Genomic DNA, 72,089 nt, shown 5'->3' on the forward strand with positions numbered 1-72,089 from the left:
ATAATGTATACTTTTCCTATGATGTTTTCTAAGAAAATCTTGTGGCCTAACTTATGAAATGATTTACTAAACCTATAGTTTCACTCAACGTTTTCGTTGACGTTTTGCATGTTTCATCTCAGGTACTTAGAGGTAGTGCTTCCGCTTATCTGAAGTTATTATGCTGTTTGCTGCTAGAACTGGACGGCGTCTAGCATATTTATCGTTTTCATTTCAAGAACAAACATTCGCATTTAAACTACTTTATTTCAAGATGTTTTGGGTTCATAGACCATAGTCATTTATGTCAAACGTTTTCCAGTTACATTTTCTTTAATAAATGACTTTGATTTAATAATTAATGCGAATACTTTTTGAAAACGTCACATATAGAGGGCGTGACCGCTAAACTGTGGGACCAGGAGTTAATATTCCGTTAGTGGATTCTGACGGGGTATTACAAAAACTACTGAGAAAGCTGAAACATTGATTAATAAGTTGGCTGCTCATTCCCATGAATGGAATCAAGACTTAGATATTTCTCGTTCGGTAAAATCTATTAGTTATGATTCTGAAAATATGGTTAAGGCTATGAATGTGCAATTGGGTAATCTAGGAAGGCAAATTGAAAAGCTTACCAAAGAAATGCATATGATTAAGATAGGTTGTGAAATATGCCAAGGTCCTCATGCTACTAAAGATTGTGTTGCTAGTCGTACTATGGAGCAAATCGAGAATGTTTCGTATGTGAATCAATTTCAAGGAAACCCAAACTACCGAAATAATTATAATACACCTTATCCTGCTAATAATAAAAATCCACCTGGTTTCTTTCCTGTTAGAGCACCCTTCATTCCAAATTCTTATAATGCTCAAACAGATAAGAAGTAGAAGCTTGAAGAAAGGCTCATTCTTTTTCATTAAAAATTCTATGCTGAAGCTAATGATAACATAAAGGATCAACTTTCCCAAGTGCAAAATAATCATCAAGCGTCCATTCAAAACTTAGAGCGCAATGTTACTAAGTTATTCAAACTTGTCGAGAGCGGATAACGTAGAAATCCGCTGAACATCCAGACAATAGAATGTGTCTACGACCATCATGACGTAAAAATAATACAAACCAGTATGTGATTATACAACCAAGCAGATTATAATTTCAAATTTAAAACATCGTCTACTGATGTAGCAGCATTGTTACACAAATTTTCTAACTCAGGAAATGACAGATGCTCTATTTGATCATTTATCACTTTAAGTCTGTCTTCTGCATCAGGTTTCAACTGAGTTATAAGTAATTCAGGTAAAATTTTTGGAAAATCAGGCAAATCCTTTTTCAAGGTAACCAGAAACCTTATCCGTTCAGCATCCAGCGCAACGGTTATAAATTCATCGAAAGGCTCAGTTAATTTCTTAGAAGCAAATGAATTCTTTATAATCTTTGGCACACCAGCAATAAGTCGCTGGGTCTCACCCTTGCTTAGTTCCAGTTGCTCCTTCAATGATGTTTCAGACTGAGTTAATGTATCAATCTTATGCCGATACCATTTCTCTTTTGTTGCCATTTCCACATAACGAGCCTCTACAGCATTTTTTGTGGCAACAGCAGCTTCCAACTCAAGCTTTGCAGTTTTCAATGCCTCTGCATCTTTTTCAATTTTTTCAGATTTGTCACGATGAACTTGGTCAGAACGTTCTAAACGCTTCAGATTATTAAATTCAGAGGCAATATTCCAGATAATACCCTGTGCTTGACATTTTCGGGCATCACCATCAGATAAACTCTCAAAGAAATTAATGAGTGAAGGAGACAGCATGGCTTCAAGATATTTCATGAAATCCTCATAACTACCAGGAGGACCAGCCAAAATAGATGTCAAACCAGCAGTATCCAAATTAGGAAGGCTAATTTGAGAACTGCTTTCCCCTATTCTGCTACGCTGAGCGGGTGGAGGAAGAGCAAGCTTTCTTTGTGCTGCTTCTTCAGATGCCATGGCTGAATTAACATAAGAATTGTTATTCAAAAAGTTTTTCCAATCCAGATAGGATGAATCACAATTCAATATTGAATATTTATCAGGATCAACATTATAATAACCACCATTTCTAGGCATATGAAAAAAGCAATAAAGATTTTCTTCTGCTATTGATTCAAAATAGAGGTTACCAGCAGCACGACATTTCCTTGAATTTGCCCGAGTTAAAGCAGCATTATCATCATCTTCAAGTTCATTTTCACATAAACTTTTCTTAAGCGTCTCATCAACCAATTTTTCAGATACAAATTGCAGTTCAATAAATTTGGTATAACGCAAGGCGACGAGCGGAGTAATCACTAAAAAACAAAACAGCATACAACAATTACTATACAGATGATAACATTGAATTAATAAATTTTAATTATAATATACCTTTGTTTTTAACATAATAATAATAATGGCGCAGCCACGAGTTTCTGCATCTCATTCAGCATTAAGGGAACATAAAGAAAGCATATGTTCTGGGTATTGACGGTTTGGAATCTTCTCTTTTTTAATAGAATTTAATAATTTCGTTCTTTAGGAGATATCCTTGGATGAATAACTTTGGGAGGATCAAGTGATGTACGCCAATAACGAGCTTTCAGACAATCGCTGGGAATAACTTCACTATTAATAAAGAAGAAAGTACTCTGCCAGTTTTCATTTGTATCACCAGAATTAAGCAAAAACCCATCCAGAGTAATACAAAACCATCCTTTATCATAAGGTTTTATGGTTGCAAGATAAGAAAACAGACGTACAGAATGTGTAATATCTCGAGCCATACAATACATTTCGAAAAGCATAATTTGCGAATGGACATCGGTTCAAATTGTCCAACACTAACGCCATAAAAGGAGCAAACGTCTAAGTAAAACTTTGTAAAAGGAATACGAAGATGGGAAAAATATAAAGCACGACCATAAATAGCTACTTTTCCAGAGGGAGGACGAGATGCATGATCATGAGGACTAGGAAGAACATCATCGGCACCAAAAAATTTGAGAAAAGCAACTCTGACACGATCGAGATAGGTCGAGGAAATTCTGCTTGGAGTATCTTCAACATTAAAGATAGCCATTAATTAGGTAGTTAAGAAGGGAATTCTTGACAGAGGATTAGGGTAGATGAAGAAAATAAATTCGGATCGATTAAATACAATGCAGTAAAAGTGGGTAATAAATAGCGAGTAGAAGATGAACAGTTGACGGTTAATCGCATGGTTGATATGTTGCCACGTATCGGGTATACAAATAAGCAGGAGAAGTAAATTTAATTGAAAATAAAATTCAAATTTCGAAAAGGCACTTTTTGCAGGCCATGATCAAAACGTAGCTGCTGTAGCAGAGAAACAGGACGGCTGTGACACGTTTATGTTCCCGAGAAAAAGGCAATTTTCATTTTTTAGTTTAATAACTTTATTTTATACAAAAATAAAGACGTTAAACTGGGGGGACTTAATGGTGTATCCTAGGGGATACACGCATAAAAACAACATTTTTATACAGAAAAATGGATCAAACAGCACAAAAGATAGTGAAATTTAGCGATTTTTAGTATTTGCCGCCCAGCGTACAGCAGGCTGCCCAGCGTCAAGCTTAAGCCCTGCAGGCAGCTTCTATGCTTAAGCCCTTTAACTCAGCGCGTGAACGGCACGCAGCCACGTCAGTACACGCCACCGACCTTCTGGATATTTCGTGTAACAGAACCACTCATTAATTGACACGTGTATCCCGAGAATTTCGGGCATTCTGCGCCTATAAATAGACCCCCTGGGTCACCACATTTCACACCTGAACTTCAGCCAGAGAGAAGTACACTTTCTCTCTCACACAGTTCTTTCTCACTCTAAACGCACATTAGCCGCTTAGCAGCAATACGCTAGACGGATCGATTACAGATTGATCCCCAGATTGATTGAGACCACCCCACTGATCTCTCATCCGTGTTCCGGGTCTGCAGAGATTATTTCTCCAGGGCAAACAACAATCAACATCATACGCCACACGCTGAGCAGCTATTGTCTTGTACTGGTACCTTACAGCCGCTATACGGAAAATCATACCAACAACGTGTTTGAAAGGTGATGTTGCGAAACTATCATGTTGCAAAACATGAATTACAAATTGTTCTGCCCAGGTCCCCGAAAACAACGTTCGACCTGAATATGTTAAACATATACTTAGTGTTCCTTCTGAGCGGGATGAAATGCAATTCATTAATCATTTCATTGCTATTTATATTTATATTCATATTCAGATCCCTTATTAATGAATTGGATCGATTGAATATTAAATTGGATATTAATTGTCAATGAATATCAAATTGGATAATAATTGTCAATGAATATCAAATTGGATATTAATTGTCATCCAGCTTATGATTGATCGATCCCGCTACAATTTATTACGTGGTTGAGTAAACTTTTATGCTCCGTAGTGTATAGTAGAAGAGACCGTGAGTACAATGGGGATATAAAACGTCTTCATCATATGCATTGAGTAGTTTAACTATTTGTTGACTTGTGTGGATTTGTGTGAACGTATGTGCATTTGTCATTAATCTATTGCTAGTATTCACATGTGAACAAGGCAATTTTATTTCCTTCTTATTGGTATGCACGTGTGAATTTATTTTGAGAGTAAAACTAGTTGAAGAAATTTTTGCTTATATGAACGGTTAACATTTTATATGCACATCATATTCGAAAATATTTTTACATATCTGCAAATTTATCATTCACGGGCTTTAAACCCATCTTTAAAATTTGATTGCTAATGTATTCCAAGTAGAACAAGCCATTTCTATTGAGTTTAAAAACCATATTTAGGTCGATGATCAATATTCAAGTTAATTTATTTCTATAATTTTTTGTAATTCTTCGTTTGAACCTAATTCAGTTGTTGTAGTTGAAGGAAAATCGTGTGCACTTTTAAATTTTATAAACGTAGCGGATAGTTAAAATAATAATATTTTATTATATACATAATTAAATAATCATTTAATTAATAAAACTTTTATAGGATTAAACCGTCTAATTTAGATTCAGTTACACCACTAATAATTGTTATGAATATAAAATCACAAAGTGAGTAAAACGATATATCTTTCTGAATTGATGTCTATGTAACGGTAGAAACGAATCGCCTTGTTGGAGAGAAACATATGACCAAAAGTATGATCATCTCTTTGGATAGTCCACTACACGTTCAAAAAACGCCAATAGAACCCAAATTTCTTATTATAATAATCAAATTGTTATAATAAATAAATTAAATATCGATTACTCCATATTTATTTTCTTGCTTTACGAACGAACTGAATAAAAGAAAAGACCCTTTTTGTGGTGTGGCAAACAAGAATATTTAAGTAATATATTTCTATGTTGTTTTTCGTTTTTGTGCAACACTCTCACCAAAAGGCCATTATGTATATATATAATAATAATAATTATATGAAATATATGAAACTGACTCAAGTCGGTTTGTTTTTATTTCCATTTGATACATGATTTCTAAAATAAAAGATATGAAATATATTTCAAACACTTTGCCACCAAGAAAATAATAAATTCTATATTTGTTCTTCGTACGTGAGTAAAACAAAGTCGGTGAATATTTGTTCCCGAAATATCTCTATTTAATTATAATTAATTAATATAATATTAAGTTAATTAATCATCTTAAGTAATTTATAATTAAGTATAAGTATTTTATTTATTTCGTTACTCGGGTAATATATATACATCATATATATATTTCTTTTGACGTCTAGGTGTATATGTGTGTGACTCCAAAGGCTCAAATAAATTTAGCAATATAGCTATATGTTGTACCTTACCCATTCATTAATTCTACAGTAGTCATATGATATATAGATATAATCTTTTGACTACAGGATATATAGTTATAATTGGCCAATGTTTGTAAGGTTTCCACTAAACATATTTGTGTTGTTACATTTTTCTAGTAGAGAAGCTAATGGTTAAAACTAGGGTGTAAACAAATCGAGTCGAACTTGATCTCAGCTAGGCTTGAGCTCGACTTGTATGCATTTGAAAGAGTTCGGGCTTGGGCTCGAGCTCGACCCGGTTCATGAAATGTCCCGTTCATATTGATTATAAACGTTCCATATTAATTGATTTCGTTGCGAGGTTTTGACCTCTATATGAGACGTTTTTCAAAGACTGCATTCGTTTTTAAAACAAACCATAACCTTTATTTTATCGACAAGGTTAAAAAGACACCACCTAGATTATCCAGAAATGATAATCTAAAAATATCACACTTACACATTACTAATACATATTGGTTTACAATATTAATATGTTACAACAAAATAAATCTAGAATACAGTTTTAAACAATATTATACAAGCATGGTGACACCAAATCTTGTTCATGTGTTAGCATGCAACAGCGGAAGCTCTTAATAATCACCTGAGAATAAACATGATTTAAACGTCAACAAAAAATGTTGGTGAGTTATAGATTTAACCTATATATTTATCAAATCGTAATAATAGACCACAAGATTTCATATTTCAATATACATCCCATACATAGAGATAAAAATCATTCATATGGTGAATACCTGGTAACCGACATTAACAAGATGCATATAAGAATATCATCTATCATTCCGGGACATCCATCGGACATGATAAAACAACATCGAAGTACTAAAGCATCCGCAACCATGGATGGGGTTCGTTAGGCCCAATAGATCTATCTTTAGGATTCGCGTCAATTAGTAGATCGGTTTACTAATTCTTAGGTTACCAAGCAAAAGGGGCATATTCGGCTTCGATCATTCATTCACCCATATAATGTAGTTTCAATTACTTGTGTCTATTTCGTAAAATATTTATAAAACTGCATGTATTCTCATCCCAAAAATATTAGATTTTAAATGTGGGACTATAACTCACTTTCACAGATTTTTACTTCGTCGGAAAGTAAGACTTGGCCACTGGTCGATTCACGAACCTATAACAAATATGTACATATATATCAAAGTATGTTCAAATTATATTTACAACATTTTTAATACGTTTTACTGTTTTAAGTTTATTAAGTCAGCTGTCCTCGTTAGTAACCTACAACTAGTTGTCCACAGTTAGATGTACAGAAATAAATCGTTATATATTATCTTGAATCAATCCACGACCCAGTGTATACACGTCTCAGGCTAGATCACAACTCAAAATATATACATTTTTTGGAATCAACCTCAACCCTGTATAGCTAACTCCAACATTACTGCATATAGAGTGTCTATGGTTGTTCCAAATAATATATATACATGGGTCGATATGATATGTCAAAACATTTGCATACGTGTCTATGGTATCCCAAGATTACATAATATATTAGAATACATGTATAATACAATATGAGTTAGCTAGGATATGATTAATATAGATTTGTTACCAATTTTCATGTAGCTACAATAAGCAAAAATATCCAATCTTGTTTTACCCATAACTTCTTCGTTTTAAATCCGTTTTGAGTGATTCAAGTTGCTATGGTTTCATATTGAACTTAAGTTTATGAATCTAAATAGAAAAAGTATAAGTTTATAGTCGGAAATACATGTTACAAGTCATTTTTGCAAAGGTAGTCATTTTAGTCGAAAGAACGACGTCTAGATGACCTTTTTGAAAAACATACTTCAGCTTTGAGTTTAACCATGAGTTTTGGATATAGTTTCATATTCATAAGAAAAATCATTTTCCCAGAAGAACAACTTTTAAATCAAATTTTATCATAGATTTTAATTAACTAACCCAAAACAGCCCGCGGTCTTACTGCGACGGCGTATATCCGGTTTTACGGTATTTTTCGTGTTTTCAGGTTTTAAATCATTAAGTTAGCATATCATATAGATATATAACATGTGTTTAGTTGATTTTAAAAGTCAAGTTAAAAGGATTAACTTTTGTTTGCGAACAAGTTTAGAATTAACTAAACTATGTTCTAGTGATTACAAGTTTAAACCTTCGAATAAGGTAGTTTTATATATATGAATCGAATGATGTTATGAACATCATTACTACCTCAAGTTTTGTGGATAAACCTACTGGAAATGAGAAAAATAGATCTAGCTTCAAAGAATCCTTGGATGGCTTGAAAGTTCTTGAAGCAAAATCATGACACGAAAACAAATTCAAGTAAGATTTCCACTCGAAATAAGATTGTTAAAGTTATATAAATTGAATCAAATTTTGAATATGAGTATTACCTTATATTAGAAAGATATCTTACTGTAAATAAGAAAGATTTCTTAAGGTTGGATGATCACTCAAAGTGGATTTGCAAGATTGGAAGTAAGCTAGCAAACTTGAAAGTGTTGTTGGTGTGTTCTTGAGTAGTTGTTTTATAACTTGGTTTATGTATGGATTTATGAACTAGATTGAGCTAGATTTTGTTGAAGATGATGAAGAACACTTAGAACAAAGGAAGAACACTCGAGAGAGTAGTTTGATTCAAGAAAATTGAAAAATGAATGTGTTTATGGTGATGCTAGTTCACGTGAATTAGGATGGCAATATAGTCTTCATTAGTTTGTAATCTTATGAGATATTTCATGCTAGATGTTAAATGATGGTTCCCACATGGTTATGTGACTCACATGGGCTGCTAAGAGCTGATCATTAAAGTGTATATACCAATAGTAAATACATTTAGAAGCTGGGTATTGTACGAGTACGAATACGGGTGCATACGAGTAGAATTGTTGATGAAAATGAATGAGGATGTAATTGTAAGCATTTTTGTTAAGTAGAAGTACTTTGATAAGTGTCTTGAAGTCTTTCATAAGTGTATGAATACATATTAAAACACTACATGTATATACATTTTAACTGAGTCGTTAAGTCATCGTTAGTCGTTACATGTAAATATTGTTTTGAAACCTTTAAGTTAACGATCTTGTTAAATGTTGTTAACCCATTGATTATTATATCTAATGAGATATTAAATCATTACATTATCATGATATTATGATGTATTAATATATCTTAATATGATATATATACATTTAAATGTTGTTACAAAGATAATCGTTACATGTATGTCTCGTTTCGAAATCCTTAAGTTAGTAGTCTTGTTTTTACATATGCAGTTCATTGTTAATATACTTAATGAGATACATACTTATCATAATATCATGTTAACTATATATATATATATATATATATATATATATATATATATATATATATATATATATATATATATATATATATATATATATATCCATATATATATCATCATATAGTTTTTACAAGTTTTAACGTTCGTGAATCGCCGGTCAACTTGGGTGGTCAATTGTCTATATGAAACCTATTTCAATTAATCAAGTCTTAACAAGTTTGATTTCTTAACATGTTGGAAACCCTTAATCATGTAAATATCAATTTCATTTAATATAAATAAACATGGAAAAGTTCGGGTCACTACAGTACCTACCCGTTAAATAAATTTCGTCCCGAAATTTTAAGCAGTTGGAGGTGTTGACGTATCTTCTGAAATAAGTGCGGGTATTTCTTCTTCATCTGATCTTCTCGTTCCTAGGTGAACTCGGGTCCTCTACGAGCATTCCATTGAACCTTAACAATTGGTATCTTGTTTTTCTTTAGTTTTTTAACTTCACGATCCATTATTTCGACGGGTTCTTCGATGAATTGAAGTTTGTCGTTGATTTGGATTTCGTCTAATGAAATAGTGAGATCTTCTTTAGCAAAACATTTCTTCAAATTCGAGACTTGGAAAGTGTTATGTACAGCCGCAAGTTGTTTAGGTAACTCAAGTCGGTAAGCTACTGGTCCGACACGATCAATAATCTTGAATGGTCCAATATATCTTGGATTTAATTTCCCTCATTTACCAAATCGAACAACGCCTTTCCAAGGTGAAACTTTAAGCATGACCATCTCTCCAATTTCAAATTCTATATCTTTTCTTTTAATGTCAGCGTAGCCCTTTTGTCGACTTTAGGCGGTTTTCAACCGTTGTTGAATTTGGATGATCTTCTCGGTAGTTTCTTGTATTATCTCCGGACCCGTAATCTGTCTATCCCCCACTTCACTCCAAAAAATCGGAGACCTACACTTTCTACCATAAAGTGCTTCAAACGGCGCCATCTCAATGCTCGGATGGTAGCTGTTGTTGTAGGAAAATTCTGCTAACGGAAGGTGTCGATCCCAACTGTTTCTGAAATCAATAACACATGCTCGTATCATGTCTTCAAGCATTTGTATCGTCCTTTCGCTCTGCCCATCAGTTTGTGGTTGATAGGCAGTACTCATGTCTAGACGAGTTCATAATGTTTGCTGTAATGTCTGCCAGAATCTTGAAATAAATCTGCCATCTCTATCAGAGATAATAGAGATTGGTATTCCATGTCTGGAGACGACTTCCTTCAAATACAGTCATGCTAGCTTTTCCATCTTGTCATCTTCTCTTATTGGCAGGAAGTGTGCTGATTTGGTGAGACGATCAACTATTACCCAAATAGTATCAAAACCACTTGCAGTGCTTGGCAATTTAGTGATGAAATCCATGGTAATGTTTTTTCATTTCCATTCTGGGATTTTGGGTTGTTGAAGTAGACCTGATGGTTTCTGATGCTCCGTTCTGACCTTAGAACACGTCAAACATTCCCCTACGTATTTAGTAACATCGGCTTTCATACCCGGCCACCAAAAATGTTTCTTGAGATCCTTGTACATCTTCCCTGTTCCATGATGTATTGAGTATCTGGTTTTATGAGCTTCTCTAAGTAACATTTCTCTCATATCTCCAAATTTTGGTACCCAAATTCTTTCAGCCCTATACCGGGTTTCGTCTTCCCGAATATTAAGATGCTTCTCCGATCCTTTGGGTATTTCATCCTTTAAATTTCCCTCTTTTAAAACTCCTTGTTGCGTCTCCTTTATTTGAGTAGTAAGGTTAGTGTGAATCATTATATTCATAGCTTTTACTCGAATGAGTTCTCTGTCCTTTCTACTCAAAGCGTCGGCTACCACATTCGCCTTCCCCGGGTGGTAACGAATCTCAAAGTCGTAATCATTCAACAATTCAATCCACCTACGCTGCCTCATGTAAAGTTGTTTCTGATTAAATATGTGTTGAAGACTTTTGTGGTCGGTATATATAATACTTTTGACCCCATATAAGTAGTGCCTCCAAGTCTTTAATGCAAAAACAAGCGCGGCTAATTCCAAATCATGCGTCGTATAATTCTGTTCGTGAATCTTCAATTGTCTAGACGCATAAGCAATTACCTTCGTTCGTTGCATTAATAAACAACTGAGACCTTGCTTTGAGGAGTCACAATATATCACAAAATCATCATTCCCTTCAGGTAATGACAATATAGGTGCCGTAGTTAACTTTTTCTTTAACAATTGAAACGCTTTCTCTTGTTCATCCTTCCATTCAAATTTCCTCCCTTTATGCGTTAATGCAGTCAAGGGTTTTGCTATTCTGGAAAAATCTTGGATGAACCTTCTGTAGTAACCAGCTAGTCCTAAAAATTGGCGTATATGCTTCGTAGTTTTCGGGGTTTCCCACTTTTCAACGGTTTCAATCTTTGCTAGATCCACCTGAATACCTTCTTTGTTCACTATGTGACCGAGGAATTGAACTTCTTCCAACCAAAATGCACACTTTGAAAACTTAGCGTACAGTTTTTCTTTTCTTAGCAACTCTAGAACTTTTCTCAAATGTTCTTCGTGCTCTTGATCATTCTTCGTGTAAATAAGTATGTCATCGATGAAAACAATGACAAACTTGTCAAGATATGGCCCACACACTCGGTTCATGAGGTCCATGAACACAGCTGGTGCGTTAGTCAATCCAAATGGCATAACCATAAACTTGTAATGACCGTAACGCGTCCTAAAAGCAGCCTTCGAAATGTCATCCTCCTTCACCCGCATTTGGTGATATCCAGAATGTAAATCGATCTTCGAATAAACCGACGAGCCTTGTAGTTGATCAAATAAGTCATCGATTCTCGGTAATGGGTAACGGTTCTTGATGGTAAGTTTGTTCAACTCTCGGTAGTCGATACACAACCTGAATGTATCATCTTTCTTCTTGACAAACAGAACAGGAGCTCCCCATGGTGATGTACTTGGTCGAATGAAACCATGCTCTAAAAGTTCTTGTAACTGACTTTGTAATTCTTTCATTTCGCTGGGTGCGAGTCTGTATGGAGCACGAGCTATTGGTGTAGCTCCTGGTACAAGGTCTATTTGAAATTCAACGGATCGATGTGGGGGTAATCCCAGTAATTCTTTCAGAAATACATCGGGAAATTCTTTTGCGACGAGAACATCACTGATGTTCTTTTCTTCAGGTTTAACTTCCTCGATGTGTGCTAGAATAACGTAACAACCTTTTCTTATTAGTTTTTGCGCCTTCAGGTTATTAATAAGATTTAATTTCGCGTTGCTCTTTTTTCCGTACACCATTAAGGGTTTTCCTTTTTCTCGTATAATGCGAATTGTATTTTTGTAACAAACGATCTCTGCTTTCACTTCTTTCAACCAGTCCATACCGATTATCATATCAAAACTCCCTAACTCTACTGGTATCAAGTCAATATTAAATATTTCGCTAACCAGTTTAATTTCTCAATTCCGACATATATTATCTGCTGTAATTAATTTACCATTTGCTAATTCGAGTAAAAATTTATTATCCAAGGGCTTCGGTGAGCTACTTAGTTTAGCACAAAAATCTCTACTCATGTAGCTTCTATCCGCACCCGAATCAAATAAAACATAAACAGATTTATTGTCAATAAGAAACGTACCCGTAACAAGCTCCGGGTCTTCCTGCGCTTCTGTCGTATTAATATTGAAAACTCTTCCGCGGCCCTGCCCACTAGTATTCCCCTGATTTGGGTAATTTCTACTAATGTGGCCCGGTTTTCCACATGCAAAGCAAACTATGGAGGCATTATCTGTTCCGACATTATTTGTTCTTTTAATTCTGTTAAACTTTGGTCCGTAGGCCTCACACTTTGCCGCACTATGACCATTTCTTCTACACCTGGTGCAAAATGTCGTGCAGAACCCCTGGTGATTCTGTTCACACCTTTGGCATGGCTGTTTTTGGTTTTTGTTGCCATTGTTGTTATTGAGATTGTTGTTGGGTTTGTTATTGTTGCTATTGTTGTTATTGTTGTTGTTATTGTTGTTGTTGTTGTTGTTGTTGTTGTTGTTGTTGTTGTTGTTGTTGTTGTTGTTGTTGTTGTTGTTGTTGTTGTTGGGACGGTTATTGCAGTTGTTGTTGGAACGTTTGTTGAAGTTGTTGTTGCGATTGATGTTGCGGTGGTTGGGAAAGTTATTGCGATTGTGGTTGTGATTGTTGTTGTTGTATTGGTGACTCTTGTCATTGGTTTCTTCCCACTTTCTCTTGACTTGTTTCATGTTAGCCTCTTCAGTCGTCTGCTCTTTAATCCTTCCTTCGATCTGATTCACTAATTTGTGAGCCATTCGACTTACCTTTTGTATGGAGGCGGGCTCGTGTGAACTCACATCTTCTTGAATCCTTTCCGGTAACCCTTTTACAAATGCGTTGATCTTCTCTTCTTCGTCTTCAAACGTTCTAGGACACAATAGCACAATTTGGTGAATCGTCGTTCGTACGTGGTGATATCGAAACCTTGCGTTCGTAATCCTCTAAGCTCTACCTTGAGCTTGTTGACCTCGTTTCTGGGACGATACTGTTCGTTCATCAATTGCTTGAATGCTAACCACGATAGTGCGTAAGCAGCATCTTGTCCTACCTGCTCGAGATAGGTATTCCACCATGTTAGCGCCATACCTGTGAAGGTATGCGTAGCGTACTTTACTTTGTCTTCTTTAGTACATTTACTTATGGCAAACACCGATTCAACCTTCTCGGTCCACCGTTTCAATCCAATTGGACCCTCGGTTCCATCAAATTCCAAAGGTTTGCAGGCAGTGAATTCTTTGTAGGAACATCCTACACGATTTCTTGTGGAATTTGTTCCACTGCTAGAACCAGAGTTATTGTTGTTATTTTGCATTGCGGCCTGCACTGTGGCTATGTTCGCAGCAAGGAAAACACTGAAGTCTTCCTCACTCATGTTCAAGTTCTGACGAGTTGTCGGTGCCATTTCCTTCAAAAATAGCCAAAAGAATTGAGTTAATCATATAGAATTTAAGAGTAGTCAATATTATTTCGTAGCATAATATGAACTTATTTATAAAAGCTTTTTCTTCATATTAGCATTTTATAGTTTTAATTCGGGTAGTACCTACCCGTTAAGTTCATACTTAGTAGCTATTATACAATTCAACTACTACGATTCTATATGAAAAAACTTGTTACAATAATATTTCGCGTTCAAACTTTTATACAATATTTTACAAATATACAATACCACTATTATACATATAGGATGAAATATAGCACATAATAACTTGTTACTCGGCAGCTATAAAGGCAATTCTAGTTAATACGTAAGCCGTTCAGCAAAAGAAATAAAGACACGTAATTCATAAATCCAGAAACAAGTCATGCATTCTGGTTTTACTAAGACGACTTCCCATCCTTGGTCTTGTGGAAAGTAACCGTTATGACCAATGGCTAGGAAGCATGTTGTAATGTCGTCAAAAGGACGAGGGTTTCGTAATGTCCAACAGCTCCGTAATAATCTAAAAACCTTGTTTCTCACCCCAACTACTGAATCCGTCACTTGTGGGAAGGTTTTATTTAAAAGTTGTAATCCGATGTTATTTTTCTCATTTTGGTAAGAAGCGAACATCACTAACCCGTAAGCATAACATGCTTCTTTATGTTGCATGTTAGAAGCTCTTTCTAAATCACGAAATCCTATGTTGGGATATGTTGAGTCAAAATAGGTTCTTAACCCATAGCATAAAATTGCATTTGGGTTCTCCGCATTTAACGCTTTAAAGAAAACACGGCGTAACTTACGGTCTTCCCAATGTGATATACCCCACCTATCAAAGGAAAGCCTTTTATAAACTAAGGCATTTCTGGAAAGTCTTTCAAATGCTTGACAATTTAATTTCGCCATAACTAAATGTGCTGATGAATTCTGACCGACTCTAGACAAGATTTCCTCAATCATATCCTCTGGTAGGTCTTCTAAAATATTCGGTTGTCTACCCTTAACGCCCATTTTGTTTTTATACTATAAAATAGACAAGGATTAGATTCGTAAAAGATAATTAACAAACAATATAAGCAATTTTTACATAGAACATAAAAGTACAAGCACACTACAATACATATAATATACAACATGATTACAACCCTCTAATCTGAATCACTGGTTTCTTCTTCTTCGGACTTGGTTCGTTTTCTTAATTTTCAAGGGATATATGGTGTTCCTCTAATACGAGCCTTCGTTTTCTATAATGGTTTAGAAAAGCCTGGTGGTTTAGAGGTTCCCGGGTTATTGTTACAATTTAGGAAATACGGATGTTGCCGATACATATAAAGTTCATCGAGGTTGGAATCATGTTTCTCTATTTTTATACCTTTTCCCTTATTATTTTCTTTTGCTTTATTAAATTGGGTCGAGGTAATTTCTATAACATCATCGGAATCCTCATCGGGATCCAATTCATCAGAAAATTGGTAATCTTCCCAATATTTTGCTTCCTCGGCGGAAACACCATTGACCATTATTGATTTTGATCCGTTGGTTGAGGATTTTCTTTTATTTAACCGATTTACTCTAGGTATCAATATTTCTTCCTCCGGAACCTCTTCTTCTTCCGGTTCTTCCTCCTCCGGTTCCTCCTCTTCCGGTTCCTCTTCTTCCGGTTCCTCCTCTTCCGGTTCTTCTTCGGGAATTTGTGAATCTTCCCAAATTATATTCGACTCTTCATTATTATTAGGTGAGTCAATGGGATTTGTACTAGTGGTAGACATCTATCACACAATATGAAACACATTAAGAGGTTAATATATCACATAATATTTACATGTTAATAATATATAGTTTCCAACAAAAGTGTTAAGCAATCGTTTTTAAAGAAAATACGGTCGAAGTCCAGACTCACTAATGCATCCTAACAAACTCGGTAAGACACACTAGTGCAAAAATTCTAGCTCTCTAAGACCAACGCTCGGATACCAACTGAAATGTCCCGTTCATATTGATTATAAACGTTCCATATTAATTGATTTCGTTGCGAGGTTTTGACCTCTATATGAGACATTTTTCAAAGACTGCATTCGTTTTTAAAACAAACCATAACCTTTATTTTATCGACAAGGTTAAAAAGACACCACCTAGGTTATCCAGAAATGATAATCTAAAAATATCACACTTACACACTACTAATACATATTGGTTTACAATATTAATATGTTACAACAAAGTAAATCTCGAATGCAGTTTTAAACAATATTATACAAGCATGGTGACACCAAATCTTGTCTATATATTAGCATGCAACAGCGGAAGCTCTTAATAATCACCTGAGAATAAACATGCTTTAAACGTCAACAAAAAATGTTGGTGAGTTATAGGTTTAACCTATATATTTATCAAATCGTAATAATAGACCACAAGATTTCATATTTCAATATACATCCCATACATAGAGATAATAATCATTCATATGGTGAACACCTGGTAACTGACATTAACAAGATGCATATAAGAATATCCCCTATCATTCCGAGACATCCATTGGACATGATAAAATAACATCGAAGTACTAAAGCATCCGCAACCATGGATGGGTTTCGTTAGGCCCAATAGATCTATCTTTAGGATTCGCGTCAATTAGTAGATCGGTTTACTAATTCTTAGGTTACCAAGCAAAAGGGGCATATTCGGCTTCGATCATTCACCCATATAATGTAGTTTCAATTACTTGTGTCTATTTCGTAAAACATTTATAAAACTGCATGTATTCTCATCCCAAAAATATTAGATTTTAAAAGTGGGACTATAACTCACTTTCACAGATTTTTACTTCGTCGGGAAGTAAGACTTGGCCACTGGTCGATTCACGAACCTATAACAAATGTGTACATATATATCAAAGTATGTTCAAAATATATTTACAACATTTTTAATACGTTTTACTGTTTTAAGTTTATTAAGTCAGATGTCCTCGTTAGTAACCTACAACTAGTTGTCCACAGTTAGATGTACAGAAATAAATCGATATATATTATCTTGAATCAATCCACGACCCAGTGTATACACATCTCAGGCTAGATCACAACTTAAAGTATATATATTTTTGGAATCAACCTCAACCCTGTATAGCTAACTCTAACATTACTGCATATAGAGTGTCTATGGTTGTTCCAAATAATATATATACATGGGTCGATATGATATGTCAAAACATTTGCATACGTGTCTATGGTATCCTAAGATTACATAATATATTAGAATACATGTATAATACAATATGAGTTAGCTAGGATATGATTAATACAGATTTGTTACCAATTTTCACGTAGCTACAACAAGCAAAAATATCCAATCTTGTTTTACCCATAACTTCTTCGTTTTAAATCCATTTTGAGTGATTAAAGTTGCTATGGTATCATATTGAACTTAATTTTATGAATCTAAACAGAAAAAGTATAAGTTTATAGTCGGAAATACAGGTTACAAGTCGTTTTTGTTAAGGTAGTCATTTTAGTCGAAAGAACGACGGATGACCATTTTGGAAAACATACTTCCACTTTGAGTTTAACCATGATTTTTGGATATAGTTTCATGTTCATAAGAAAAATCATTTTCCCAGAAGAACAACTTTTAAATCAAAGTTTATCATAGATTTTAATTAACTAACCCAAAACAGCCAGCAGTGTTACTACGACGGCGTATATCCGGTTTTACGGTGTTTTTCGTGTTTTCAGGTTTTAAATCATTAAGTTAGCATATCATATAGATTTAGAACATGTGTTTAGTTGATTTTAAAAGTCAAGTTAGAAGGATTAACGTTGTTTGCGAACAAGTTTAGAATTAACTAAACTATGTTCTAGTGATTACAAGTTTAAACCTTCGAATAAGGTAGTTTTATATATATGAATCCAATGATGTTATGAACATCATTACTACCTAAGGTTTTGTGGATAAACTTACTGGAAATGAAGAAAATTGATCTAGCTTCAAAGGATCCTTGGATGGCTTGAAAGTTCTTGAAGCAAAATCATGACACGAAAACAAATTCAAGTAAGATTTCCACTCGAAATAAGATTGTTAAAGTTATAGAAATTGAATCAAAGTTTGAATATGAGTATTACCTTATATTAGAAAGATATATTACTGTAAATAAGAAAGTTTTCTTGAGGTTGGATGATAATTCAAAGTGGATTTGCAAGATTGGAAGTAAGCTAGCAAACTTGGAAGTGTTGTTGGTGTGTTCTTGAGTAGTTGTTTTATAACTTGGTTTATGTATGGATTTATGAACTAGATTGAGCTAGATTTTATTGAAGATGATGAAGAACACTTAGAACAAAGGAAGAACACTTGAGAGAGAGTAGTTTGATTCAAGAAAATTGAAAAATGAATGTGTTTATGGTGATGCTAGTTCACGTGAATTAGTATGGCAATATAGTCTTCATTAGTTTGTAATCTTATGAGATATTTCATGCTAGATATTAAATGATGGTTCTCACATGGTTAGGTGACTCACATGGGCTGCTAAGAGCTGATCATTGAAGTATATATACCAATAGTAAATACATTTAGAAGCTGGGTATTGTACGAGTACGAATAAGGGTGCATACGAGTAGAATTGTTGATGAAAATGAATGAGGATGTAATTGTAAGCATTTTTTTAAGTAGAAGTACTTTGATAAGTGTCTTGAAGTCTTTAAAAAGTGTATGAATACATATTAAAACACTACATGTATATACATTTTAACTGAGTCGTTAAGTCATCGTTAGTCGTTACATGTAAATGTTGTTTTGAAACCTTTAAGTTAACGATCTTGTTAAATGTTGTTAACCCATTGATTATTATATCTAATGAGATATTAAATCATTACATTATCATGATATTATGATGTATTAATATATCTTAATATGATATATATACATTTAAATGTTGTTACAATGATAATCGTTACATGTATGTCTCGTTTCGAAATCCTTAAGTTAGTAGTCTTGTTTTTACATATGCAGTTCATTGTTAATATACTTAATGAGATACATACTTATCATAATATCATGTTAACTATATATATATATATATATATATATATATATATATATATATATATATATATATATATATATATATATATATAGTTAATCAAGTCTTAACAAGTTTGATTGCTTAACATGTTGGAAACACTTAATCATGTAAATATCAATTTCATTTAATATAAATAAACATGGAAAAGTTTGGGTCACTACTTTTCAAACCTAATTAATAGCGGTCCATGTTATATTGGGCTAAAATATTGTGTAACTAACCATTGCCTAGTGTTTATCTTGTGAATATTTTGTATGTATTCAATCCTTAAATGAAGGATTCTTGTTACCTAAGTTTAGGAGATTTGATGTAATCTTTGTGGGCATATATACCCACCGTATGACTCAATGAAAAGCAAGCAGTCAATTGTCAATCTCTATCATGGTATCATCCTAATTTTCGGTCCTCTCTATCACCTACGATTTCTTATCCTCTATTATTCTAACACCGCCATGGTCTTTTCTTCTATCACAATGACGGATTCCAACAAGTTTCATCCTGCAATCACCATGACCAACTGATAACTTCTAAATTATACAGTATTTTGATAACATTTTGAGGAGTTATCTTAACAATTTAAAGTCATTTTAATACTAAAACACTCTAAAACGAGTAAAAACGGGGAAATGGGTATTTTTAATATTTTGTTGAAATTATGTATTAAAGAGGAGCAAAAACAGTCAAAAATGCAGAAAAGATGATGAAGCCGCCGGCATGAAGGCAATGAAGCCGCCGGCTTCCCTACAGAATTATAGGAAGTTCAATATTTGATCACAGAAATAAAAAAACTTGGCGACCAAGCAAAATACAGTCAAGCCACTAGCTTCACACCAAAGCCGCCGGCCTAAATCACACGGCTTGTCCGACTTACCGACCAAGTTCAAGCTAATTTTGAAGAGATTTTCGCCTTGATTCGAAAGAAGTCAAGCCGCCGGCTTTACATTGAAGCTGACGGCTTAAGTTATAAGAAAAGATATGCCGTATTCTTCAAGGTCAAGTTTTACGTAAGCCCTAATCCAAGTCAAGGGAAGCCGTCCGCTTCCCATCCAAGTCACCCGCTTGGGTTGGTGGTTTCTGAAGTTATAAATAGAGGCCTTAGGGTCAGTTTTTAATATACTAGACTTTTGTACTCTGCATTCAGAGACAAAACACAAATTATTTAGGGTTTTTTCTTATCTTGAACAATCCAAGTTAATCAATCAAGTTTGTTTTGCAATTTCTTTTATGTCGGTATAATTTTCTATCTTAATTCTTGTCTTTTATTTGTTTTTAATTTAGTTATGGGATAATAGCCTTACATATGCTTGAATCATGTAACACCTTGTGAACATTGCTCAAATATTCGAACTCTATGAAAGAAAACAGAAAACTGCATTTGGGATATGAAGCCGCCAGCTTCATAAACTAGAGTCGCTGGCTTCATAAACCAGAGTCGCCGGCTTCATCAGATTATTTTACTATTCGATTCTAATTTATACTCAGATAGAATTAAACAGTATTCGGCGGAAATATTCAACAGATTTAACGAAGCCGCCGGCTTCGTTGACCAAGCCCCCGACTTTATCATAAAATAACAGAAATAGTAATTTGGCAGAATCTCTGGATTCTTTGTTATGTCTTATGTCTGATTAAAATACCACTTTTTGATTAGTCTGATTTACATTAGTCAATCACTATTAAGTTTTAACTAGGACATCACTAGGCTTAAAACTTAGTAAACTTAAATATAAAAAAATCGAAGTTATTTAATAGTGAAGATTATAGCTAGTAACCGTAATTAGGGTTTGGTTAATCATACTAAATCTATTATCAGGTGTTAAACAAGCAAGAAATCTAGACATCTACTCTAGGATTAACCTGATCAACTAATCTTGGATTAGATATTCTTAGGTCAGTAACAAATCTGAGTTTGGTTTTAATTTAAATGAAATTTTGAGCAAGGTGTGAAAGATTCAAGCATGTGTTTTATTTAATATCGTTTATTTCTTCAATTTATTTATTTGCAATTTATCTGTTCTTTAATTTAATTTTCAGTTCAAACAACCAAATCTTAGAATCAAAATTTATATTCTTAATCCACTCGTTCTCTTGGAACAAACCTTAACTTACCAAATACTAAATTACATCTTATCGGGTTATGTTGCTCGTTAGGGTGTTAAAAGTAAACCGTAAATTAAGATATTATAAATTTAAAAGTTAGATTAAAAGACACGCACTACTGCACACACTTTTGGCACATCTACTTTTTGGCGACTCCGCCGGGGATCGCAGTGGAATCAAAAGAATATAAACTAAAAACACCAAATACGAGTGGTGACTGTCCTCCTTTAGGGAAAGGTTGCTGCATTTTCGATATAAAGTTCTCTACCGGAACCTAGACGTTGACGGCCATTTGTTGGTGAATAACTTAAAACACGTAAAAGCACTTAAAAATACGCGATGAGTAATTTAAAACTATCTATGGAAGATCATTTAAAAGCCTCAAGACAAATTCATGGAACTGCTATAATTTCACCAATTATTAAGACTAATTTCACCATTGAAAAACAAATATTAGATTTAATTAAAGAAGAATGTCACTTTAACGGAACTATTAAGGAGGATACTTACCAACATCTTCGAACCTTCGCTAGTATTTGCACACTATTTAAATATAATAAGATAAAAGATGAACACATTTATCTTATCCATTTTTTTGGACACTCAAGGGAGAAGCTTAAGACTAGTTTAATCAACTTGCTAAAAGAAAAATCTCTACATGAGATCAAATGGTTGAAAAATTCTTAAAAAGATTATTTCCACCTTCTAAAATGATAAGACTACAAAATGAGATAACTCAATTTAAACAAGAACCTCAAGAAACTTTATATGATACTTGGACTGGATATGAGAAATTAATAAAGTCATGCCCTCAACACAGACTTAATGATGTCCAAAGATTAATGCAATTCTATAAAAACATTACAATTTCCACAAGAAAAGAAATTGACACCGCTGCTGGTGGTGCTACTCTTTCTAAAACTCCTGAGGAGTTACAACAATTAATTTCAGATTTAGCCATTCAGTCACATGATTGGTATCAAGCGAATAGTAATCAACAGGAAATTAAGGCTGAAGTTAAGAATGAGGTAACTACTTTACAAGATAATATAGAAATGTTAGAAATGGAGCTAAAGGAATTAAAAGAAAAATCCATTTTAGGAAACGTCTCTCGAGTCTCGCAAGAAGAAACTATAAGTAAAGGATTAGCTGATATGATACAAGGATATATTTATAATCAGACTGAATTAAATAATGTTATTTTATATAAAATCTCCGAGTTATATCATAATCACCAAAACCTGATACTTAGCCTCGAAAAAGATTTAAGAACCTTATCTAACAATTAGCTATTTGAGAAACTGGAACTTTACCATCTAATACATTAGAAAATCCTAGGGGAAATCAAGAAATTCAAGCTATAACTACTAGGAGTGGTAAAACAACACAAGATCCTGTTATGCCTAGTCAAGAGGAAAATCATGAACTACTTAATGAAACTAGTACTCCTGTCAAAAAAGATGAACCCCCTAAGATTAATAAACCTTTAGAACCTGTTCCATACCCTCAACAACTTAGGAAAGAAAAACAACAAAAAAGTTTAGAGGACTTCGCTAATATGTTTAACAAGATAAACGTTAATATACCTTTAATAGATTTATTAAAAGAAAATCTACATTTTGGAAAATGCTTACAAACTTTATTATCTAATAAAGGTAAAGACGCTGAAAAATCTTCTAGGTTTATTATAAAAGAGTGTAAAGCTATCTTTCAAAAATATGATATACCCGAAAAACTAGGAGAGCCAGGAAGTATTACTGTCCCATGCTCATTTAATAATTCTAGAATATATCAAGCGTTAGCAGATACAGGCGCTAGTATAAATTTAATGCCATATTCATTATATAAAAGACTAGGTCTAGAAGAACTAACTCCCACTAAAATGTCTATCTATTTAGCCGATAGTTCTTTTAATTACCCAATGGGAATAGCCGAAAATATACCCGTAAAAATTGATAGATTCACTTTTTTCGCTGATCTTGTTATCCTAGAAATGAAAGAAAATGATAAAATACCAATAATATTAGGTAGACCGTTTCTAAGAACCGCTGCTTTTGAATTACAAATGCAAACTAATACATATAGTTTGGGAATAGCTGACGATAGGATCACTTTAAATAATCATCTTGAACTAGATCTCGCTTGCCCTACAATAAAATATGTAGAAACATGTATTAAAGAAGAATTTGATGAATTTTTATTGATGGATATAGATGAATTTGTGTCTGAAATAATAGAAGAAAACCTTGATGAAGGATTTGAAGAATTAATGAAAGATGAAATGAATGAATTAATAGAAAAAGAAAATGAACCTATAACTGACGAATTAAGAATAAAACACTCTCTCGAAGTACCGTCAAAATTAGAATTAAAAGAGTTACCTTCTCATATAGAATATGTTTTTCTTAAAGATAATTCCGAACTTCCCGTAATCATTTCCTCCGAATTATCCAAAGATCAAAAAGAACAACTATTAGAAGTTTTGAAAAACATAGAAAAGCTTTCGCTTGGAAAACCTCTGATATTCCAGGAATTGACCCCACCTTCTGTACTCATAAAATTCTATTAGAAGAAAACACAAAACCCGTAATTCAAAGACAAAGACGTCTAAACCCCAATATGGCTGAAGTAGTAAAATAGGAAGTTTTAAAGTTATTAGATACGGGAATGATTTATCCTATATCTGATAGCCAATGGGTGAGCCCAGTACAGTGTGTCCCTAAAAAGGGAGGAACCACTATTGTTCTAAATGAGAATAATGAATTAATTCCAACTCGAACCGTTACCGGGTGGCGAGTTTGTATAGGTTACCGTAAACTAAATGAAGCTACCCGAAAAGATCATTTCCACTTCCGTTTATTGATTAAATGATCGAAAGATTAGCCGGAAAAGAATATTATTGTTTCTTGGATGGTTTTTCTGGATATTTCCAAATTCCATTCGACCCTTAGGATCAAGAGAAAACCACTTTCACTTGTCCTTTTGGTACTTTCGCTTATCGCATAATGCCGTTTGGGTTATGTAATGCCCCTGGCACCTTTCACAGATGCATGACAGTTATCTTTCACGACATGGTGGAAGATTTTATGGAAGTCTATATGGATTATTTTTCCATCTTTGGAACATCTTTTGACGTCTGTCTTTCTAATCTTGATAAAATGCTTGCTCGTTGTGAAAAAATGAATCTTGTTGTTAATTGGAAAAAATGCCATTTAATAGTAAGAGAAGGCATTGTCCTTGGCCATAAATTTTTTAATAAGGGAATTGAAGTTGATAAAGCAAAAATCAATGTTATTGCCAACCTTCCTGAACCCACTAGTGCTCAATCAATTAGAAGTTTCCTAGGACATACTGGATTTTATAGACGCTTCATTTAAGATTTATCCAAAATTGCTCGACCACTAACTAAACTCCTAGAAAAAGATTCACCTTTTGAATTTAACGAAGATTGTAAAAAAGATTTTTCTATTTTAAAAGAAAAACTCACTAATGCGCCCATTATTATATCGTCCGATTGGTCTAAACCCTTCGCACTCATGTGTGACGCTAGTAATTATGCAATAGGAGTTGTCTTAGGGCAATGAAAATAAAAATATTTTCATCCAATCTACTATGCTAGTAAAACGCTAGCAGGTGCTCAGTTAAATTATACAACCACTTAAAAGGAATTGCTTGCTATAGTCTTTGCTCTCGATAAATTTCGACCATATCTAATCATGAATAAAGTAACAGTTTACACCGATCACTCTACTCTTAAATATTTACTTAACAAACCCGACTCAAAAGCTCGACTCTTATGATAGGTTTTACTCCTACAAGAATTTGATATGCAAATTATTGATAAAAAAAAAAGAGCTGAAAATCTCGCAGCAGATCATCTTTCACGTTTAGAAAATCCTAATCTAGACAACTTAGATGAAATTCAAGTTAGATAAAATTCAAGACACATTTCCTGATGAGTGTCTTATGATGATCTCGGAAGAGTCATACCCATGGTTTGCTGACTTTGCAAACTATTTAGCCGCTAAAGAACTAAGAAAAGATTTAACTTATCAGCAAAGATAAAAATTCTTCGCCGAATTAAAACATTATTTTTGGGAAAATCCTTACTTATTTAAAGTAGGTCCAGACCAAATAAGTCATTGTTGCGTTCATGGTAAAGAAGCAAATGAAATCGTATTACAATGTCATAGTAGTGCACCAGGAGGAAACTTTGTCCAAATTACACTGCTCGCAAAGTTTTAGATGCATGATTTTATTGGCCTACCATATTTCAAGATGCACACAAATTACTCCAATCTTGTGATGCATGTCAAAGGGGAGGAAACCTCTCTAAACGTGATGAAATGCCCCGTCAAAATATTCAAGTATGTGAAATATTTGCTGTGTGGGGTATTGATTTTATGAGACCATTTCCCTCTTCCGAGAGAAATCAATATATTCTTGTAGCTGTTGACTACCTTTTCAAATGGGCTGAACCAAAAGCTCTTCCTACCAATGACTCACGAATAGTAATTGATTTTCTAAAGAAACTATTTTGTCGATTTGGTTTTCCTAAAGCTTTAATTAGTGACCGTGGAACTCATTTCACTAGCCAACTTCTCGAGAAAGTTCTAAAAAGATATGGGGTTAACCATCATTTTTCTACAGCTTACCGCCCTCAAACAAGTGGTCAAGTTGAAAATACCAATCGAGGACTAAAAAGGATTCTCGAACACACAGTTGAAAATAACCCAAAACTCTGGTCTCAGAAGTTAGATGATGCATTATGGGCTTTCCGAACTGCATATAAAACACCTATAGGGACTACTCCTTTTAGGTTAGTTTATGAAAAAGCTTGTCATCTACCTGTTGAAATTAAACACCGGGCATATTGGCCTTTAAAACAATGTAACTTAGATCCTAAAGAAGCGGGAGAACACAGACTTCTCCAGTTAAACCAACTTGATGAACTTAGACTTTCTGCTTATGAAAATTCATTGACTTATAAAGAAAAAATGAAAAGATGGCACGATGCTCGAATTAAAAATATTAAAAGTTTTCAACCAGGGGATAAAGTTCAAATTTTTCAATCAAAATACAAATTCTCTCCTGGAAAATTAAGATCTAGATAGATGGGCCCTTTTATAGTTAAACAATCTTTTTCCACCGGATATGTTGAATTATATAATAAGAAAGGAGAAACCTTTAAAATAAATGGCCATCGTTCAAAAATTTACTTTGAGAAAGACGCGTTACCAGGAGGGGAAGTAATTTTCCTCACTACCATTAAAGTTTAAAATGCATAAAAATAATGTAGATTTTCTAAATTATCTATATACTTTGAAATTTGAAAATTTAAAAATTTTTATATTGAAGCCGTCGGCCTGGTAAAAGCATAAAAAGCTGCGCATTGTCATTCAATAAATGCTTTTTGACCACAAAGCCACCGGCTTGGCTAATGAAGCCGCCGGCTTACACTATAAACAGAATTTAAACCCTAAACTGCATCACTTTTTCATTTTTACACACACAAACACAAAAAACGCTCTCAAGACCCAAAATTTGTTGTTTTCTTCATCTACTTTCTAAACAACCATGGCTGAAAGAGTAAGTTTCGATTTTTAATTCTATATTATCAAAATCCTTTTATTTTCTGCAAAATAAAAAAAACTGCCATACTTCCTCTGCTATGCCATGAACCCGCCGGCATCATGTTGAAGCTGCCGGCATCCTTCTTTTTCCCTTTTAATTGATGATGTTTGTTAGTTTGCTGAATTGCTATGAATTGTTTAGAAATCGCTATTATAATAATTACTGCTAAAATTGTAAGGATAAAATCCTAAAAAACTAAATATACTGAATATGCATATAAAGGCGTCGACATCGTTTTAATTAAATTCAAATTGAAAAACTGCTGTTTGAACAGGTTTGGAGAAAATTTGAAATTTTTTTGCAGGTTATGAAGACGCCGGCCTGGGCTAATGAAGCCACCGGCTTCGTTATGAAATTTCGAATTTTTTAATTTTTATTTCTAATGTTTATTTGAATTGTGTTAGACAGAGAGCTAGAAACAGGGAGGAACCTGAGTCAGTCGAAATCAGAATCTATTGGGCCTCTTTGCATGAATGGTTAAGGTTTTCGCAGGAGAGGATGCTGCATCAGGAGATTCTAGCTCCTTATGAGATTGATTGGTCCGCTCTAAATCTGCCGGTTTAACCCTTGCCTATAAGGATATGATGCAGACTAACTATTTGGTACCTCTAGCTGATGGAGGGGGTATGAGTATGGTGTTGGAAGACTGCTTCAATTTGTTTACTATCTGTGTGCCGATCTATCCTAGCTTGACTTATGAGTTATTGGCTACTAGTTCTTGTTCTCGTCACATTCAGAGTGTGATAGATACTTCATTCTTCAGGTTTCGACTGGGTGGACGTGAGCAGTCGAAGAGTATGTTTAATATTGCTCAGGATTTAGGGATTTATGGGGATTCTGTTAGGGCAAATTGGTTTGAGGATTTTCTTGCTAGTACTGTTAGACAGGGCCATTCGGGTCCTAATCAGGGTTTTGACTATGATGCTGCTTGGAGTTAGTTTGGTGTTCCTACTATGACTTTTCATAATAATGATGTGAGGAGGAAACACATTATTTTTCCTTACATGCACTGCTTCCATGTCTGGCTTTCTCACACTATCTCCTTGCGAAAGGAAAATACTGAGAAGTTGACTCAGCCTGATTGTTGGTACTTATCTCAGTTATTTAATCATTAGCCAGTTAACATTCCTTATTATGTAGCCGATTATTTGAGTAATTCAGCGAGGGGTAGAACTTAGGGCAGTGCGATTTGTGGTGGTCATTTTGTGACTTTGATTACTAGATGGTTGGGGATTCTGACTGTTAGTTTTTGTGTTCTTATGTCTGAGGTTGGTCTGGTTAATGCGGGGATGTGGTTGAGTGCTAAGGTTGTTAAGAGAGGGCTGGGCGTGAGTTCTGTTCTGTATAATTCACCTGTTGGTCAGTTGATGGATGTTGGGCAGCATCAGGATGCACCTCATACCGAGGCCTCGAGCAGCCAATCTAGGGGTAGTCAGAGAGGTGGTTGTGGTAATGCAGATGATCGGGCACAAGTGATTGAGATCAAGGTGATATGTCAGCTATGATGGGGGATCATCATCGGGAGTTGTTGGCTAAACACCAAGAGGATAGGTCTGAGTTTGATGCATATAGGATGGAGTTTAGGTATGAGCTAGGACGTATGGACTACTCAATTCAGTGGGGAGCTCATAACGATGAGAGGTTTAATAGTCATTACCCCAGTACCTAGCCTTTTGAGTCCACCTATTACGAGCCACCACCACAGTATGCTCCAGATGTTACATTCCCACCAGCGCATTATGATCGTGCTTATGCTTTGGCCCAAGTCCAGCCCGTTGTTGACATTGATGAGGATGATGAGGATGATGAGGAGTAGGGGATGAGGAGGTCCCCATGATGATGTTTGTTGGTTATTTTATGTTATGTTTGATACATTATTATTATTATTATATTATTATTATTATTATTATTCTGATGATTCGTACTATGGTCTGTAATAACTTTAACTATGTTTGATTATAGTATGCATGGAACTTATTATTATATATGCTCTGTTTGGTTGATTATTTTGTTATAAGTATGTGATGATGAAAGAAGAAAGGATAGGTGACGAAGCAACTTCAGGTGCTTTTCGACTACATTAAAAGCTCGAAAAGGGGATATTTGCTTTCCTCACTTTTAATTACATTCCTCTTTATATTTTTATGCAATGAGGACATTGCAACTTTCTAAATGTGTGGTGGGAGATGAATAAATTGCTTTTACAAAATTGGGTATAATTTAAAAATTTTCAACATTCTATATGTTTAAATGATAAAGGAAATCTAGGATTTTATTTTTTTTTGTTAGCCTTTTTGTTTTAAAACTAATTTAAGCCAGTACCCAGGTCGTTAGAACTTGAATACATAAATATATAGAGTGCTAACAAAAATTCCAATTAGTTACCATTAGAAACCTTAACCTTTTTAGGAATAACCTAATAAACCAAATTCTCATTCCTAACCCTATATTTTTGGAAATATAAATTCTTAGTCAAACTTATGTCTTTTCATTAATCTAATCTTAAAGCTAATAGAACTACTCTCAACTTCGAGATCGGACTACTTGTTTATGATAGGAAGTAAACGCCAAAAATTGTGAAACGATTGCAAATTTATAGTCACTACCATATGACATAATAAGCATGGATCACGAAGGCAACGAAAGAGTCCCAATGAGGGCCAACTTAGAAAAAATTGCCAAATGTAAAGCTAATGCTAAGCATGAAAGCAAAAGAAATGAAAAGTTAAAAGAGCCTAATGAATACCAATAAGAGTGATGAAAGCGAGAGAGAAAAGAGTTCCAATGAGAATCACACACTTATAAAATTTATAGTTAGAAAATAAAAAGAGTCCAATGATGATCAACTGTTGTATAAATCTGGATTAATGAACATTAGGACCACGTTTACTCCTTGGTCTGGTTCAGACTAGTTCTTATAATAATAACTAAACTTTAATGACTAAACATCTTTTTAACTTTGTATTTTGTTTCCGCTTTTATATCTCTTTTATATGTGTCATGACTACCTGTTAAAACCAACTCCGTATTATGATACCCATTTATGATATTTCTTTTCATACAAATTGCAAAAGGTTATAAAAAGTTCTAAATGTTGAAAATATTGAGATAAAGTTGAAATTTTTACTTGAGGACAAGTAAAGACTCAAGTGTGGGGTATTTGATAACTCCTAAATTATAAAGTATTTTGATAACATGTAAGACCCAAATGATTATTGTACAGCAGTGTAAATATGGTACATAGAGTGTGGGTTTCATTGTGCAGTTAAATAGAAGCCAGAACTTGCCCAGAACCTTGTGCGCGCAGCGCAGGGTTAAGTGTGCGCGCTGCTCACTAGCCCTGTGCACAGATTCCAGCTTTTAAATTAAAGTTAAATGAAGGGCATTATTGTCTTTTCACATGAGAACGAGTTTGGGGCTGTAATGGCCAGTTGTTTAGTGGTTGAAACACATTCAACATTATCACCTACCACATCATATCTCCCAAATTAAAGTTCTAGAGTGAGAAACACTTTGAGAGAGAGAAAGCTCAAATCAAGGAGGAAGAAGTTGATTTTTGGCCAAAGTGCGTGTATTAAAGTTGTTCATCTAATCACTAGCTACGTTGTGATTGTGGTGGTATGCTCTAATCTTGATTTTCTTATTTTAATTGGTTTAAGGGTTAGGGTTTGGGTTAGTGATGAACATAAAACCCATATTTGGTGATTTTGGGTGTTCTTGGGTAAGATTGAGTCATGAGGACTCAATAGTAACTAACCTAGGGTTTCAATGTGTAAATTGGTGGTTATGAGTCTTAAAAGGTTAGTTAATTACTAGCACACCTAGTTATTAAGTAAATGGGTGTTAATTAGGTTAGTGGATGACCCAAAATGGGTGTGTTGACTTTAACATGGTCAAATGGGTAATAATTTACCTAGTTGGGAAAGACGAGTATGAAATACCCTAGTGGTGTATTAGTTGGTGTTGTTGGACCTTAATCACTAGTTTTTTATTGATTTATGATGGTCTTGACCTTAAATGGGTGGTTTTGATATGAATGAGTCATTTAATGCAAGTAGGCCATTAAATGCGCATGAGTAAATTGTTGGTGGTTGGTCCAACTAGTCTGTATGTTGATTGAGTACTTATTGTATTAGGTACTTTGCTTGAAGCTTGCGGAAGTATAAAACTGTCACCGAATCGTTAAGGTGAGTAGAATAATTATATGCGTATGTATATAATGTATTTATTTACGTAGCATGAGATGTGAAGTGTCGATTTGCTAAGACACCACATTCACATGGTGAGTGAAGTGTCGATGTTCTAAGACACCACTCCAAGTGAGACGCATGACGAGTGAAGTGTCGATGTGTTAAGACACCACTTGGGGTGAAGTATCGACGTGTTAAGATACTACCCCAAGTAATATGAAGAGTGAAGTGTCAAAATGTTAAGACACCACTCGGGGTGAAGCATCGACGTGCTAAGATGCCACTCCAAGAACTATGACGGGTGAAGTGTCGACGTGTTAAGATGCTACCCGGGGTGAAGCATCGACGTGTTAAGATGCTACCCGTGGGATTAGCGTACGACGTGTTAAGTACACTAATGGTTGTTATGAACACCGATGGGAAATTCGAGTACCATTCCTTGTACGATTGGTTAATCATGATTATGTGTTGTAGTATAACATATATTGTATCGTTTGTGTTATATGCTATTGGTTGTGCTAGCTTGTGATATCGTGGATTTAGCATTGTACTTTGAGATGGTATGCTAATTTAAAATGCTAGCGTGTATGAGGTATTTGTGTGAGTGTTTGAAAATAGGTATATTATATATGTATGTGTATAATTATTGCATTCACTAAGCGTTTTCCTTACCCACTCGTTGTTTACCTTTTTATAGGCTTCGGCATGGACAAGAGAAAGGGTATTCGTTTGGACTAGTGATCCCGCTTTGTTATGATAGGAGAAGCTTTTGGGAGTATAGATTTTTGAAGTTTGACCGAGATTTGGGTAGTTTAACCCCCAAACATCATGATCTAGTGTCGTTTGGGATTTAAACTAATTTGGTCGAAACTTATATTTTGTACGAAACTCGTAATACGGCCATATGTGGGCTCGGTGTGGTAAAACTAGTTTTATTATTGAAACGTGTTAGTTTTACTTATATTGATGTGTTGTGAAAAGCGTTTCGTCTAAATATGTCGGGAAGTGGGAGATCATTAAATGAAAAATGAAAAAAAGGACAGAAGCTGAAGCAGCTTGTGCGCGCCGCGTACAAGGGCTGTTGCGCCCCGCGCACCCCTCTGTAAAAAAAAAATTTTTGTTTGCTGTTTACGGTTAGATAATGGGTTGGGTTGTTACAAGTGGTATCTGAGCATGGTCTAAGGGATTTAGGCGACTTAAGATAGGTGCCTAGACTTAGACTTTATTGTGTATGCGCTTTATGCGGGACTTGTAGGAGACGGGTTGGACCGGGGATTGGTTAGTGCCTAGGTTTAGGTGAACTAACTATGCACTAATTGTTTTGTGTTGTGTTTGCAATCATCAAGCGAGATAGACGTTGTACTAGCAAGTTAATGCGACGTGCTCGCGTAACAATGATTAGCTACCATTGTTACGGGTATAAATCGCGTCAAACAAGCGATGTACGACGATTGTTGAGCAAGATGGGGCGGTGAGGTGTATTTGTATATATATGTGTTATGTCTTTTCGTTTCATGGTTTAACATATTTCCGTTTTATAGAATAAAAATGAGAAACGGACATGATACCAATGAAGGAGGAACGAGCGAGGACTCCGAGTTTACGGCCAAGGTTGAGGCCATTTTGAAAAGGCATCACACGACCTTCCTTGAGGACGTTAGGAAGGTGTTTCTAGATTCAATTGATGAGCAAGTAGTCAATCTACTTAAGGAACAAGTGAAGGTTGTTCTACAAGAAGATAATGTTGGAAGGCGGGACTTCTTTTATAAGAATTTCAAGGATTCTCAACCTCCCACTTTTGAAGGCGAATGGGACCCACTTAAGAATGCCCGTTGGATCTCCGATATGGAGGGGGCTTTTTGTACTTGTGAATGCCTTCTTGATAAGAAGATGAGGTATGGTTGTAGCATGTTAATGGGTGATGCAAAGTTGTGGTGGGATGCGAAAATCCAACTTTATGGTGAAGAGTAATGCTTGAAATTCACTTGGGATGAATTCAAGGCGGAATTTTTCAAAGAGTACCAAACTTCGGCCAATCTTACTAGACTTAAGGACGAGTTGCGTGCCTTGAGACAAGGGTCGATGGATTTGAACACTCTCAAATCCGTTTTCTTGTCAAAGACCCAATTTTTCCCAGAGTATGTCAGGAATGATAAAATGTTGAAGCAAGACTTCTATCGAATTTTAAATGACCACTATCAAGAGAAGATTAGTGTAACTACGGTGAAGACTTTTGATGAGTTGTTCGATATGGCCAAGGGTTTTGAGGCGCTCGTTTTGAAAAAGAGTGGCTTTACTTTCGGCGAAAGAAATTTTGAGGGTTCGAGTCAATCGAACTTTTCAAGAAAGAAGAACAAGAAGGGTTCCGAAAGTGTTGGTAGTGTGAAGAAGAGTGCTTCCAGGGGTTTTTCTTATTCGTGCTACAATTATGGACAAAAGGGGCACATGGCTCGTGATTGTCCGAACCAATCCGCTACAAAAAAACTCACTTGTTTTAATTGTAACAAAGAAGGGCACCAAAGGACGGAATGTCTCGAGTTGCGGGGTGAGCATGTTAAGAATTTGGAGAAAGCGGCGGGTACGGCTCGGGGGTGAAATTATTTAATGACTAATGATGAAGCCAAGCAATCCAACGAAGTTGTCTCAGGTACTTTCATGGTTAACTCTAATCCGGCAAGGATACTATTTGATAGCGGTGCTAATTTATCGTTTATGTCACCAAGATTTGTGCCTAAGCTTAATAAGCCGCTAGCTAAGTTAAGTCATCCGGTAGAAGTTGAAATAGCGGATGGTAAGACGGTGCTAAGGGTTGAAGTGTGTAATGATTGTAATGTTGTGTTTGGTTCCGAAACTTTTAAAATCAATCTTATCCCTATGACCTTGGGTGAGTTTGATATTGTTGTTGGTATGGATTGGCTCGATCGTTATAGAGCCGATATTGCATGTCATGAAAAGTCTATTCATGTGAAGACCCCAAATGGGGGAGAGTTAATTATTCATGGCGAGCAACGTAGAAGACTTATGCCATTATGCACTTATGCATGGGCGCGTCGTTTTCTTAGTGGTGGTGGCATGGCTTTTCTTGCTCATGTAGTTGATACTCGTGAAGAGCCACCATCCATTCTTGAAATTCCGGTGGTTAGTGAAATTGAAGACGTTTTTCCGGATGAATTACTGGGTGTTCCAGCGGAAAGACAAGTTGAATTTCGCATTGAGTTGGTTCCGGGGGCTACTCCCATTGCTAAAACTCCTTATCATTTAGCACCAACGGAAATGCAAGAGTTGTTAAATCAAACCCAAGAGTTGCTTGAAAAGGGTTTTATTCGACCAAGTGCTTCGCCATGGGGCGCTCCGGTTTTATTCGTGAAGAAGAAGGATGGTAGTACGCGGATGTGCATCAATTATCGGGAGTTGAACAAAGTGACAATCAAGAATCGTTATCCATTGCCTCTGATTGACGATTTGTTTGACCAACGCCAAGGTGCGACGTATTTTTCTAAAATTGACTTAAGGTCCGGCTATCATCAAATGCGGGTCCGTGAGGAAGATATTGAGAAAACGGCTTTTCGAACGCATTACGGGCATTTTGAGTTTGTAGTTATGCCTTTTGGTCTTACGAATGCACCGGCGGCATTCATGGATCTTATGAATCGAGTGTGCCAACCTATGTTGGACAAGTCGGTAATTGTGTTCATTGACGACATACTTGTCTATTAGAAAAGTATGAAGGAACATGAACGTCATTTGCGTGAAGTATTGAAGACGTTGTGGAAGGAGAAGTTGTATGCTAAACTTTCCAAATGTGAATTTTGGCTAAGGGAAATGCAATTCCTTGGCCATATTGTGAACAAAGAAGGAATTCAAGTGGATCCGGGGAAGATAGAGACGGTGAAGAGTTGGGAACGACCGACTACGCCTACGGAAATCCGAAGTTTTCTCGGATTGGCTGGTTATTATCGTTGGTTTATCCAAGACTTTTCTAAAATTGCTTCTCCATTGACGAAGTTGACGAGGAAGAATGTGAGATTCAATTGGGAGAATGAGCAAGAAATTGCGTTTCAATTGTTAAAAGAGAAATTGTGTCAAGCTCCGGTATTGGTGTTACCGGAGGGTGTAGAAGATATGACGGTTTATTTTGATGCTTCTTTAAATGGGCTCGGGTGTGTTGTAATGCAACGAGGAAAATTCATCGCTTATTCCTCTCGACAATTAAAGGAACACGAAAAGAGATATTCGACACATGATCTTGAATTGGCAGCGGTTGTGCATGCGTTGAAAATTTGGTGCCACTACTTGTATGGTGTCAAGTGTACGATTTATTCGGATCATAAGAGTTTGAAACATCTTTTTGATCAACGGGATTTGAATTATCGTCAACGTAGATGGATGGATGTGGTAAAGGATTATGATTATGAAATACTTTATCATACGGGTAAGAAGAATGTGGTCGCGGATGCGTTAAGTCGAAAAAGTTAACATTCGGCGATACGAGTAGGATCATTACGCATGATTATTACTAACGATTTTCTTGTAAAGCTTGGTGAGATTCAAATTGAAGCTTTTGTTAACAACAAGCATGAAGAACGAATCGTGGGGCAAACAGAGTCCATTACCTTAGGCCCGCATGGTTTGTTGTCTTTTCAAGGAAGAGTGTGGGTGCCTAGAATGGGAGATTTCCGACGAGTGCTACTTGATGAAGCACATAAGTCAAAGTATTCCATTCATTCGGGCGCGACAAAATGTATCTTGATTTAAAGAAAGAGTATTGGTGGTCGGGCATGAAACGTGATGTTGTAAAGTATGTTGAACAATGTGTCACGTGTTTGCAAGTTAAGGCAGAGCATCAAAAGCCGTATGGTATGTTACAATCGTTAGAAATTCCGAAATGGAAATGGGAGCACATTACCATGGATTTTATTACCAAGTTACCAAAGACAGCGAGGACCCAATTTGATACGATTTGGGCGATAGTTGATTGATTGACGAAAAGTGCTTTGTTTCTTCCCATTTAGTAAACGATATCGTCGGAGGCTTTGTCGAGGTTGTTTATCAAGGAGGTGATATCGAGACACAGGGTTCCTATATCTATTGTTTCGGATCGGGATACTCGTTTCACATCTCGGTTTTGGGAAAAGTTTCATGAAGATATGGGTACACAATTGAGATTGAGCACGGCGTACCATCCTCAAACGGATGGTCAAACCGAACGTACGAATCAAACATTGGAGGATATCTTACGGGTGTGTATTATCGATTTTGGTGGTAGTTGGAATGAGCACTTGCCTTTGGTGGAATTCTCGTATAATAATAGTTATCATACTAGTATCGGGATTCCACCTTATGAGATGCTTTATGGGCGGAGGTGTCGAACTCTGATTTGTTGGGGTGCAGTGGGACAAAGGGAAATCGGGAGTACCGATTTGGTTTTAGATACGAATAGTAAGATTGAGATGATCCGAACTCATTTGAAAGCGGCTCAAGATAGACAAAAGTTGTATGCCGACAAGCATAGGCGACCGATTGAGTTTCAAGAAGGTGACATGGTGATGCTTAAGGTTTCACAATGGAAGGGTATTATTCGGTTTCGAAAATGGGGAAAGTTAGCTCCTCGGTTTATTGGACCATTTAAAATTTTAGCTCGTGTGGGTGAAGTTGCGTATCGTTTGGAATTACCCGAAGAGCTTGCGGGGATCCATAATACATTTCATGTTTCTCATCTCCGTAAGTGTCTTGCGGATGATTCTTCATGGGTGCCATTAGACGAGATTGAGCTAAACAATAAGTTAGAGTATATTGAGGAGCCGATTGCTATACTCGATGAGAAGGTCAAAAGGTTGAGAAATAAAGAGGTGAGAACTTTTAAAATTCAATGGCGTCGTAGTAAAAGTTTCGAGTTTACTTGGGAGCCCGAAGAGTTTGTGTTAGTTTATCTTCCATCTTGTCATGCGGCTTGGATCGCGAGGACGCGCTCCGATTCAAGTTGGGGAGAGTTGTAAGACCCAAATGATTATTGTACAGCAGTGTAAATATGGTACATTGAGTGTGGGTTTCATTGTGCAGTTAAACAGAAGCCAGAACCTGCCCAGAACCTTGTGCGCGCCGCATAGGGTTAAGTGTGCGCGCCGCGCACTAGCACTGTGCACAGATTCCAGCTTTTAAATTAAAGTTAAATGAAGGGCATTTTTGTCTTTTCACGTGAGAACGAGTTTGGGGCTGTAATGGCCAGTTGTTTGGTGGTTGAAACACATTCAATATTATCACCAACCACATCATCTCTCCCAAATTAAAGTTCTAGAGTGAGAAACACTTTGAGAGAGAGAAAGCTCAAATCAAAGAGGAAGAAGTTGATTTCGGGCCAAAGCGCGTGTATTAAAGTTGTTCATCTAATCACTAGCTACGTTGTGATTGTGGTGGTATGCTCTAAGCTTGATTTCCTTATTTTAATTGGTTTAAGGGTTAGGGTTTGGGTTAGTGATGAACATAAAACCCATATTTGGTGATTTTGGGTGTTCTTGGGTAAGATTGAGTCATGAGGACTCAATAGTAACTAACCTAGGGTTTCAAAGTGTAAATTGGTGGTTATGAGTCTTAAAAGGTTAGTTAATTACTAGCACACCTAGTTATTAAGCAAATGGGTGTTAATTGGGTTAGTGGATGACCCGAAATGGGTGAGCTGACTTTAACATGGTCAAATGGGTAATAATTGACCTAGTTGGGAAAGACGAGTATGAAATACCCTAATTGTGTATTAGTTGGTGTTTTTGGACCTTAATCACTAGCTTTTAGTGATTTATGATGGTCTTGACCTTAAATGGGTGGTTTTGATATAAATGAGTCATTTAATGCAAGTAGGCCATTAAATGCGCATGAGTAAATTGTTGGTGGTTGGTCCAACTAGTTTGTCTGTTGATTGGGTACTTATTGTATTAGGTACTTTTCATGAAGCTTGCGGAAGTATAAAACCGTCACCGAATCATTAAGGTGAGTGGAATAATTATATGCGTAGGTATATAATGTATTTATTTGCGTAGCATGAGATGTGAAGTGTCGATGTGCTAAGACACCACATTCACGTAGTGAGTGAAGTGTCGATGTGCTAAGACACCACTCCAAGTAAGATGCATGACGGGTAAAGTGTCGATGTGTTAAGACACCACTAGAGGTGAAGTATCGACGTGTTAAGATATCACCCCAAGTAATATGAAGAGTGAAGTGTCGACGTGTTAAGACACCACTCGGGGTGAAGCATCGACGTGTTAAGATGCCTTTCCAAGAACTATGACGGGTTAAGTGTCGATGTGTTAAGACGCCACCCGGGGTGAAGCATCGACGTGTTAAGATGCCACCCGTGGGATTAGTGTACGATGTGTTAAGTACTCTAATGGTTGTTATGAACACCGATAGGAAATTCGAGTACCATTCCTTGTACGATTGGTTAATCATGGTTATGTGTTGTAGTATAACATATATTATATCGTTCGTGTTATATGCTATTGTTTGTGCTAGCTTGTGATATCGTGGATTTAGCATTGTACTTTGAGATGGTATGCTAATTTAAAATGCTAGCGTGTATGAGGTATTTGTGTGAGTGTTTGCAAATAGGTATATTATATATGTATGTGTATAATTATTGCATTCACTAAGCGTTTTGCTTACCCTCTCGTTGTTTACCTTTTTATAGGCTCCGGCGTGGACAAGGGAAAGAGTATTCGTTTGAACTAGTGATCCCGCTTTTTTATGATAGGAGAAGCTTTTGGGAGTATAGCTTTTTGAAGTTTGACCGAGATTTGGGTAATTTAACCCCCAAACATCATGCTCTAGTGTCGTTTAGAATTTAAACTAATTTGGTCGAAACTTCTATTTTGTACGAAACTCGTAATGCGGCCATATGTGGGCCCGGTGTTGTAAAACTAGTTTTATTATTGAAACATGTCAGTTTTACTTATATTGATGTGTTGTGAAAAGCGTTTCGTCTAAATATGTCGGGAAGTGGGAGATTATTAAATGAAAAATGCAAAAAACGGACAGAAGCTGAAGCAGCTTGTGCGCGCCTCGCACGAGGGGTGTTACGCGCCGCGCACCCTTCTGTATAAAAAATATTTTGTTTGTTTTTTACGGTTGGATAATGGGTTGGGTTGGTACATAACATTTTGAGGAGTTATCTTGACATTTTAAAGTCATTAATACTAAAACACTCTAAAACGGGTAAAAACGGAAAAATAGGTATTTTTAATATTTTGTTGAAGTTATGTATTAAACAGGAGCAAAAACAGTCAAAAATGCAGAAAAGATGATGCACCCGCTGGCATGAAGGCAATGAAGCCGCCGACTTCTCTGCAGAATTCTAGAAAGTTACAGATTTGATCACAGAAATAGAAGAACTTGGCGACCAAGCAAAATACAGTCAAGCCGCCGGCTTCACACTGACGCCGCCGGCCTAAATCACAAAGTTTGTTCGAATTGCCGACCAAGTTCAAGCTAATTTTGGAAGAGATTTTCGCCTTAATTCGAAGGAAGTCAAGATGTCGGCTTTACACTGAAGCCGCCGGCTTAAGTTATACGAAAAGATATGCCGTATTCTTCAAGGTCAAGTTTTACGTATGCCCCAATCCAAGTCAAGGGAAGCCGCCGGCTTCCCATCCAAGCCGCCGGCTTGGGTGGGCTGTTTCTGAAGTTATAAATAGAGGCCTTGGGGTTTCTGTACTCTGCATTCAGAGACAAAATACGAATTATTTAGGGTTTTTTCTTATCTTGAACAATCCAAGTTATTCAATCAAGTTTGTTTTGCAATTTCTTTTATGTCGGTATGATTTTCTATCTTAATTCTTGTCTTTTATTTATTTTTAAGTTAGTTATGGGCTAATAGCCTTACATATATGCTTAAATCATTTACCACCTTGTGAACATTGCTCAAATATTCGAACTGTATGTAAGAAAACAGAAAACCGGATCTAGGATATGAAGCCGCCGGCTTCATAAACCAGAGCCCTCCGACTTCAACAAATTATTTTACTATTCGATTGTAATTTATACTCGGATAGAATTAAACAGTATTCGGTGAAAATATTCAACAGATTCAACGAAGCCGCCGGCTTCGTTGACCAAGCCGCCGACTTTATCATAAAATCACAGAAACAGTAATTTGGTAGAATCTCTGGATTCTTTGTTATGTCTTATGTCTGATTAAAATACCACTGTTTGATTAGTCTGATTTACATTAGTCAATCACTATTAAGTTTTAACTCGAACATTACTAGGCTTAAAACTTAGTAAACTTAAATATAAAAAATCAGATTAATTTAATAGTGAGGATTATAGCTAGTAACTATAATTAGAGTTTGGTTAATCATACTAAATCTATTATCATGTGTTAAGCAAGCAAGAAATCTAGACATCTACTCTAGGATTAACCTGATCAACTAATCTTGGATTAGATATTCTTAGGTCATTAACAAATCTGAGTTTGGTTTTAATTTAAATGCAATTGTGAGCAAGGTGTGAAAGATTCAAGCATGTCTTTTATTTAATATCGTTTATTTCTTCAATTTATTTATTCGCAATTTATCTATTCTATAATTTAATTTTCAGTTAAAACAACCAAATCTTAGAATCAAAATTTATATTCTTAATCCACTCGTTCTCTTGGGATGAACCTTAACTTACTAAGTACTAAATTACATCTGATCGGGTTCTGTTGCTCGTTAGTGTGTTAAAAGTAAACTGTAAATTAAGATATTATAAATTTAAAAGTTAGATTAAAAGACACGCACTAGTGCACACACTTTTGACACATCACCAACATTAAAAACTGCATACCGATCATCCTCGATACAGATAAAAGCAAATATCTTTCCTGGGTTACACTTTTTAAAACCAATTATCAAGCCTACCAGATTCTAGACCATATTATTCCCACCACCACCACAACCGACGAGTCTTCCTCTGTCACTTCTATAGACTCTACTATCCTTGCTGCTGCCACCAAGAAAGAATAATGGGATTGCTTGAATGTGGTCATTCTTAACTTGATTTATGGCACAATCTAGACAGATATGCTCGATAATATATTGAAGGCTGAACAAACTGCACTTGATGCATGGGAACGCATCAAGGCCATCTTTGAGGACAATAAAAACTCACATGCCATTCATCTCCGTAAAAAATTCACCAACATTCGCCTCGACAATTATCCTAATGCGTCTGCTTATTGTCAAGATCTCAAAAGTTTAGCCGATCAACTTGCTAATGTTGGTCCGCCATTGAGGAAGATCACCTTTTTCTTCAACTAATGACCAGCTTGAATGACAACTACGATCATGTCAGTTCACAACTTGCTCACACCAAACCTCTACCATCATTCTCTGTGGCACTATCTACTCTCATCATGGAAGAAGCTCGTAATCAACAACAAGCAGCCCACTCTTCTTCTTCCAATGATATGGCTTTAACTGTTGCTGCTACTCCAACTGTAGTGACCCGAACTTTTCCATGTTTATATATATTAAATGAAATTGTTATTTACATGATTAAGTGTTTCCAACATGTTACGCAATTAAACTTGTTAAGACTTGATTAATTGAAATAGGTTTCATATAGACAATTGACCACACAAGTTGACCGGTGATTCACGAACGTTAAAACTTGTAAAAACTATATGATGACATATATATGGATATATATATATATAGTTAACATGATATTATAATAAGTAAACATATCATTAAGTATATTAACAATGAACTACATATGTAAAAGCAAGACTACTAACTTAATGATTTTGAAACGAGACATATATGTAACGATTATCGTTGTAACGACATTTAATGTATATATATCATATTAAGAGATATTCATACATCATATTATCATGATAATATAATAATTTAAAATCTCATTTGATATTATAAACATTGTGCTAACAACATTTAACAAGATCGTTAACCTAAAGGTTTTAAAACAACACTTACATGTAACGACTAACGATGACTTAACGACTCAGTTAAAATGTATATACATGTAGTATTTTAATATGTATTCATACACTTTTGAAAGACTTCAAGACACTTATCAAAATACTTCTACTTAACAAAAATTCTTACAATTACATCCTCGTTCAGTTTCATCAACAATTCTACTCGTATGCACCCGTATTCGTACTCGTACAATACACAGCTTTTAGATGTATGTACTATTGGTATATACACTCCAATGATCAGCTCTTAGCATCCCATGTGAGTCACCTAACACATGTGGGAACCATCATTTGGAAACTAGAATGAAATATCTCATAAAATTACAAAAATATGAGTAATCATTCATGACTTATTTACATGAAAACAAAATTACATATCCTTTATATCTAATCCATACACCAACGACCAAAAACACCTAAAAACACTTTCATTCTTCAATTTTCTTCATCTAATTGATCTCTCTCAAGTTCTATCTTCAAGTTCTAAGTGTTCTTCATAAATTCTACAAGTTCTAGTTTCATAAAATCAAGAATACTTCCAAGTTTGCTAGCTTACTTCCAATCTTGTAGAGTGATCATCCAACCTCAAGAAATCTTTCTTATTTATAGTAAGATATCTTTCTAATACAAGGTAATACTCATATTCAAACTTTGATTCAATTTCTATAACTATAACAATCTTATTTCGAGTGGAAATCATACTTGAACTTGTTTTTCGTGTCATGATTCTGCTTCAAGAACTTTCAAGCCATCCAAGGATCCTTTGAAGCTAGATCCATTTTTCTCATTTCCAGTAGCTTTATCCAGAAAACTTGAGGTAGTAATTATGTTCATAACATCATTCGATTCATACATATAAAGCTATCTTATTCGAAGGTTTAAACTTGTAATCACTAGAACATAGTTTAGTTAATTCTATACTTGTTCGCAAACAAAAGTTAATCCTTCTAACTTGACTTTTAAAATCAACTAAACACATGTTCTATATCTATATGATATGCTAACATAATGATTTAAAACCTGGAAACACGAAGAACACTGTAAAACCGGACATACGCCGTCGTAGTAACACCGCGGGCTGTTTTGGGTTAGTTAATTAAAAACTATGATAAACTTTGATTTAAAAGTTGTTCTTCTGGGAAAATGATTTTTCTTATGAACATGAAACTATATCCAAAAATCATGATTAAACTCAAAGTGAAAGTATGTTTTCTAAAATGGTCATCTAGACGTCGTTCTTTCGACTAAAATGACTACCTTTACAAAAATGACTTGTAACTTATATTTCCGACTATAAACCTATACTTTTTATGTTTAGATTCATAAAATAGAGTTCAATATGAAACCATAGCAATTTGATTCACTCAAAACGGATTTAAAATGAAGAAGTTATGGGTAAAACAAGATTGGATAATTTTTCTTGTTGTAGCAACGTGAAAATTGGTAACAAATCTATATTAATCATATCCTAGCTAACTTATATTGTATTATACATGTATTCTAATATATTATGTAATCTTGGGATACCATAGACACGTATGCAAATGTTTTGACATATCATATCGACCCATGTGTATGTATTATTTGGAACAACCATAGACACTCTATATGCAGTAATGTGAGAGTTAGCTATACAGGGTTGAGGTTGATTCTAAATATATATATACTTTGAGTTGTGATCTAGCCTGAGACGTGTATACACTGGGTCGTGGATTGATTCAAGATAATATATATCAATTTTTTTTCTGTACATCTAACTTTGGACAACTAGTTGTAGGTTACTAACGAGGACAGCTGACTTAATGAACTTAAAACATCAAAATATATTAAAAGTGTTGTAAATATATTTTGAACATACTTTGATATATATATGTACATATTTGTTATAGGTTCGTGAATCGACCAGTGGCCAAGTCTTACTTCCCGACGAAGTAAAAATCTGTGAAAGTGAGTTATAGTCCCACTTTTAAAATCTAATATTTTTGGGATGAGAATACATGCAGGTTTTATAAATGATTTACAAAATAGATACAAGTACGTGAAACTACATTCTATGGTTGAATTATCGAAATCGAATATGCCCCTTTTTATTAAGTCTGGTAATCTAGGAATTAGGGAACAGACACCCTAATTGACGCGAATCCTAAAGATAGATCTATTGGGCCTAACAAACCCCATCCAAAGTACCGGATGTTTTAGTACTTCGAAATTTATATCATATCCGATGGGTGTCCCGGAATGATGGGGATATTCTTATATATGCATCTTGTTAATGTCGGTTACTGGGTGTTCACCATATGAATGATTTTTATCTCTATGTATGGGATGTATATTGAAATATGAAATCTTGTGGTCTATTGTTACGATTTGATATATATAGGTTAAACCTATAACTCACCAACATTTTTTTTGTTGACGTTTTAAGCATGTTTATTCTCAGGTGATTATTAAGAGCTTCCGCTGTCGCATACTTAAATAAGGACAAGATTTGGAGTCCATGCTTGTATGATATTGTGTAAAAACTGCATTCAAGAAACTTATTTCGTTGTAACATATTTGTATTGTAAACCATTATGTAATAGTCGTGTGTAAACAGAATATTTTAGATTATCATTATTTGATAATCTACGTAAAGCTTTTTAAACCTTTATTGATGAAATAAAGGTTATGGTTTGTTTTAAAATGAATGCAGTCTTTGAAAAACGTCTCATATAGAGGTCAAAACCTCGCAACGAAATCAATTAATATGGAACGTTTTTAATTAATAAGAACGGGACATTTCAGTTGGTATCCGAGCATTGGTCTTAGAGAACCAGAATTTTGCATTAGTGTGTCTTATCGAGTTTGTTAGGATGCATTAGTGAGTCTGGACTTCGACCGTGTTTACTTGAAAAATGATTGCTTAACAAATTTTGTTGGAAACTATATATTTTTAACATGTGAATATTATGTGATATATTAATCTCTTAACGCATTTGATATTATGTGATAGATGTCTACCTCTAGAACAAGTCCCATTGACTCACCTAATAATAATGAAGAGTCAAATGTAAATTGGAATGATTCGTGGACTGATTCACAAGTTCCCGAAGAGGAACCGGAAGAAGAGTCGGAACCGGAAGAAGAATCAGAACCGGAAGAAGAATCGGAACCGGAAGAAGAATCGGAACCGGAAGAAGAAATAGAACCAGTAGGGGAAATAATAAAACGGTTAAGTAGAAGAAAATCCTCAACCAACCGACCAAAGTTAATTATGGTCAATGGTGTTTCCACCAAGGAAGAAAAGTATTGGGAGGATTACCAATTCTCCGATGAATCGGATCCCGACAAGGATTCCGATGATGTTATAGAAATTACCCCAACACAATTTAATAAGGCAAACGAGAACAATAAGGGAAAGGGCATAAAAATAGAGAAATTTGATTCCAAACCCGATGAACTTTATATGTATCGTCAACACCCGTATTTCTTAAGTTGTGACAATAACCCGGGAACCTCTAAACCACCAGGTTTTTCTAAACCAATGTGGAAAACGACGGCTCGTATTAGGGGAACATCATATATCCCTAGAAACTTGGAAAAACGAACCAAAACCGAAGAAGAAGAAACGAGCGAGTCGGAATAAGATAGTTGTATGCGTGTGGTGTAATATATGTAATATAGTGTGCTTATGCTTTATGATATATGTAAAAATTGCTTGTATTAATAAGTATTTTTTTATGAATCTAACTCTTGTATATTTTACAGTTTAAAAAAAACAAAATGGATAGATAACCCAATATTTTAAGAGACCTACCCGGAGACATGATTGATGAAATCTTGTCTAGAGTCGGTCAGAATTCTTCGGCACAACTATTTAAGGCGAGATCAGTTTGTAAGACATTCGAAGAACGTTCTAAGAATGCCTTGGTTTATAAAAGGCTTTCGTTCGAAAGATGGGGGATATCACATTGGGAAATCCATAAGTTACGATGTGTTTACTTTGACGCATATATTGCGGGGAACCCAAATGCTATTTTACGCAACGGGTTAAGAAATTATTTTGACTCAATATATCCGAATATAGGACTTCGTGATTTAGAAAAAGCGGCTGACATGCAACATAAAGAAGCATGTTATGCTTACGAGTTAGTAATGTTCGCTTCTCACCAAAGTGAGAACAAGAACATCGGGCTACAACTGTTAAACAAAACGTTCCCACAAGTGACAGAGTCGGTAATTGGGGTAAGAAATGAGGTTTTTAGGTTATTACGAGACTGTTGGACATTACGTAACCTTCATCCTTTTGACGACGTTACAACACATTGTCTTACTATCAGTCACAACGGTTATGTTCCACAAAACCAAGGATGGGAAGTGGTATTAGTAAAACCAAAATGCATGACTTGTTTCTGGACGTATGAATTACGTGTCTTTATTGCCTTTGCTGAACGCCTTATTTATTAACTAGAATTATCTTCTCAACTACTTTGTATCAAAGTTTTATGTGCTATATTTCATGCTATATGTAAAATAGCGGTATTGTAAGTTTGCAAGTTATTGTATAAATGCTTGAATATGATATATTTTTTTTTTATTTTTTTTGTTTTGTTTTTGTGATTAGTTTTTCATATAGAATTGTAGTAGTTGAAATGGTATGTTAGCTGCTAAGTATGAACTTAACGGGTAGGTACTACCCGAATTAAAGAGTATAAAACGCTAATATGAAGAAAGAGCTTTTATAAATAAGTTCATATTACGCTACGAAATACTATTGACTACTCTTGATATTCTATATGATTAACTCGTTTCATTTGACTATTTTGAAGGAAATGGCACCGACTACTCGACACACCTTGAATATGAGCGAAGAGGAATTTCGTGCCTTTCTTGCTTCAAACATAGCCGCAGTATAGGCTGCGCTACATACCAACAATAACCTTGGATCTAGCAGTACAGGAAATCGTGTAGGATGCACCTACAAAGAATTCACTACCTGCAAACCTTTGGAATTTGATGGAACCGAAGGACCGATCGGATTGAAACGGTGGACCGAGAAGGTCGAATCGGTGTTTGCCATAAGTAAGTGTACTGAAGAGGACAAAGTGAAGTACGCTACGCATACCTTCACAGGTTCTGCATTAACATGGTGGAATACCTATCTAGAGCAAGTGGGACAAGATGATGCTTACGCACTACCGTGGTCAGCATTCAAGCACTTGATGAACGAGAAGTACCGTCCCAGAACCGAGGTCAATAAGCTCAAGACAGAACTTAGAGGGTTACGAACCCAAGGATTTGATATTACCACGTACGAAAGACGATTCACAGAATTGTGCCTATTGTGTCCGGGAGCGTTCGAGGATGAGGAAGAGAAGATCGACGCGTTTGTAGAAGGATTACCGGAAAGAATCCAAGAAGATATAAGTTCACATGAGCCCGCCTCCATACAACAGGCATGTAGAATGGCTCACAAACTAGTGAACCAGATTGAAGAAAGAATTAAAGAACAGACTGCTGAAGAGGCCAATGTGAAGCAAGTCAAAAGAAAGTGGGAGGAAAACGGTGATAAGAATCACAACTATCCCAACAATCGCAACATCAATCGCAACTACAACAAACGGCCCAACAACAACAACAACAACAACGACAACAACAACAACAACAACAACAACAACAACAACAACAACAACAACAACAACAACAACAACAACAACAACAACAACAACAACAACAACAACAACAACAACAACAACAACAACAGCAGCAACTACAACAATCATCCCAACAACAATAATAACCGCAACAACAACAACAATCAGAAGCAGTTATGCCAAAGGTGTGAAAAGTATCACTCGGGGTTCTGCACCAAATTTTGAAACAAGTGTAAAAGAAATGGTCATAGCGCGGCGAAGTGTGAGGTCTACGGACCAGGGGTTAACAGAACGAAAGGAACAAATGGTGTCGGAACGAGTAATGGCGGAGCAAGTAGTATCGGAGAAAGTTATGCCAATGTAGTTTGTTATAAATGTGGAAAACCGGGCCACATTATTAGAAATTGCCCGAACCAGGAGAACACGAATGGACAAGGCCGTGGAAGAGTTTTCAATATTAATGCAGCAGAGGCACAGAAAGACCCAGAGCTTGTTACGGGTACGTTTCTTATTGACAATAAATCTGCTTACGTTTTATTTGATTCGGGTGCGGATAGAAGCTATATGAGTAGAGATTTTTGTGCTAAATTAAGTTTTCCATTGACGCCTTTGGATAGTAAATTTTTACTCGAATTAGCAAATGGTAAATTAATTTCAGCAGATAATATATGTCGGAATCGAGAAATTAAACTAGTTAGCGAAACATTTAAGATTGACTTGATACCAGTAGAGTTAGGGAGTTTTGATGTGATAATCGGTATGGACTGGTTGAAAGAAGTGAAAGCAGAGATCGTTTGTTACAAAAATGCAATTCGCATTATACGAGAAAAAGGAAAACCCTTAATGGTGTACGGAGAAAAGGGCAACACGAAGCTACATCTTATTAGTAATTTGAAGGCACAAAAACTAATAAGAAAAGGGTGCTATGATGTTCTAGCACACGTCGAGAAAGTACAAACTGAAGAAAAGAGCATCAATGATGTTCCCGTCGCAAAAGAATTTCCCGATGTATTTCCGAAAGAATAACCGGGATTACCCCCACATCGATCCGTTGAATTTCAAATAGATCTTGTACCAGGAGCTGCACTAATAGTTCGTGCTCCTTACAGACTCGCACCCAGCGAGATGAAAAAACTGCAAATCCAATTACAAGAAGTTTTAGAGCGTGGTTTCATTCGACCAAGCACATCACCATGGGGAGCTCCTGTTTTGTTTGTCAAGAAGAAAGATGGTACATTCAGGTTGTGTATCAACTACTGAGAGTTGAACAAACTAACCATCAAGAACCGCTACCCACTACCGAGAATCGACGACTTATTTGATCAACTACAAGGCTCGTCTGTATATTCAAAGATTGACTTACGTTCCGGGTATCATGAAATGCGGGTGAAAGAAGATGATATTCCAAAGACTGCTTTCAGAACACGTTACGGTCATTACGAGTTTATGGTCATGCCATTTGGTTTAACTAATGCACCAGCTGTGTTCAAGGACCTTATGAACCAAGTGTGTGGACCATACCTTGACAAGTTTGTCATTGTTTTCATTGATGACATACTTATTTACTCAAAGAATGACCAAGAACACGGTGAACATTTGAGAAAGGTGTTAGAAGTATTGAGGAAGGAAGAATTGTACGCTAAGTTTTCAAAGTGTGCATTTTGGTTGGAAGAAGTTCAATTCCTCGGTCACATAGTGAACAAAGAAGGTATTAAGGTGGATCCGGCAAAGATAGAAACTGTTGAAAAGTGGGAAACCCCGAAAACTCCGAAACACATACGCCAGTTTTTAGGACTAGCTGGTCACTACAGAAGGTTCATCCAAGACTTTTCCAGAATAGCAAAACCCTTGACTGCATTAACGCATAAAGGGAAGAAATTTGAATGGAAAGATGAACAAGAGAAAGCGTTCCAGTTATTGAAGAAAAAGCTAACTACGGCACCTATATTGTCATTGCCTGAAGGGAATGATGATTTTGTGATTTATTGTGATGCATCAAAGCAAGGTCTCGGTTGTGTATTAATGCAACGAACGAAGGTGATTGCTTATGCGTCTAGACAATTGAAGATTCACGAACAAAATTATACGACACATGATTTGGAATTAGGCGCGGTTGTTTTTGCATTAAAGACTTGGAGGCACTACTTATATGGGGTCAAAAGTATTATATATACCGACCACAAAAGTCTTCAACACATATTTAATCAGAAACAACTGAATATGAGGCAGCTTAGGTGGATTGAATTGTTGAATGATTACGACTTTGAGATTCGTTACCACCCGGGGAAGGCAAATGTGGTAGCCGACGCCTTGAGCAGGAAGGACAGAGAACCCATTCGAGTAAAATCTATGAATATAATGATTCACAATAACCTTACTACTCAAATAAAGGAGGCGCAACAAGGAGTTTTAAAAGAGGGAAATTTAAAGGATGAAATACCCAAAGGATCGGAGAAGCATCTTAATATTCGGGAAGACGGAACCCGGTATAGGGCTAAAAGGATTTGAGTACCAAAATTTGGAGATATAAGAGAAATGGTACTTAGAGAAGCTCATAAAACCAGATACTCAATACATCCTGGAACGGGGAAGATGTATAAGGATCTCAAGAAACATTTTTGGTGGCCGGCTATGAAAGTCGATGTTGCTAAATACGTAGGAGAATGTTTGACGTGTTCTAAGATCAAAGCTGAGCATCAGAAACCATCAGGTCTACTTCAACAACCCGAAATCCCGGAATGGAAATGGGAAAACATTACCATGGATTTCATCACTAAATTGCCAAGGACTGCAAGTGGTTTTGATACTATTTGGGTAATAGTTGATCGTCTCACCAAATCAGCACACTTCCTGCCAATAAGAGAAGATGGCAAGATGGAGAAGTTAGCACGACTGTATTTAAAGGAAGTCGTCTCCAGACATGGAATACCAATCTCTATTATCTCTGATAGAGATGGCAGATTTATTTCAAGATTCTGGTAGACATTACAGCAAGCATTAGGAACTCGTCTAGACATGAGTACTGCCTACCATCCACAAACTGATGGGCAGAGCGAAAGGACGATACAAACGCTTGAAGACATGCTACGAGCATGTGTTATTGATTTCAGAAACAGTTGGGATCGACATCTACCTTTAGCAGAATTTTCCTACAACAACAGCTACCATTCAAGCATTGAGATGGCGCCATTTGAAGCACTTTATGGTAGAAAGTGCAGGTCTCCAAATTGTTGGAGTGAAGTGAGGGATAGACAGATTACGGGTCCGGAGATAATACAAGAAACTACCGAGAAGATCATCCAAATTCAACAACGGTTGAAAACCGCCCAAAGTCGACAAAAGAGCTACGCCGACATTAAAAGAAAAGATATAGAATTTGAAATTAGAGAGATGGTCATGCTTAAGGTTGCACCTTGGAAAGGCGTTGTTCGATTTGGTAAACGAGGTAAATTAAATCCAAGGTATATTGGACCATTCAAGATTATTGATCGTGTCGGACCAGTAGCTTACCGACTTGAGTTACCTCAACAACTCGCGGCTGTACATAACACTTTTCACGTCTCGAATTTGAAGAAATGTTTTGCTAAAGAAGATCTCACTATTCCGTTAGACGAAATCGAAATCGAAATCAACAAAAAACTTCAATTCATCGAAGAACCCGTCGAAATAATGGATCGTGAGGTTAAAAGACTTAAGCAAAACAAGATACCAATTGTTAAGGTTCGATGGAATGCTCGTAGAGGACCCGAGTTCACCTGGGAACGAGAAGATCAGATGAAGAAGAAATACCCGCACTTATTTCCAGAAGATACGTCAACACCTCCAACTGCTTAAAATTTCGGGACGAAATTTATTTAACGGGTAGGTACTGTAGTGACCCAAACTTTTCCATGTTTATATATATTAAATGAAATTGTTGTTTACATGATTAAGTGTTTCCAACATGTTAAGAAATCAAACTTGTTAAGACTTGATTAATTGAAATAGGTTTCATATAGACAATTGACCACCCAAGTTGACCGGTGATTCACGAACGTTAAAACTTGTAAAAACTATATGATGACATATATATGGATATATATATATATATATATATATATATATATATATATATATATATATATATATATATATATATATATATATATATATATATATATATATATAGTTAACATGATATTATAATAAGTAAACATATCATTAAGTATATTAACAATGAACTACATATGTAAAAGCAAGACTACTAACTTAATGATTTTGAAACGAGACATATATGTAACGATTATCGTTGTAACGACATTTAATGTATATATATCATATTAAGAGATATTCATACATCATATTATCATGATAATATAATAATTTAAAATCTCATTTGATATTATAAACATTGGGCTAACAACATTTAACAAGATCGTTAACCTAAAGGTTTCAAAACAACACTTACATGTAACGACTAACGATGACTTAACGACTCAGTTAAAATGTATATACATGTAGTGTTTTAATATGTATTCATACACTTTTGAAAGACTTCAAGACACTTATCAAAATACTTCTACTTAACAAAAATGCTTACAATTACATCCTCGTTCAGTTTCATCAACAATTCTACTCGTATGCACCCGTATTCGTACTCGTACAATATACAGCTTTTAGATGTATGTACTATTGGTATATACACTCCAATTATCAGCTCTTAGCAGCCCATGTGAGTCACCTAACACATGTGGGAACCATCATTTGGAAACTAGCATGAAATATCTCATAAAATTACAAAAATATGAGTAATCATTCATGACTTATTTACATGAAAACAAAATTACATATCCTTTATATCTAATCCATACACCAACGACCAAAAACACCTACAAACACTTTCATTCTTCAATTTTCTTCATCTAATTGATCTCTCTCAAGTTCTATCTTCAAGTTCTAAGTGTTCTTCATAAATTCTACAAGTTCTGGTTTCATAAAATCAAGAATACTTCCAAGTTTGCTAGCTTACTTCCAATCTTGTAGAGTGATCATCCAACCTCAAGAAATCTTTCTTATTTATAGTAATATATCTTTCTAATACAAGGTAATACTCATATTCAAACTTTGATTCAATTTCTATAACTATAACAATCTTATTTCGAGTGGAAATCTTACTTGAACTTGTTTTTCGTGTCATGATTCTGCTTCAAGAACTTTCAAGCCATCCAAGGATCCTTTGAAGCTAGATCTATTTTTCTCATTTCCAGTAGCTTTATCCAGAAAACTTGAGGTAGTAATGATGTTCATAACATCATTCGATTCATACATATAAAGCTATCTTATTCGAAGGTTTAAACTTGTAATCACTAGAACATAGTTTAGTTAATTCTAAACTTGTTCGCAAACAAAAGTTAATCCTTCTAACTTGACTTTTAAAATCAACTAAACACATGTTCTATATCTATATGATATGCTAACTTAATGATTTAAAACCTGGAAACACGAAGAACACTGTAAAACTGGACATACGACGTCGTAGTAACACCGCGGGCTGTTTTGGGTTAGTTAATTAAAAACTATGATAAACTTTGATTTAAAAGTTGTTCTTCTGGGAAAATGATTTTTCTTATGAACATGAAACTATATCCAAAAATCATGATTAAACTCAAAGTGAAAGTATGTTTTCTAAAATGGTCATCTAGACGTCGTTCTTTCGACTAAAATGACTACCTTTATAAAAATGACTTGTAACTTATATTTCTGACTATAAACCTATACTTTTTCTATTTAGATTCGTAAAATAGAGTTCAATATGAAACCATAGCAATTTGATTCACTCAAAACGGATTTAAAATGAAGAATTTATGGGTAAAACAAGATTGGATAATTTTTCTTGTTGTAGCAACGTGAAAATTGGTAACAAATCTATATTAATCATATCCTAGCTAACTTATATTGTATTATACATGTATTCTAATAAATTATGTAATCTTGGGATACCATAGACACGTATGCAAATGTTTTGACATATCATATCGACCCATGTGTATATATTATTTGGAACAACCATAGACACTCTATATGCAGTAATGTGGGAGTTATCTATACAGGGTTGAGGTTGATTCCAAAAATATATATACTTTGAGTTGTGATCTAGCCTGAGACGTGTATACACTGGGTCGTGGATTGATTCAAGATAATATATATCAATTTTCTTTTTCTGTACATCTAACTTTGGACAACTAGTTGTAGGTTACTAACGAGGATAGCTGACTTAATGAACTTAAAACATCAAAATGTATTAAAAGTGTTGTAAATATATTTTGAACATACTTTGATATATATGTACATATTTGTTATAGGTTCATGAATCGACCAGTGGCCAAGTCTTACTTCCCGACGAAGTAAAAATCTGTGAAAGTGAGTTATAGTCCCACTTTTAAAATCTAATATATTTGGGATGAGAATACATGCAGGTTTTATAAATGATTTACAAAATAGACACAAGTACGTGAAACTACATTCTATGGTTGAATTATCGAAATCAAATATGCCCCTTTTTATTAAGTCTGGTAATCTAAGAATTAGGGAACAGACACCCTAATTGACGCGAATCCTAAAGATAGATCTATTGGGCCTAACAAACCCCATCCAAAGTACCGGATGCTTTAGTACTTCGAAATTTATATCATATCCGATGGGTGTCCCGGAATGATGGGGATATTCTTATATATGCATCTTGTTAATGTCGGTTACCAGGTGTTCACCATATGAATGATTTTTATCTCTCTGTATGGGATGTATATTGAAATATGAAATCTTGTGAGCTATTGTTACGATTTGATATATATAGGTTAAACCTATAACTCTCCAACATTTTTTTTGTTGACGTTTTAAGCATGTTTATTCTCAGGTGATTATTAATAGCTTCCGCTGTCGTATACTTAAATAAGGACAAGATTTGGAGTCCATGCTTGTATGATATTGTGTAAAAACTGCATTCAAGAAACTTATTTCGTTGTAACATATTTGTATTGTAAACCATTATGTAATAGTCGTGTGTAAACAGGATATTTTAGATTATCATTATTTGATAATCTACGTAAAGCTTTTTAAACCTTTATTGATGTAATAAAGGTTATGGTTTGTTTTAAAATGAATGCAGTCTTTGAAAAACGTCTCATATAGAGGTCAAAACCTCGCAACGAAATCAATTAATATGGAACGTTTTAAATCAATAAGAACGGGGCATTTCACCAACTCCCATACCACAACCTACAAATAACATTTGACCTCCTTCTTCCAACTGTCGGGGTCGTAGTCGTGTCAATTTTAGAGGTGGCTACCGTAGTCGCGGTCAATCTTCACGTGGTCGTGGGAACAAAGGATCATACTCAGGTGGATCTAATGGCATTCAGCAACAACAGTGGTAGTTCAAGTCTTGGACAAGTCATCCTACTCAATAAAGCCCAGCACCATGCCCATATCCAACTATTCCTATGCGGCCCAGCAGCAATTCTTACCCAGGCATATTAGGCCAGCGTCCACAAATGGCCCACTCATTATATGAGAATTAGTTGCTTCTACTCCAACGGATATTGAGTCCGCTATGTACACAATGAGTTTGGACCCTCCAGATAATAATTGGTAGATGGATACGGGCACGACATCTCACATGACGGGGTCTCCAGGTAAGCTCCTATCTTATTATCCATCAAAGTATCCTCGTCATATAATAGTTGGCAATAGGAATAAGATTTCAATTCACGGTCTTGAAAACTCTTCTCTTTTATCCACTACTCGTCCTCTTTACTTATCTAATATTCCTAACTCACCTAACTTAATAAAAAAATCATATTTCTGTTAGATGTCTTTCTATTGACAATCATGTTTCTCTTGAATTTGACCCTTTTGGTTTTACTGTGAAGGAATTTCCGAAGGGGACCCCATTCTACGGTGTAACAGCTCAAGTGACCTCTACCCCTTCAATGGCCCACTTCTCCAACAACATCTCAAGAATCATTCCATTTTTTCCGCCGTTTCTTCTACTTTATGGCATCGTTGTCGTGGTCATCCAGGCGTATTTATTCTAAAAAAACCTTAGCAATAAACGTTAGATTGATTGTAATTCGAAGTTTAATAATAAAACCTGTCAATCTTGCTTTTTTGGCAACCAAGTTAAATTGCCTTTTTATCCTTCTTCTACTCTTACTTATTCTCCATTTGATATCATACATAGTGACTTATGGACATCCCCTATCCCTATCTCAGTCGGACATAACTATTATATACTTTTTCTTGATGACCGTACCAGTTACTTGTGGACATACCTTCTTGTACAAAAATCAGATGTTTACTCTATATTCACCATGTTTAATGCTCACATTTCTAAACAATTTCAAAAATCTATTAAGACATTTCAATGCGATAATGTAACTGAATATAACAACACTTCTTTCCACAATTTCTGTAAACAAAATGGTATGGTTTTCTGATTTTCTTGTCCCTACACATCCTCTCAAAACAAAAAAGCAGAAATAAAAATACGTGCAATTAATAATATCATCCGCACTCTCTTAACTCATTCTCAAGTCCCTCCTCAATATTGGCATCACGCTCTCGCTATGGCTACATATATTCTCAATATTCTCCCTAATAAAAATTTCAAATTTCTTTCTCCCACTCAACTTCTCTAGAATCGTACTCCCACTTATCATCATATACGTATTTTTGGTTGCTTGTGATACCTACTTATACCTTCTACCCAATGAAATAAACTTCAACCTCGATCACTTCCATGCATATTTCTTGGTTATCCTTCCAATCATCGAGGCTATAAGTGTCTCCATCTCTCCTCACATAAAGATCTCATATCTCGTTTATATGCCAGAAATCAGAGGGTTTATTTATGCGGTATCGTTAGGTCACAATGTGTCGATACGAACTTATCAACAGAGTTTTAAATTTATATTTTGCGGGGCCTAAATTTTATTATTCCTTCCAATGGGTTAACAAGGGCAAATATGACCTAGGGTCATTCCTTGGGCTGTCAAATTTGAAATGGAGCTTATTCAGATAATTTAGTAATTAAGATTGGGTTTGTACACAATTTAGTATCCAAGACTAGTGGCCAGGTACACCTTTAGCGGAGAGGCAGGATCCTTTTGGTCCCAATAAATTGGCGAATGTTCGAAAAATACAACAACCAAGTATAATCGGTTTACTCTAGGCACCACTTTTATCCAGAATATCAAATTGTGTAAAGGCTATAGTTGGGTTGATTTGATTTATAATTGTATTTAAAATATCAAAGCAATATAATTAAAATAAGCTAACTAGCATGCAACAACTAAGTATAGAGAATACGTGGCTCACCATAATTTAAGATAATGTTGTGTCGGGATGATTACGATGCACTCATTTGATAGATATACCTTGGTGTAAACACTAGATTCCCTACTAATTGATTTCTCGATTAGCATGTCACGAGGAACAACGCTATGGTGATTCTGATTGGATGGACTATGCTCAACTCCCGACGCTTATCTGGTTTAAGGATAAAAGCGACCCATCTTGGATGCCATGCATACCTTAGGCGCACGAATAAAGTAGCATAGCCATATGTATAATATCCAACCTTTCTTAACACCTTAGTATATCACCCAAGTGAGTGGTTATGATTTTGTGTTTTGAATTCCTATCTGTCAATGATTTGGTAAAATCTAAGGGTTTGCACACAAATTAGAACTTCTGATAGTTCTCAGTCATCCTTAAAGATTTATAAGCCTAGTTTGTATTATAATGCGTTAAATTTCCATTTATGATTTAAACCAGTCCTTACTTAAATCTACCCAATAAATCACTTAGTTATCCACCATGTACTACACTTATAGTGGTTCCATATCTTCTAACTTTGACCATGCTCAAGTGGTTCTATAGTACATCTGTAACGCCCCTACTTACAAAGCTCTAATAATAGATATGAAAAGTAACTTAACAATACAAAAGGGCGTTAACCTTATTCAAAGTCAAACTATAGTCAAAGCTGAATTAACCAATATTAAACTATAAGTACTTAATATTGAAACAAATCTCTAAGGCAAAGGTGCTAAGTCCACTCTTCCCTCGATCCCAAATACCGCTGATCACCTGTCGTATAAGAAAGAAAAAAAAAGTAATACGACTGAGCCAAAGCACAGTGAGTGGATATAACAAAGAACGGATTATAGTATGACATGCAAAAACTTATTTTGATACAAGTTTTATTATAAAATAGACTTATTTTCAAATTGTACTTATTATCAAAAGGAACTTACTTTCAAAACGAACTTATTATCAAAAGGAACTTATTTTCAAAACGAACTTATTTTCAAAGCAAAGTACGAATATATATTAATCCACAATACCAACGATATAAATATATCAAAGAATAATACAAAACACAAATTTCTTAAAATAATGAACTAAGAATCAATACAAATAGGTAACAAATATCAAAATGAATTCATAGGGTAATTACTCACTAATCATTCATATCGGTGACGTTTTGTATGACACTACGATAAACATCCACCGTCAAAATAAAATCATAGGATCGATCCATATGCCTCCTATCACAAATATATAATAACAAATACAAAGAGCTCGTACCACCATCGGGTAATCAAAAGGAGATGCCGTAGAAATAACAAAATACACCGTTACGGTCGATGCCACGTTATCGGTGTCACAATAACGCGCCCATGGGACCTCCATGGATAGGTTATTCTTAGGCAAATTTTAAGAAGCTGTTTAAAACCACTTATAATTACAAATATAAATATATTTTTACAAATGATTAAAGGACTTAAAAGAATTAATAAAATGAATAAATAATGGACTTAAAAAAATCTTTAAAAAGAACAAATAAACCGAACCTAAATATTTTAAGTTTGAACAATACTTAAATATTTTATATAAAATGGTATATCATTTTATTATTAAAATCACGTGTCAATCCAATCATTCGGTCTATGTAACGACCCGCACTTTTTCGATCATACTATACTTATAAGATTAATATTTACATAAATTAAACCTTGCCAACATGATAAGCAATCCAAATTGTCGAGACTTATATTTCCGAAAAGAGTTTTACACAACGTTTGACCGTCTAGTTTGACCGATGATATCACGAACTATACAATATATGATAATTATACGTTTGTGTATATAAATGTATATATACATATTTAACATGATTAATAAATGTTTTAATATCTCATTTTGTATTAATAACAACAAGTTATATGTGTATTTTGAAACTACTAACTTAAGTTTTCAAAACGATAACTATACGTAACGTTATTTGACATAAATACTTAAGACATATAATGTTTATACATATATTGTATAAGTAATGTATTTAATCACTTTTAAGAACTTAAATACATAAAATCATATAAGTGTATTCACAAAAGATAGCTATATTTGAATCCTCATTCCATTTTTCACAAAATTTCTATACGTATACCTAGAGTATTTGTACTCGTATCATACCAAGCTTCTATACGTATTTACTATTGGTATATACACATCAAATCACCACCTAACCAGCCCTTATTCATGCCTTATGTATAAGGTAATTACTTTTGAATCATTGCAAGACTAATTACAAAAATACAAACTAAAATTTTGTCATGTTATCCTTAAAGATCACATTTTTAGGAGTATATATGTATCATCATTTTTGATTCATTTTTACTTCAATCTCTTAACTAAAAACACACACTCTTTCTTACTCTCTAAACTCCATAACAATCCAGCAAAGTTCCATAAAGATCTAGCTTCAAAAACCATACTAAAACACCATAAGAAAACCATACAAAAACACTTCAAGAAAACCCTCCAAGAACACCAACTTACTTCCAATCTTTCATCCACTTCTATCACCCTTTTGATTCTAGCTTCTTACTCCTCTTTTACAGCAAACTTATCCAAGGAACTTGAGGTAGTAACTATGTTCATAACCTTATTCGATTCATATATATATAGCTATCTTATTTTGTGGTACAAAAGTTTAACAACAAGAACATAGTTTGAATGTTTTCAAACTTGTTTGCAAACTAAATAGATCCTTCTAACTTAACTTTTAAAATACTTCAAGACCTGTAATATAACTTATGTATATACTAATTTAACAAGGTAAAACTTGGTTTTTCAAAGTATAAGTATTTTTAGAAAAATGGTCATTAAATGATTTTGTTGTAACAAAAATGTTTAACTTCATATGTTTCACTAATGTTTCACTTATGCCGTATGATTTTGAATACAAACCAAGGTATTTACAGTTCATAGTCTTAAAGAAGAACTCGATCCAAGAAGATGGCAATTTGAATCAACGAAAACGGATTTGTAACGAAGAAACTATGACCGAAACAAAATTGGTTATCCTAGATCATTTCAACTACGGGATCAATTGGAAAAAAATGATATAAATCACATATTTCTAAGATAACATGATATTTTATATATATGTACTTATAATTCAATTTTATATGGTTCAGGATCACCCGTAAACAATACGAGAAGATTAATCATAAGATCCCATGTTTGTACGCAACACGTCATTTGACAACACCGGTACTTTATGTACGCAACACGTCATTTGACAACACCGGTACCATGGGTCAAGATTAATCTCGACCAACACATATACGATGGGGTTTTATTGATTTCGTTGGGGGTTTTATTTATTTCATTGCGGGTATATTAAACATCTAAAAATGAACCATTAAAATTGAATTACTAACATCGGACTGCTAACTACGGACTAAGGAATTATTCAAAGTATTAAAAGTATAACAAGTATATATTTATAACGTTTGTTTAAAAATGAAAACATATTGATATATTATATATGGATAGGTTCGTGATATCAACCGGAAGACCGAGTCAAAATATATATATCATCAAGACAAGAGTGAGTATATAGTCCCACTTTTAAACTCTAAATATTTCGGGATGAGAATACATGTATTTTATGTTTTACGTTATGGACACAAGTAACTGAAAAATATATTCTACGTTGAGTTGTACCACTGGCATACTTCCCTGTAGCTTGGTAACTAATATTTACAGCGGTATTGTAAATGCGAATCCTGTTGATAGATCTATCGGGCCTGACAACCCCAACCGGACTGGACGACCAGTATTCAACGGTTGCACAGTACTTCGTTTTGTGACTACACTTGGTACGGTGTAGTAAGATTTCATATTAAAGGGAATATGCGACGTGAAAATGTTAAGTATGGTTATCAAGTGCTCAACCACTTAGAATACTTTTATTGAAATGTTTATATACGAAATCTTGTGGTCTATATATATATATTGCTGCGCACTAAACCTATATCTCACCAACTTTATGTTGACGTTTTTAAACATGTTTATTCTCAGGTGATAATTAAAGCTTCCGCTGCATTATGTTGAATCTAAGCAGGATCATGCGTACTCATATTTGTGTCAAAAATAAAACTGCATATCCGAGGACGTGTGTTGTAAAATATGCTAGAAATCGTGTTGTTATTATCATTTGTAAAGTTTGTAAGTCGAAGATTATCGTTAAACGATAATCATCTTTTTATTGTCTAAAGCTTGTAACAAAAATAATGGTTTGGTTTGTAATGTATAATATATGCAGTTTTCCTTTTTAAAAATGTCGCATATAGAGGTCAATACCTCGCAATGAAATCATACGTTATCTAACACGTTCTTATGGTTAAGGACGGGTTATGACATGTGGTATCAGAGCGTTGGTCTTAGCGAACCAGGTCTGCATTAGTGTGTCTAACCGAGAAGCCGTTAGGATACATTAGTAAGTCTGGACTTTGACCGGGTCTGATTTAAAAAAAAAAAAAAAAAAACCATTGCTTATCACTGTTGGTTAAAATTTATATGTAAATATTATATAAGTACTAATGGGTTAGTTGTTGTGTGATAGATGTCGAGCTCAAAAATTGTTATCACAATCAACGACTCCGAATCAGAATCTTCAGATGGCGTTCCAGTCATTAACCTGTCCGATGACGAAAATGATATCCTTGGGGAAGACTCACAAATTCCGGATGAACCAACTATAGAGAACCCGGAAAGTGAACCCGAGGAGGAAAGTGAACCCGAGGAGGAAAGTGAACCCGAGGAGGAAAGTGAACCCGAGGAGGAAAGTGAACCCGAGGAAGAAATACAGGAAATTACAAAAGACGAGTTCGAACTAGGAAAGAAACGAAAGGCTAATGAATTAGAAAATCCAAATCCCGAGTTTAATGAGAATGATGTGGCACCAATTCCACTCAACACTACCACCCCTATTCCCGCTATTCCTATTCGTTCTGTCCCGGCATCCAGTTCTTCAGTCCCACAGCCAAAATATAGGCAGACAGTTAGGATAAGCGTTAAGCAAATCTTTGTGTCTAAACGTCCTAGAAAATAGATCAAACGATGCGCTGCTGTGTCAAACCATGGAACCGAATAATGTTTTGTATAATATTAATAGTGTGGTTTGCTTAATGTTCGATGTAAGATAAGCATATGTAAAATATTGAAGTATGAAATGCAATAATTTTCCATGGTTAAGTATTATTTAGATTGTAGTAATTGATTCTGTACTAAGCTATTAAGTATGAACATTAACGGGTAGGTACTACCCAAGATATAATTATAAAACGCTAATAAGAAGAAAAGGCTTTTATAATAATACCTAGTTCATATTATTAATAAGCTATAATGTACTATAAATACACACTACATCTATAATAATCCATGTGAATAATTATTTTCTTTCATTAGGAAATGGCGCGATTGAATCGAATGACGGAACAAGAACTCGAGGAACTCATCAACCAGCGAGTGAACGACAGAATGTTATGGGTTGAGGCTGCAAGAGCTGCTGCAGTTAATCCAAATCCTCGTGTAGGATGCTCCTACAAGACGTTCCAAGCTTGCAAGCCATCATCATTCAGTGGAACGGAAGGACCTATCGGTTTAACCCGATGGATAGAAAAGATGGAGACGGTGTTCAAAATCAGCGGTTGTGATGAAAAAGACATGACCAAGTTTGCATCGTGCACTTTACAAGATAGTGCACTCACATGGTGGAAGAATTATGTGAAGGCGGTAGGAGGAGATGTAGCTTATGATACTCCATGGGAAGAATTCAAAGCAATGATAATCACCGAGTATTGTCCAAGGAATGAGGTTATTAAGTTAGAAGATGAGTTACGAAGTTTGAAGGTGGTTGGTACTGAAATCACCAACTACAACCAGCGATTCATGGAATTAGTTTTGCTATGTCCTGAATTGGTTCCAACCGAAGAACGGAAGATTGAAATGTACAAAGCTGGTTTGCCCAAAAAGGTCAAGGCAAATGTTACAGCATCGAAACCTAAGACAATTCATGAAGCTATAACCATGGCAAACGAGCTAATGGATCAGGTCATCATGGATAAGAAAGTATCCAATACTGATGTGAAGGTATCAGGTAACAAAAGAAAGTGGAATGGAAATTATGATCGAGGTAACCAACAGCAATCTTTTAAGAAACAAGAAACCACGAAAGGTGCGGGTAGCGGTTCAGGCTTTGGTTACAAAGGACAAAGTCCTTTATGCAACCGTTGTCACAAACATCATTTTGGTTACTGTAGTGTGTTGTGCACTAAATGCAATAGACAGGGACATCTTGCTGAAGATTGTAAGGCTCTCGTTACAAATGCAAATGGTAACAAGACTCCTGCCACCAACGCAAATAGAACTGCTTTGGCTAACATTACTTGTTTTGGGTGTGGAAAACAAGGTCATTATAAGAGCCAGTGCCCGAATCAGAATGGCGGACCTGCACATGGAAGAGCGTTTGTTATTAATGCTAGAGAGGCACGAGAAGACCCGGAGCTTGTTACGGGTACGTTTACCATTAATAACTTATCAGCATCTATTTTATTTGATACTGGCGCCGATAGAAGTTATGTGTGTAGAAATTTTTACACTAAATTGAATTGTTCATCATTACCTCTAGATGCTAAGTACTTGATTGAGTTAGCTAATGGTAAGCTAATTAAAGCCGATAAAATTTGTCGTGATTGTGAAATAAATCTAGCCGGAGAAACGTTTAAAATCGACTTAATACCCGTAGAATTAGGAGGTTTTGATGTAATAGTTGGCATGGACTGGATGTCCAAAATAGGAGCGGAAGTTGTTTGTGCCAAGAAGGCAATTCGTATTCCTGGTAAGGATAAAATGCCGGTGATGATTTACGGAGAGAAGGGTGATTCAAAGCTAAAACTCATTAGCTGTTTGAAAGCCAAGAAGTGTTTAGAAAAGGGATGTTACGCTATTTTAGCACATGTTAATAAAGTCGAAAAGAAAGAAAAGTGCATCAACGACGTGCCTGTGGCAAGAGATTTTCCTGAAGTTTTTCCGGAAGAATTGCCGGGATTACCTCCATTTAGATCGGTAGAATTTCAAATAGATTTAGTACCAGGAGCTGCACCAGTGGCTCGTGCTCCATATAGACTTGCACCATCCGAGTTAAAAGAACTTCAAAGTCAGTTAAAAGAATTACTGGACCGTGGATTCATACGACCGAGTACTTCACCGTGGGGAGCTCCAATTTTGTTTGTTAAGAAGAAAGATGGATCTTTTAGGATGTGTATAGACTATCGTGAATTAAATAAGTTAACTATCAAGAATCGGTATCCACTACCGAGAATTGATGACTTATTTGATCAATTGCAAGGATCATGTGTTTATTCAAAAATCGACTTAAGATCGGGCTATCATCAACTACGCGTCAAAGAAGAGGATATTCCGAAAACTGCTTTTCGGACACGTTATGGTCATTACGAATTTTTGGTTATGCCGTTTGGATTGACGAATGCGCCAGCTGTATTCATGGACCTCATGAATCGAGTTTGTAGTCCGTATTTAGATAAGTTTGTTATCGTTTTCATTGATGATATTCTTATCTATTCCAAGAGTGAGCAAGAGCATGAAGAGCATTTAAGGTTGATACTGGAGTTGTTGAGAAAAGAACAACTTTATGCTAAATTTTCTAAGTGTGCTTTCTGGTTGAAAGAAGTACAATTTCTTGGCCACGTTGTTAGTAGCAAAGGAATTCAGGTTGATCCAGCAAAAACTGAAGCCATTGAAAAATGGGAGACTCCTAAGACACCAATGCAGATACGCCAATTTTTGGGTTTAGCCGGTTATTATAGAAGGTTTATTCAAGATTTTTCTCGAATAGCTAAGCCGTTGACAGCATTAACGCAAAAAGGGAAGAAATACGAATGGACCTCGGAGCAGGAGAACGCATTTCAAATACTGAAGAAGAAGTTAACTACGGCACCTATATTATCGTTACCAGAAGGGAACGATGATTTCGAAATATATTGTGACGCTTCGCGACAAGGTTTTGGTTGTGTTCTTATGCAACGGAAGAAAGTTATTGCATTCGCATCCCGACAATTGAAGATTCACGAGCGAAATTATACGACGCATGATCTAGAATTAGGAGCAGTCGTGTTTGCATTGAAGATGTGGAGACACTACTTGTATGGGGTTAAATTCACTGTGTTTACTGATCATAAAAGCCTTCAACATATTTTCGATCAAAAACAGCTGAACATGAGGCAACGTAGGTGGGTCGAGCTGATAAACGACTATGATTGTGAAATTCGTTATCATCCCGGGAAGGCGAACGTGGTGGCCGATGCTCTAAGCAGAAAGGAACGAGAACCAATTCGAGTACGAGCGATGAATATAAAAATTCGCATGAATCTCAACTCACAAATCAAAGAAGTTCAACGAGAAGCACTTACTAAAGAAAATATAGGAAATGAAATAATGAAGAAGTATGAGAAGCAACTCGTTATGCGGGAAGATGGAATTCGATATTTTGCAAATCGTATTTGGGTACCGAAGTTGGGTGGATTAAGGAAGTTGATATTGAACGAGGCACATAAGACAAGATATTCGATACATCCTGGAGTTGGAAAGATGTACCAAGATCTTAAGACGCATTATTGGTGGCCTAATTTGAAGACAGACGTTGCAACATATGTTGGGGAATGTTTAACTTGTTCCAAAGTCAAAGCAGAACACCAAAAGCCGTCAGGGTTACTTCAACAACCAGAAATCCCAGAATGGAAATGGGATGGTATTACCATGGATTTCATCACGAAGTTACCAAAGACTGCCTGGGGATACGACACCATTTGGGTAATTGTTGATCGTCTTACCAAATCTGCACATTTCTTGCCTATAAAGGAAACAGATAGAATGGAGAAATTATTACGAATATATATAAAGGAAATAGTTTCAAGGCATGGAATACCTATTTCCATTATATCCGATCGTGATAGTAGATTTACTTCAAAATTTTGGCAATCACTACAGGAGGCACTAGGAACTCGGTTGGATATGAGTACCGCATATCATCCACAAACCGATGGACAGAGTGAGAGAACGATTCAGACTCTCGAAGACATGCTCAGGGCATGTGTGATCGATTTTGGAAACGGATGGGATAAATATCTACCGTTAGCAGAATTCTCGTATAATAATAGTTATCATGCGAGCATTGGAGCTGCGCCATTCGAAGCATTGTACGGAAGGAAGTGTAGATCTCCTATCTGTTGGAATGAAGTAGGAGATCGACATTTAACTGGTCCCGAGATCATACATGAAACGACTGAGAAGATAGTGCAAATCAAGGAGAGATTGAAAACAGCCCGTAGTCGCCAAAAGAGCTACGCCGATGTTCGAAGGAAACCATTAGAGTTTCAGGTCGGGGACATGGTTATGCTAAAGGTGTCACCTTGGAAAGGTGTAATACGTTTCGGCAAAAGGGGTAAACTGAACCCAAGATACGTTGGCCCGTTTAAGATCATCGAACGCATTGGACCGGTAGCTTATCGACTCGAGTTACCGCAACAACTCGCTGGAGTACATAATACCTTTCACGTCTCAAACCTGAAGAAGTGTCTTGCAAAGGAAAACCTCACCATTCCTCTTGAAGAAATTCATGTCGACGAGAAACTACAATTCGTCGAAGAACCAATCGAAATCATGGACCGTGAAGTTAAACAGCTCAAACAGAGCAATATACCGATTGTTAAGGTTCGTTGGAATGCTAGAAGAGGTCCCGAGTTTACTTGGGAACGAGAGGATCAGATGAAGCAAAAGTATCCACACTTGTTTCTCGATGACGCAAAATAGGTACAATTTTAAAATTTCGGGACGAAATTTATTTAACGGGGAGGTAATGTAACGACCCGCACTTTTTCGATCATACTATACTTATAAGATTAATATTTACATAAATTAAACCTTGCCAACATGATAAGCAATCCAAATTGTCGAGACTTATATTTCCGAAAAGAGTTTTACACAACGTTTGACCGTCTAGTTTGACCGATGATATCACGAACTATACAATATATGATAATTATACGTTTGTGTATATAAATGTATATATACATATTTAACATGATTAATAAATGTTTTAATATCTCATTTTGTATTAATAACAACAAGTTATATGTGTATTTTGAAACTACTAACTTAAGTTTTCAAAACGATAACTATACGTAACGTTATTTGACATAAATACTTAAGACATATAATGTTTATACATATATTGTATAAGTAATGTATTTAATCACTTTTAAGAACTTAAATACATAAAATCATATAAGTGTATTCACAAAAGATAGCTATATTTGAATCCTCATTCCATTTTTCACAAAATTTCTATACGTATACCTAGAGTATTTGTACTCGTATCATACCAAGCTTCTATACGTATTTACTATTGGTATATACACATCAAATCACCACCTAACCAGCCCTTATTCATGCCTTATGTATAAGGTAATTACTTTTGAATCATTGCAAGACTAATTACAAAAATACAAACTAAAATTTTGTCATGTTATCCTTAAAGATCACATTTTTAGGAGTATATATGTATCATCATTTTTGATTCATTTTTACTTCAATCTCTTAACTAAAAACACACACTCTTTCTTACTCTCTAAACTCCATAACAATCCAGCAAAGTTCCATAAAGATCTAGCTTCAAAAACCATACTAAAACACCATAAGAAAACCATACAAAAACACTTCAAGAAAACCCTCCAAGAACACCAACTTACTTCCAATCTTTCATCCACTTCTATCACCCTTTTGATTCTAGCTTCTTACTCCTCTTTTACAGCAAACTTATCCAAGGAACTTGAGGTAGTAACTATGTTCATAACCTTATTCGATTCATATATATATAGCTATCTTATTTTGTGGTACAAAAGTTTAACAACAAGAACATAGTTTTAATGTTTTCAAACTTGTTTGCAAACTAAATAGATCCTTCTAACTTAACTTTTAAAATACTTCAAGACCTGTAATATAACTTATGTATATACTAATTTAACAAGGTAAAACTTGGTTTTTCAAAGTATAAGTATTTTTAGAAAAATGGTCATTAAATGATTTTGTTGTAACAAAAATGTTTAACTTCATATGTTTCACTAATGTTTCACTTATGCCGTATGATTTTGAATACAAACCAAGGTATTTACAGTTCATAGTCTTAAAGAAGAACTCGATCCAAGAAGATGGCAATTTGAATCAACGAAAACGGATTTGTAACGAAGAAACTATGACCGAAACAAAATTGGTTATCCTAGATCATTTCAACTACGGGATCAATTGGAAAAAAATGATATAAATCACATATTTCTAAGATAACATGATATTTTATATATATGTACTTATAATTCAATTTTATATGGTTCAGGATCACCCGTAAACAATACGAGAAGATTAATCATAAGATCCCATGTTTGTACGCAACACGTCATTTGACAACACCGGTACTTTATGTACGCAACACGTCATTTGACAACACCGGTACCATGGGTCAAGATTAATCTCGACCAACACATATACGATGGGGTTTTATTGATTTCGTTGGGGGTTTTATTTATTTCATTGCGGGTATATTAAACATCTAAAAATGAACCATTAAAATTGAATTACTAACATCGGACTGCTAACTACGGACTAAGGAATTATTCAAAGTATTAAAAGTATAACAAGTATATATTTATAACGTTTGTTTAAAAATGAAAACATATTGATATATTATATATGGATAGGTTCGTGATATCAACCGGAAGACCGAGTCAAAATATATATATCATCAAGACAAGAGTGAGTATATAGTCCCACTTTTAAACTCTAAATCTTTCGGGATGAGAATACATGTATTTTATGTTTTACGTTATGGACACAAGTAACTGAAAAATATATTCTACGTTGAGTTGTACCACTGGCATACTTCCCTGTAGCTTGGTAACTAATATTTACAGCGGTATTGTAAATGCGAATCCTGTTGATAGATCTATCGGGCCTGACAACCCCAACCGGACTGGACGACCAGTATTCAACGGTTGCACAGTACTTCGTTTTGTGACTACACTTGGTACGGTGTAGTAAGATTTCATATTAAAGGGAATATGCGACGTGAAAATGTTAAGTATGGTTATCAAGTGCTCAACCACTTAGAATACTTTTATTGAAATGTTTATATACGAAATCTTGTGGTCTATATATATATATTGCTGCGCACTAAACCTATATCTCACCAACTTTATGTTGACGTTTTTAAACATGTTTATTCTCAGGTGATAATTAAAGCTTCCGCTGCATTATGTTGAATCTAAGCAGGATCATGCGTACTCATATTTGTGTCAAAAATAAAACTGCATATCCGAGGACGTGTGTTGTAAAATATGCTAGAAATCGTGTTGTTATTATCATTTGTAAAGTTTGTAAGTCGAAGATTATCGTTAAACGATAATCATCTTTTTATTGTCTAAAGCTTGTAACAAAAATAATGGTTTGGTTTGTAATGTATAATATATGCAGTTTTCCTTTTTAAAAATGTCGCATATAGAGGTCAATACCTCGCAATGAAATCATACGTTATCTAACACGTTCTTATGGTTAAGGACGGGTTATGACAGTCTAATTTTTGTCACTAATCATTTACATACTTATTGAGCCCCTTTATGAAATAACAACTTAGCGAAACTTAACGGGACATGTAAAGTCACATGGAATGAGGGACACTCGATACGAATCACCGTACCACTCGCCACACTCACTCATGTTCTTTACCGGGCTGTTTCAAGACAATTTCAGGACTGTTTTTGGGACTTTTTTGGGCTTTTTCGGAGCTGATTTTTTAGCTGTCCGGGACTGCTTTCGGGACTAATTTCGGGGCTATTTTGGTTGGATTTTTGAGACACGGTTTTGACACAATTTCCAAAGATGTTAAAATCTGTATCAAATTTCAAAAGCAAGACTTCGTATCAAATTTCAAATTTCATACCAAAAGCTAGAATTCGTATCAAATTTCAAAATCTGTTAATGAGGCTTGTTAATAATCCTTTGTTTAATCTATCTGTAAATTATTAGCCTTCAATTCCTCTTTATCAATTCAAATTTAAGAGTCAAAGTTAATGTATCAAAAAGTCAAACGAGTGTTCATAGAGAAATTCGAGCTCTGTTTGGTGTTTCCAGTTAAATTGAAGTGTTAGAAAGTTTCTAATAACTATTTTGAACAATTTTTATTTAGTAATCATAGTCTGTAACAAACTCAAATGTCAAATTCGATTTAAAGTAATATATGTTCTTATTTTGTTATTTCAGTTTTAATTTAAATAAATATTCTGCTGTTTTAATCAATCAAACACTTCTAATTGTTCTGTATAAAGTTTAAATCCTAAAATTTATTTACCAAATTCGTTGTTACTTGGATTATGCTCTCTGTTCGATTTAAGAAGATGATGAAAGAGGGAAAACAGATTTAAATGGGTTAAGTAAATATAGATTCAGTTATAATCAAAAAAGGGGAATGGTTCAGATGGTTAGGGTGTTGTGTGGTTAGCAATGGGTCTCTGGTTCGATTCTGGACTGAGACAATATTTTTGGGAATCACACTTAAAGGTAGTAATTACATTTTATTTATTATTATTACTATTATTATGATTATTATTATTATTATTATTATTGTTAGTAACATGATTATTATTGTTATTGTTATTATAAATTGTTATTATTATGTTAAAATTTATGATGATGATTATTATTATTATTATTATTATCATTTTAGTTGTTATTAAGTAATATCACTAAATATTATTATTATTATTATTATTATTATTATTATTATTATTATTATTATTATTATTATTATTATTATTATTATATTTATTATAATTGTCATTATTAATAAAAACATTATTATTTTCGTAAATATTAATAGTAGTGTCTTTTTATAGATAATAAAATTGTTAATATTAACATATGAATTATTATTGTATTATCACGAATATTATTATTATTATGTAATTTCTAAAACTAGTATTATAACTATTATTAAGAGTAAAATTAATATTTTTACAAGTATTATTATTAATATCACTAATTTTTTTATCGTTAATAGAGTTATTATTAACATTATTACCTTTATTAGTTATATTAAATATTATCAATATTAACATTTTTACATGAAAAATATTATTTAAGTATTATTATAATTACTAATTACAACAGACAAATATTATATATACAAAAATATATTTAATATATATATAACCTAACTATATTAATAATTCTATATATATAAAAGGAAAAATATATATATAATGAAACTTATTAATTTATTATATATAAAATTACATCACTAATAATAACAATATATATATATATATATATATATATATATATATATATATATATATATATATATATATATATATATATATATATATATATATATTATATATATATATATATATATATTTGTTCGATTACAATTATGTGTGTTAATATATATACAAATGATATAGGTTCGTGAATCCGAGGCCTACCCTGCATTGTTCAATGTCGTCATATGTATTTTTACTACAAAATACAGTATTGTGAGTTTCATTATTCCTCTTTTAAATGCTTTTGCAATATATATATTTTTGGGACTGAGAATACATGCGCTTTTATAAATGTTTTACGAAATACACACAAGTAATCAAAACTACATTATATGGTTAAATGATCGAAGCCGAATATGCCCCTTTTTGCTTGGTAGCCTAAGAATTAGGGAACATCACTAATTTTGAGAATTAGTGCACGCCTAATTGACGCGAATCCTAAAGATAGATCTATTGGGCCTAACGAACCCCATCCAAAGTACCGGATGCTTTAGTACTTCGATGTTGTTTTTATCATGTCCGATGGA

At 34.9% G+C, this 72,089-nt stretch overlaps 1 protein-coding gene across 1 annotated transcript; it reads left to right on the plus strand.

Annotated features, from left to right (window-relative positions):
• The first annotated feature begins 22,192 nt into the window (after window positions 1-22,192).
• Window positions 22,193-23,919, plus strand: LOC139868386 (uncharacterized). The gene is made up of 2 exons (XM_071856720.1): window positions 22,193-22,487; window positions 22,679-23,919. Exons 1-2 carry the CDS (start codon window positions 22,193-22,195, stop codon window positions 23,917-23,919), a joined length of 1,536 nt encoding a protein of 511 aa, XP_071712821.1.
• The last annotated feature ends 48,170 nt before the right edge of the window (window positions 23,920-72,089 follow it).

Source organism: Rutidosis leptorrhynchoides, chromosome 9 (genome assembly GCF_046630445.1).
Source record: "Rutidosis leptorrhynchoides isolate AG116_Rl617_1_P2 chromosome 9, CSIRO_AGI_Rlap_v1, whole genome shotgun sequence".
Taxonomy (NCBI): Eukaryota; Viridiplantae; Streptophyta; class Magnoliopsida; order Asterales; family Asteraceae; genus Rutidosis; species Rutidosis leptorrhynchoides.

Coding starts and splice junctions, on each gene's coding strand:
- LOC139868386 (XM_071856720.1), top strand. CDS start 22,193: ATGCAATTCTATAAAAACATTACAATTTCCACAAGAAAAGAAATTGAC. Junction 22,488..22,678: donor CTCGCAAGAAGAAACTATAA/GTAAAGGATTAG, acceptor CTAATACATTAG/AAAATCCTAGGGGAAATCAA.